The sequence below is a fragment of the Tinamus guttatus genome, unplaced genomic scaffold (genome assembly GCF_059628265.1).
Source record: "Tinamus guttatus ecotype Peru unplaced genomic scaffold, ASM5962826v1 Tinamus_guttatus_pri_ptg000517l, whole genome shotgun sequence".
NCBI lineage: Eukaryota > Metazoa > Chordata > Aves > Tinamiformes > Tinamidae > Tinamus > Tinamus guttatus.
This window is the reverse complement of record NW_028289051.1, coordinates 693337-757529: the sequence shown is the minus strand read 5'-3', so window position 1 is coordinate 757529 and position 64193 is coordinate 693337. Positions and strand designations below refer to the sequence as shown.

Genomic DNA, 64193 nt, shown 5'->3' with positions numbered 1-64193 from the left:
CCTTTTTTTTCTTTTTTTTTTTTTCCCCTCTCTCTTTTCCGTGCCAGCAGGCTCTTATCCAAAAGGCCTTGCTTGTTGAATCAGCTTCTAGCAACATGTCTTAAAGATAGGAGAAAAGTTAAAAGTCATCGCGTTAAAATGAGACGGGAAGCCCGGTGGTGACTTGCTCGCAAATAGTAAGCTCTTGACTGACACCAGGCTCTTTTCTCCGAACCCGGTTGCCCTTTTTTCCCTTTACATCCTCCTTCACGCTAAGGACTGACTCAGACTTGGGCTTCCCAGAACTGACCCCCAAATTGCTCCTTTCCCTATGACTAATAACTGCTTCTCCTTCCTCTGTAATAAGTGGGTTACTCTAAAATAGAGCGTTGGAGCATGCTGCCCGGCTGCTTCGGTGTGCTGGCATCCCCTGCTTGATATAGCATGTTTGGTAGCCTGCTCCCACGTTGCACTCAGGGTTTAGCAGCGCCTGCCTGGCCCCTGCTTCCCTGCTGCATAATTATGCCGCTGCTTGGCTTCTCTCTCCTGCCTGCCTGTGATTCCCACCGTCTGGAAAGCTGCCAGCTCCAGTGCACTCACGTTTTGATTTGCACCTACTCCCCCCCCCTTTTTTTTTTCTCCCCCTGAGTGGGGTTTTGCAGCTGTTTCTGAGAAAGGCTTGGTTTGGGAATTTGCTCCCCTCCTTCTCCGGGTGGATGCCAGGCTGGTGGAGAACATTGATTGCTGCAGCCTGGAGCCTTGACCATCCCTCCCAGTCCCTCGGCTCCTGTGCATTATTCCCGGTGCCGAGGGCTCAGATGCCAGCGGCAGCTCCCGAGAGCCCCGTTGGATGTCACTCAGCCTTTGCAGGCTTTTAAAGACACAGCTGTTGTCGGGAAGCGCACGCTTGGAGAAGATGGCTCTCAGGTCTGAAAGGCCAAATGAAAGTTGTGAGTTATTGTACAGCCTCCATATTGTGCCACGAAATTCATAAACTTTTAGCAGCTCTTCCATGTGCTTTCTAATCAAATTGGTTAGTTGTTGTTTCTGCAGTTAGAAAGCATCTATTTGATGGCCTCTGAAAGTCCTGGTGGGTTAAGGAACTGTGCAAGTCGGCTATGGAAGTGATTTTACAGCATTTATAGTGATAAAAAGGTTTAAGGTGAACTTATGTGTGCACAGTATTTAAAAGTGACTAAGGTATTTGATATGTGCAGTTGCAGCCATATTTCAAGGTGTGAGGATCCTTAAAGCACAAAGCTAATTTAAAGTAATTATTCAGGATGAACAAGTTCTATGGTCTTGGAAAAAAGGTTGCCTGCTCACAGGGAGCGCCATGCGCATGAAACACACTTTTCAGACTGGCATATTTCCCTTGTGATTGGAGCCTAGTACCAAGGAATTTAAATGATTCCACATCAGAAGCTAACATAGTAGTTTTGAGTTGATTTCTGAAAGGTTATCCATACACTACAGGAGTGATGTATGTCATGTTGTAGTTTGAAATGGGACACTTTCGCTAGTTAAAACATGACAACTTGGCAATTGTGCTGACAGCAATAAAACTGTTTGCTGCAGGTAAATACTTCTTGGGAGAGGTTTAATTATTTCTAATTTATGAAGCAACTTTGGTAAACTGTTTCCCTCTCTTCTTTTCTAGAAAGCTCAATTTCCACTTTGTCATTTTAAAGTTTTTTTTTTTTAAGAGTATATCTAGGCTTCTGGATATAATAAACTGAATAAAGAATTCCTTCTGGTGATTATGATCAAGAAAATATTGGAATAATAGTTCATATTTCACTATTTTCATCTCCATAACTGTACATGTGAGTCCCAGCTTTCGCTGCAGTCCCACTTTACTGATATGAGGGGCAGTGCAAGCTGTTTTATTTGTATATTGGTAAGTGAAATAATAAATCTGTCATGTAAAACCTTAAATTTTGTGTTAGGCACGGAAATGTCTGTTTCCAAAAGTGGTCATTTTATAAATTATTGAGCCAAAGGATCTTAATTTTTGCACAAAAAAATTGCCAACTATTCAAGAAGTGGTCCTCAGTATGTTTCAATTTGGTGAGGCTTTTAGCATTTCAGGATATTGGCATTTGGGGGAAAAATGGGGAGCTGCGAAGAAACACTACGCATTTAACATTTAAATAGAACCAGTTATAATCTACCAATTTATATCTCTCTGCAGTGCCTGGGGAGGGCAGAATTTGTGGATCTGTAGTTGGTAATACCATTTTTCTAGTTTAATGCTCAACTACACTGCTGACCCATCTCAGTTCTCACTGTGCAAGTGGAAAAATCTTTATTCGGGGCTTAAAAGCATTGTAGAGAAATGAAAATTACATGAAGTGTGTACAAAAAGCCCAACCTACAGCTTTACTCCGTCTCCTTCTCTGTTTTGGAAGACCTTACCTGCGTAACACAAGCAATATTTCAGAAAGAGTGAAGAGGTGAGAATTTGGGATAACTCTCTGATAACCTACCCATCCCATCGCTTGTGGAACCTAGGGAACATGTAATCAGGTTTGGTAATTGCTGAACATTGAAATCTAAGGAGTTTGCATAAGGGCACACAGGCTCGCTCTCTATTATTACAGTGGCTAAGGATCTGTTCAGCTTGTAGGAAAATTAAAGAAAGCAGGTTCTTTAAATCTTCTTAAAAAAAAATCTAATACCTCCCTCTCCAGCCTCAGAAATATAGATGAAGATCATATTTTTCAGCCGGCCTTATCCCTTCAGCTTTGTGTAGTTAGTGACAAATCCTGGTTTCTTCCTTAGTGTTGTATGCTCTGCTTTCAAGGCATGGGGTATGCTGGATTTGTATGACAGAACATCCTTGCTCCCAATTGCTTGGGAGCATGCTTAAGTAGCATGAGTGAAAATACTTGAGCATTATCTGTGACAGCATTAATTTGAAGCATGACTGTTTTATAACCAAGTTTGTTTAGCAGCAAGTAATACTTTGGCTCTAGTTCAGTGAAGTTCTGCACATTGCCACCAGAAATCAGAACTGTAGAACTGGAGTGGTATGTTGGAGTTGCTCTGCAGGAGAAGAGAATGGTGAGAGATATGGCATGCCTTTCAGGGATGTGGTATCTTTATCTTGTGCCTGGTAGGGTAGGCAGGTCTAAAAGGATGTGGTGTGGACACCGTGCAGCAAGGTTGAGGTGGTTTGGCATCCCACCATTGCCAAAACGGACTCTGCTAGTCATGTTATAATAACTCTCCACTCTTGTGTACAACTCTGGTACTCACTTGAAGCATTTTACTTGGTGGCAGGGCTCATTTTCTTGGAGGCTTAGTGCTGGACAGACAAGCATGAGACCTGACATCATGGAAGGGAGTAGAGAGTGTGCGACTAGGATAAGAGGTAGGAGCAGAGCCTGCCTGGTGCCGTGGCAGCTGTTAGATTAGCTCAAGTCATAGCATGCAACTCTACGCTTGGTCCAGCAGAAACGTAAAAACATTTTTTATTGGCATAACAATGAAGTTGGCCTGTGTTGTGATCATCAGAACTAGTAGAGCAATGACAGGTTCCAGAGAATGGATTCGCCTTCCGAGGTTCTCGCTGGTGGTAGGCAGACCTAGTATCCTGGCTTCTTCTGAGGCAGGTCAGGGAGGACCGCAGCCTTCTCAGTCTGTGGAACTGTGGGGCACTTCAGCTGACACAGCTTTTGGCAAAATGAATATCTCTTCCCCAGTGATATTTCAGCTTTGATTGCTCACGTAAAAACAATTTAAATAGCAAGTCTTAATCTGCATGGGTTTAAAGCAAATGTTTTTGGCCTGCAAAATCTGAGCTTTTCAGATCAGAAGATAATTGCGATTCCTGAGACTTCGTGCCTTGTGTTTGAGTTCTTCAGTTCCAAATCACTTTGAGTTTAGGTGAGTATTTATTTCTAAATAATCATTCAGATGTTCCAGCTGCAGAGATGCTAGAGTTGGTAAGTCTATGAAGTGCGATGTTTGCTTAACTTGCTTGATGCCCCCTGCAGTGTTCCAAGCAGTTGAAACGGAGTCATAGAACTCTACTGTATTTCATTTGGCAGGGTTGAAATTCTCCTTGATTAGTATCTGCTGTAAACTGCTGGGGCTGGTGGTGGACGCTTGAGAACTCTTCTTGGTTTGAAAAGTTTGGCCTTTTGGAAAAGTCCACCAGTGTTCTGCTTTCAGTGGGGGTTTGTAGACATGGGAATTTTCTTGGGCTTTGTATTTCATTTACATATCAGTCTGCTCAAAAGTGGATGCATTGCTGGCTTTTTGGAAGAAGCTGCAATTTGCATATGCTAATACTTACACTGACACTTCACTGGAGTTAAAAGGACCGGCTTGGGAAAGGTGCGAAGGTGGTGAGCCATGGGGAGGAGCTGCCTCTGGATGAACAGCCTGGCCGTTAATAAGGTAGGAGGGGCTGAAAAGCAGTTAGAGGGAGAAGTAACAATGGTGAAACAAGAAAATAAGCCCTAGAAGACTGAAAAAGTAGACCCTATGAACTGAGGTGACTGGGACTGATTGAGAAGTTTGGGAGCCAGAATTACTTGGAGCTCTGAGTGAGGTCAGTTCATTCCCATGCCTCCATTTTCAAAAGGAAGAAGAGTGGAATGAGCTATCACAGGACAAAACCAGGGCAGGAATTATGTTAAGGAAAGAAACATAACCTCAGTTTAGCAATGGGAATGCAAAAGGGTCGCCTAACCACAAATCATGTCACTCTCCAAATCTACTACTAGGACATGGGCTATTGCTCTGTAGTCTTACATTAGACTAATATTCCCTTTTGTGCAAAGAAGGGAAGCTTTTGTGATGTCTCTACATTTTGCCTATAAGTTGCCAGTCTAAAGGTACTGATAAGAATTGTTGATACGTCGTCTAACTTATTTTTGATTTCTTGAAGTCAAAGACTGCATATTATCTCAAAACGCAATAGATACTGCAAAGTTAATTCCTGATATGAGCAAGGATTTGGTATGAATGCATTTTCATCATTAATTGGCTGATCACGAGCTATTTTTAGCCTGGTTTCTTATGGCAACGAGGCCTGGGTGATGTACTCTGCTTGTTTTTGTGTCCTCATGAACTGGTAGTAGAAAAAAATCTCAATTCCTGCAATTTCTGTGAAGTAGCTAAATGGAGGAGAGGTACTATTTAACAGGTGAATTGAGAGAAAGGCTGTAGCCTGAGCTCACATCTCCATTAGAGACAACAAGCTGCACATTGGGAGGGAATTCAGGTGCCCAAGGCTGCTTAATCAGCCCCCTTGTGCCCCCTGCATGAGCTCCTGAATGGGCTGCACGGCCGCACCGGCACCGTGCTGGCTAATCAGCCTCTATGAAAAATAGTGCCATGCTTTGATACACATTAAAGCTGCCTCTGCTACAAAGAATCCCAGAAGCCCTTCTGGCCATTTACTATCTTCTTTAATTACTTTTTTTTTTTTTTTTTTACACCCTTCTGGTGCAGTCTTTTTGTGCAAAGATGTGACGAGAAGAAAACTGAAATGGGGGAAGGGTGACTGTCAGGTTGAGTTAGAGCAGTGTTGCTGCCCATTTGCTGTGAGACACAACTCTAGAAACAGATAGATCTATTCTTTTTTTCTTCCACTAGTATTGATAGTATTATTGTTCCCCCTGCCTGCCCCAAACCTTTATCATTTAGTCTACAGGGTGGCCTGTATCCTGGACAGCGATCTAGTATGAAGGTGACTAAAAGTGCCTATCTTGTTGTGTGTGTCAGAGGATTGTAGTTGATGAGACATGGGACTGCAGGGGAGAGGAGGAAAAAAAAAAAAAAAAAAAAAAACTTGAGGCAATTAGATTATCCCTAACAGACTGTCAGACTGCATTGTTTCTGTCCCTGCCCTGGAGTTGCTTTAATGCTAGTCCTTTACCAGCAGTTTTTACTGAATTTTGGGTCCTTGTGAAAAAGGAATCATCTTCTGTACCCTCCACACATCTGTGCACTAGCAGTTGACAGCCATGCAGCTATATTGCAACCTCTTTCCCCAATAAAGCTAAGTAGGTCTCTCTGATAGGTTCCTTGAAAAGGACAGCTCACTCTGAGACTGTAGTGCTACCATTTCCTGTGCACCAAGCCTGCCTGTCTCACAAATGCTGTGAGACAGGCTGTGTGGTTCCAGGAGATGCAGCAAGCTGATAGAGCGCTTGCCCGCAGAAATGCTCCTTGCTTGCAGCTGCACACTTGTTCTGCTTGTCTTGTACCAGTTCCAGTCCTGATACCAGTACAGGCAGTCCAGATATAGCACCAGGCATCAAGAAGAGCTGTTTTGGCAGCACCTTCCATTTGGACTGCAATTTACCATAAGCTGGTCTGTGTTGCAATGAAAATAAGCAGGAACATGAAGTGCCAGAGTGTCAGTTAAAATTAGAACCTGTGTTTCTCACAGTTGACCCTCAAACTGACCCTCAAAACTACTGGATAATACTGTTCATAATATTTTTGTCCTCCAGATCTCTGTAAAATAGTAATAACCCTTATGGCAAATATAGGAATAAATGCATTGATGTTTGTGAAGTACTCACAGTGTAATTGAGCACTGGGTCTCTTGGGTTTCTGTAGTGTCTCAGAACCAAGTTGTAGAGGCATATGTTACATTTTTCTGATACTTGGGGTTTTCCTGCTCACTGAGTACTGTCTGGATTGTGTGAAGACATTGTGTATGGAGAAAAACATCTGTGTAATTCCAAGAATAATCAGAATGTATACACCAAAGAGTCTAAGTTAATGTTGTATCTCCATATCCATGTATTAAAATGGCTTTGTCACCTCACAGCAGTGATTTAAATATATTAAGCATTCAGATTCAGGTTAGCTATCTGAACTTCATTACAAGGAAGCCTAGCTAGCTATTTTGGTGTTCTATCCCTTGGAGCAATTTGCAAGTGTGAGCTGACTGAACTGATTCCTAGAATGTGCACAAAAGAAATATCCTGGGCGGTAATGGGATGCTTTCTGTAATAGTTTAATAGACGTAATCAGTGTGGATAGTCTTTCTTTCCAAATGGTGCTGCTTTGCTGCCCTTTTTTTTTTTTTTTTTTTTTTTTAAGTGAGGCCTCTGTAATTCCTTGACACAAGTTGTGCTGATGTAATGCCATGCTGTGAACAGAACAAATAACCTTTTACGGGCCCAGCGAGTGGTTGCAAGCCCTGAGGCAGGTAGAGCAACGTGCTGCAAGGTTGAGGAGGGAGAGGAGGAACTCCTTAGGCTGGCATCACTGCTGAAGCACCTGTATCCTGGAACTCCATCTTGTCCCAACCGTCTTCTGCGTGAGGCTCTTCAGAAGTTAGCAAAACACATACAGAATCTCCAATAATATGCTGATTAGAAAGGCATCTTCTGTTTGCTGTGAGACAATTCACCTGAAAAACAGTAAATAACTAGTCTTATACACAAGAATGGTACCTATAAAAGTGAAGTCATTTACAAAGAACCAAATGTGGTCAAGCCTTGAGCCTTGCAAGCAGACGTACTTCCTGCCCAAACAATGTTGAACAACACAGTGAGTGTGGAGAGAAGCTGGGTAGCCTTTTATTATTATTATTATTATTATTTATACATGTATTTATTATTATTTTTCTTCCAAAATTGGAGATTTCAGACCTTAATGTAATGCCTCTTCTTGATAATTGTTTTAAACCAGTCCTGTGTAGGAAAGTCTTCATCTTAAATAAAATCTTCAGATGAAGCTGTTACTTGAGTATAATATGCCTTGTGCTGTTTGTTCCTTTGGATTTTGGTGAGTTGACATCTGTCCTCTTGCTGCAGTGAATGTGCTTCAGCTGCTTGTTTAGGCTGTTAGCAGCTCTTCCAGGATTGCTTCCCTTGATTGCTGAGCTGGTTTCCAGAGTTCATGCTCAGGCTTGGGAATCACAGCTGGTTTAAGTTCGCACTGGTACCTGGGCTTAGGCTGAACTGGTGAAGCGGTCATCTCAGGGTGGGTAGGGAGGAGAGGAAGGAGGCAGAGAAATCATTGGCTGGATGCAAGTGAAGTGAGAGTTAGTGTCAAATTCCTGTGAAAGACATGAAAGAATGCATAGGGCTTGGTGGCTGCTCTTCAGAATAAAAACAACTCAGCTCAGTTTCCGAGTTTGCCAGTCCTAGAGTGCTTTTTGGTTTTTTGTGTGTCCAGTGGTGACCTGGAGAAGGTATTGAGCAGGGAAATGACTGAGCTTGCAGATAATACTAAGCTTTTTCAGATGATCAGAGACTGATATTGGGGAACTCCAAAAAAAGACCTTACAAACCTGAATGAGAGACCAAATAAAAAAAGTGACAAGTGACTTTTCAGCATAGCTAACTTTAAGTTAACATACTTATGGAAATACAAAGTACACGTGGCACTAAACTCAGGGGAAGTAGTGGGTTAAAAGAAGATTTTGAGAGTTACAATTTGCAGTCTTCTGAAATCATGAGCCTGATGTGCAGCAGCAGTCAGGCTAGAAAAAGTTGGGCATTGTCAGGAAAATCATCAAGAACAATGCGGAGGATGCCATTTCACTGCTGTTCAAAGCTGGTGTTGGTCATCAGGTTCTAGGAGAGAAACATCCTAGGTACACTGTTCCTTGAAGAGCGTCTTCTGATGCCACATTCCTGCCTGTGCAGAAAGAAAATACAGAGGAAACTGAGTGACCTCAGGAAGATGAAAAGGGAGAAAACAGGGAACTGGAGGGGAGCATCAAATGTCCCACTAATGTGTCTAGAGGGCCAGTGGCTTCTGCACAATAGTGCTGGCAAGAGGTGGTCAAGAGGACAGGAAGGCCCCATGTTTGCTTGCCTTCTGCCCTTGCCACGTGTTTCTTCCACCCAAGTTCAAGATGTCTTTTGCTGAGCTGAATGATGATCTTGTCCACTATTAGCCATCTGGCTGCCTGGGTCTACTGAGGAAGGCATTTGCTCTGTTCTAGTGGTTATGTCCTAAGTTAAAGCTTAGTGGGAGTCTCCAAAAGAAATGCTTGTTTAAAGCATTTTGGTAGGCTCACCGGAATTTGAAATAGAGATTAGTAGAAGGTTTCCTAATGGGTAGTCTTCTTCCCTCTCCCAGTCTTAAGGTCCAGTGCTACAGATAATGTGCTAGGGAGCAGGTGAAGACTTGTTTGATAACCTGCTAAATTTAGACTTTTTAATGGTGTTTCTTCTAACTGAAGTAGAAAAGGTTGCTGGGTGAAGTACAAAAGGTTGATCCTCAGTATTCAAGAACAGGCTGCAGTCGCTACTGTGCACAGGCAGCTTTCTGGCTGTGTTGCTCATTTTTTCTTTTGGCAGATAACTAGCTGAAGGAGCCAGGGTTGTTTGTGAGAGCTCGGAGATTATTGGTCCCTACTTGATTATGTTGAGTTTTTTTCATCTTTTAAAATGTATGCAGACTGAGAGTGAGTGTTAGTTTAGCTTAGGAGTGGTTAAGTTCAAAAGGGTGGTAATCCTCTGATAGCTGGGGAAAGCAAGGGGCGCCGCATGACTTCGAGCAGCCTGAAAGCCCCATTGACAGGCAGTTTTGTTTGCAACGTTTCAAATACTCTTCATGGTATTGGTGCACAGAATGCAAGTTAAAATACCTATTTTAAAATCTATCTCTGCCTGATGCAAATCTTCCTATCAAAGCCATCATCTTTATATATGGAAGTTTGTCGATGCTAGTAAGCAATAGAGGCATTAATGCTATAGTAGTGGTTAAGGCCATGTTTTTCATATCTTTCATAGTTTTTAGTTTTGCAGACATTTTTCATATCATATCTTTCAAGTAGGTTACATCACCTGTCAACTTGAACTGTATACAAAAGTAAAATACACTTAAACATGAAGTCATTGAATGGTCTCTTCAAAAACTAAACTAATGCCAAGGAGCAAGCAGGAGCTTGGGTGTTTCCTCATGTTGAGGATCTGCATCATAGGAGACTATATTAAGCTTTTATCTGTTCATAAGTATTAGTTTCTAAAGTGTGACAGGTGTAACACTGTACAGCAATCCAGTATTCCAAACTTATCTGTAAGAAGTTAAACTGTTGTTAAAGATGCAGAGACTCTATGAATTGTGAATACTTATATCTGACTGACTTTGGGGATGCCCAATATGTTCAATATCAATATATGCAAAAGCTGGAGACTTTTGGCATAATTTTGAGTTTATCTTTAGTTCAGAAATGCGTGATGACTGTGCTTTACAATGACAAGTTTGGGTGGGAATGAAGCTGTTTGTTGCTTACATTTTGTTTCTCCCGTAGGATCTAATTTCGTCTAGACCTTCAATTCAATTTCAAGGACTCCAAGGGGTGAGTATTTTCGACTCTTGTTATACTAGAGGAAACGGCCAGAAACTGAAGCATCAAAAGTTCCACAGGAGCTTAAGGAAAAATTTCTTACCAGTGAGGGTGACAGAGCACTGGAACAGGCTGCTCAGAGAGGTTGTGGAGTCTCCTTCTCTGGAGATGTTCAAAACCCGCTTGGACGCAGTCCTGTGCCACGTGCTCTAGGTGACCCTGCATGTGCAGGGGGGTTGGACTAGATGACCTCTAGAGATCCCTTCCAACCTTAAGCATTCCATGATTCTGATTGACAAAAAAATGCAGCATAAGTTAATTTTTAAAGGTCCTGTGAATTTTTCATATGTTTTGATCCAGATGTGCTTTGGTGTATACTTAACGGAGACTTATAGCTCAATGTGGGAAGAAACCATGCTTGAAATACAAACAAGAAAAAAAAGTGTGTCCCCTTTAAGCCTAAATTTGAATGAAAAGAAATGATTTTTAAGGTAGTATTTCTGGCAGAAGTACTTAAAACCGTGGTCTTGTTTCAGCATAAGTCTGACTGAATAGTAATCAGGTTTCTCAAAGAATCATATCTGTAACAAAGCTATTTACACAGGCAAAATCCTCTTAAGTCAGGAGTGCTTCTAAGAAAATCCATTCTTGGTATAGCTTATTCTCAGTACAAACTACACTGTCTGTGCACACACACCGCCCCCCCTCCCCCCCCAAAAAAAGAAAAAAGCAAAAAAAAAGAAAAAAAAAGAAACCTTGCTAGAATAAATAACCAGCTTGGCTAAGATGATTAGCCAAAATAGCTGTATGAGAAACTACTCCGGGATGGAGTGTCAGGGAGAACAGTTCCATCCAAGGGGGAAATGGTACTTGAGTTTGGCTGTAAAGTAATGAGGCAAAAAAAAATAGGCAGCCCAGATGATGGGCTTTCTGGTGTGCTGCCTGTGGCACCAGGGCTGCTAATGCTGCAGCAGGGAAGTGGGAATGTGAACCTAAAACCTGCTCAAGCTTCCTGTGAAACTGTGCTTCAGTCTAAGTAAGCAACCTTACGGCATGGTAGCAGCAGCAGGGAGAAATGCAGCAGCATCCCTTTAGACACTAGCATGGATTTCTCCTGTATCCCTATGGCCATGAAACCATTCAGAAACGTGTTACCTGTTTGTTTTCTTGCTTATAAAACCTAGAACATGTTGTGGTTTTACTTCTTTTGTTCAAGATTAGTCCTCAGTTTATAAATAATTAACCAGTCTATTGGCATGAAGCCCTGCATGTGGAGGTGGAGTCTGACATACTGCAAAGCCAGACTTTGTGTCAATGTACTTCCTAGTTTGAATCTCTGCCTTTTTGGTTCTGGGGTGTTGTGACATACCAACACTTAAAAAGCAAGGTTACTTTTTTATTTTTTTTAATATGGATAGAATTGCTCTGGAGGGATTTGAAAAGGGGCAAAAGTAGACTGGCAGCCTCAGAAGGTACAATAAAAAAAATCTGGTGATTCAGAAAGATGGTATGCATTTGAGATGAAAATTATTGGAAATCTTCTATATATGTAGCTTAATTAACCTCTAGATGCTTTTCCATAAGACACCATTGAAACAGTTTGAATAATATATAGCTAAGAATTTCCAATTGTTTGTGAATTAATAAAATACACGTGAACGTTAGAATAAACTTTTGCAGAAGAGTACATATCAACCCATAAGGGGGGAGCTTTTCTCCTGGAACACCTTACTCGTAATCTGTGGGTTATAATTTCTTGAATCTTCCAAGATAGCCATAGGGTGAAAGAGTAATAAATAGAGCATTATCCTTCTCTAGATTGAGAGCAAGCACCCACAGCATACAGAATAAGAATGGAAGTTATGGAGGAGTGGCTCTGCTTTCTGGAATACATGCACAATTGATGACTGAGCTGACTTCAGCAAGTCTCTGCTTTGGTTGCTGTATGTGTCTGGGAAGTCACAGTTGCTTGTCTTTCTCCAGTAAATGGAGTTGCTTGAAACTGAGTATTAGGCTGAAATTTGCCTGTAACTAGATCAATTATTTCTTCTATACTGCAGAGTGAAATTACATTTTTTGCTGTGAAACAGCCCTATGACAGCTTACAGGATAAATGGTTCTTGGGAGAAGCAGACTTGATTGCCTAAAAAGGTCTAATTGAGTTTCTTTGTATATGTTTTCCTAGACTAATGCTTTCCGTATTCATCTTGTCAAATGCTACTGCCTTTCATGTGCATCATGCTCGTCGGGTGCCTTAGTCCTGCTTGCCAGATGACTTAATATTAAAGGAAATATTCTTTCTGTGAGATCAGCTACTTAAACAGCAACCTTTATTTTCATGCAAGAGCCGAAGTGCTTGTTAACTGTCTTGTCAAAACAGGCAGTAAAACACTCTGAAATCAGTTTTACTTGAGTTTATGCACATCATCTGTTGGGGCTTTTGGCAAGAAAGTTTCTGTTAATGCTGAACTGAAAAATATTGGCTCTGGTTACTCCTCTAAACACTGCTTGCATGTCTGGGGGTGAGATTTGTTCATGGGTAAGCGAACATGACCCAGCAAGTGGGTGTTTTTGAAGGCTAGGCAGTGCCTTGCATGTGAACTCTGAGTTGCGTTGGGTGCTCCCGGGCCTGTGGTTGCTCCCTCTGCCTTCCAGCAGGTGGCTCTGCCAAGCGGCGGCTCTGCAGGTGCGGCTGGCGAAACGAGCGCAGAGCTGCGGGTCTGCGCGGTGCCACGTGTGGAGGTGCCGCCTTTAGAATCCCTGCACGTTTATTGCGCCAAGACTGCTAGATGTGCCCTAGTAATGGCGTGTAGCCCTGTCATGGAGCAAAACAAAATGTTACCAACAGCTGCTAATACCACTCCAGGGAAGCAATTCTTGACCCCAAATCTATTAATGAGTTTTAACCGGAGCAAGAGTGTAGACACCTGAGAACTCTCTTGGTACCAGTTTTGAGTATCAATGTGCCATCTAAGTAGCTGGTGTCTAGCTGTAGAAAAATCTTTGTATTGGCAGGAACATGGGGATGTGTGGAAACAACAGGGCTAAACTGTGCTAAGGGGAGGGAGGAACATGATTTTTTTTTCTATAGACTAAATGCAGCCAGCTGAACCCCTGCAGGATTTTCATCATCTTCTTGGAAACTCAAGTCAGATACAAAGCTCCTTCCATAAACTTAATATGTAGTATCTGTGTGACCTGTTCAGGTTCAGCCACCCGTTACTGTTCAAACAAATATTTTTGTATCTTTTCCTGTGTTCCAGAAATTACTGCTTATTCCATGGTAATCTCATAAAAAGCCTTTCCAATAACTCAGCAAATAAAATGCTATTGTTTAATAAGTTTTTTTAACATACTACTTGTGCAGTAGTGGTACAGGTTAGAGCCAGCACAATCACATTCTTACTTGCTCATTTTTACAAGGTGCTGAAGCATTAATGTCAGGTTCTGGTTTAACTGGCCTTATTCTCTGTTCCTGTGCAAACCTTTGGTCTTCTCTTCCTGACTGTAATCACTTTCTGCGCAAATGCTGTTATCCTCTATCATGTGTCTTATGCATCTTTCCCTGACCAAAAAAAAAGGCCTCCAAGTGTTGTATTACTAAATATCTACTATTGTGCGGTTTCTGGAGAATTAAATCCTCTTTTGCTGCTAGGCAGTCTTTTACATCCTCTTGGGAAGAAATGCCAAGCTGCCAGCAGGATCCTTAACGCTTTACTGGAAATGATGCAGAAGGGCAGGAGACACAGCCGCATTGTACAGTTTCTCTACAGCAAAGAGAGTCTTGTGGCTGGCTTGGGGCACCTCAGATGGGTGGGCGATACAGCACCGTAGGCCTCAGGGAGCACTGCTGCTGACTCTTGTGAGGAGACCTGTTCTGCAGCGGGTTTGGAAAGCTCATGGGGCATTTCTAATGGGAGGCAGCGAAAACAGTGCTGTTCTTCCTTCTGAAACTCATGAAGATAACTGTGAGAACTTGAGGAGGGCAAGCAAATATTGTCAATGGATAGAAAAGAGACCAGAGAATTGCAAAAGGGATGAAGAGTGAAGGCTGAAGCTAGATGAAGCAAGTGTTTTTTTTTCTTTTTTTTTTTTTCCTTCCCCATTAGCATCCTCTGGGGGTCCACAGATCAAGAAAATCAGTAAAATATATGCATCACACAGAGATTTTGTGTAGGAAGACATTTAAATTTGTTTGCAAGGCAGCCACATATAATCACATTATTTCTGTAGAAAGACTAAGGAATCTGAATTTTCCTTTAGAAAGGACATTGATCATCTTTGATTTTTCTGTAGTGCAACTTCAACAAAAGGGTAGGTTTGATATTTGAAAAAAAAAAACAGCCATTTTGGATGACTGGTTATTTTAAAATGAAAAGAATGTAAATCAGTGCAAGAATATTTTTCTTGCACCTAAGTTTTTTGGCATTTCAGATTAGGTCTGCTGCGTTATTTTGGAGCGTTTCTGTCCCCTTGAAGGCCCAGACTAGAGATCTGTATTGATGCAAGAGAAATGAGCAAAGTTTTGAGCTCTGGAGCAAAGGACCTTGGGCAAAGCTACTGCAACTGCAGCCAAGAGCCAAAGGCTGCTATGGTAAAAAATTGTTCCTCTGGGGTTTTGTGGAAAGGTGTGTGAAATAAGAAAGAGCAAACGGAGCAAATGTGTCGATATGTTCAGAAAGGAAGACAAATGCTTCAGGCTGGCAAAGCAAAACATGTAGGCCATTGATTTAGGCCATTGTAACAGTGTACGGTATTGACAGAAGTGATGGAGAGGTACAAGACGAAAGTTAAGAAAGACTACCGTTTGGTTATAGGGGAATCTTTCCTTATGAAAGGAGGGAGGCTGTGGAGAAGCATTAGAAGAAAATGCTAAAAACTAACCTTTATGTGAAAGGGTCAATGAGGGCAATATGACAGAGTAGGAGAGAGAAGGATTAATCTGGAAATAATATATTGCGACGGGGGGGTTAAAGTAAAGAGTCCGAGATGTTGTAGTGGATATCCTCTGTTATTAAATCATTGGATTGTAAGAATTGTTAATTGGGGATATAAATTTTAAAACATTTACAGGGTCACAGGAGCATTTGATGCTCAAACTAAAGTGCTGCAAGCTGGTAGTTCGTGACACTAAGGCTGGGTCAGCAAAAGCACAGCATGTAGGCTGGAGTGTGCTTCAGGCTGGCATGATGGTGAAAATACCTACTCTGTAGGTAGAGTTTTTATAGGGAAAGCTGTATCTACAGAAGGGTGGTAAAAAGGAGGCAAAATAGCATGTTTGTTATGTGCTTCAAGGTACACTGTGTTAATATAGCTGCTTGCCCAGCTTGATTCAGGTCACACAAGCACTTAAATCTGAGCTTTGGTCAGCTTTTAAGTTTTTTTGGTATAAATATTATATATATTTATAAATATAAAAGCTTGTTTTCATATTAGAAGACTTAAGAATGCTGTTGCTGCAGACTTTTGTTTTCAGACAGCTTCCAGGAAGCTTAATGCTTTATCTGAAGTCTCAAATTTCATAAAATGCAAGAACTTGCCTGCAGAAGTTATTTTCTTAAATACTCTAAGACTCTTAGCAATCTCCTGGTTGCAAGCTAGCTTTAAGTTATTTCCCGAGACAAGCATTAGGACAGAGGTGAGCGTTGGCAGAACAGGAGCTGCTTGCCTAGGAGAGGCCATCCAGAGCCAAGGTGGCAGGCAGAAGCTAACTGTATAACTGGTATATTTTTCATGTGAATTGATGCATGGGAAGCATTGGAGTGATGGGAAAAATAGTGCATGTGATAGGCTTCTTGGGAAAGGTGTGCACATGGATAGAAGCTTTTGGGCAGGCATGGGAGAGGTGTGGGAGGAGAATGATGTGCAGCCTTCCTAAGCTAGCGTGCTTCCCATTGAGTTTAAGGGCTTCAGAACCATCACCTGTTGGTGAAAATGTTTTGAATTAGAAGGGTAATATCAGGAGGAAGACACATGGTTCGTTTAATTAGGGCTGTGTCTAAACCAGGGGCAGAAGTTGTTTTGAAATGTGTTTATAACAACTTGTTTTTGAGGTGTTTTCATTGCTTAGGCACAACCCAAGTCATTCCTTGTAAGACAGATGCAACTTGCTCCAGAGTTTTCTACTCTTGTTGCCTTCTCTACTTTCATTGCTTGCCAGTAAGGACAGAGTACATCTAGTGAAGGGTCGTGACAAGGACTTCACTAGAGAACCAGACACCAGCTACAAAATGCCTGATACTCTTTTTTTCTAGAGAAGGTGTTTGCTCTTTATATATCTTTCTCATTGCTGCAAGAGAATAGAGCAAATTCCTTTTCAAAATTAAGCAGTGTTTTAAAAACAAATATACTGGCAACTGGCTTGCTCTTGCTTCCTGATACCAGGAAAAAAATCTCTTTCTGGACTAACACAGTTGCAATGTGTGCTTTCTTAATTAAGGCTCACTGACCTTCTCCTGAAAGCATTGCTCAAATAGGAAAAACAAACTTTAGGTCATTATCTCAAGTTGAATACGATCCCTTAATTCTGATTAAATCAAAAGTCCTTGAACTACCTATTGAACCTATAATGACAATATAATTTACAGTATAAAAGCTGTTATTCAAAATAGGAGGCTTATGTGCAGGAGCTGATGAATCTACAAAGTAGTTTAAAGTGTTACTTTGCCATTTTTTCCCTTACTGTGCAAACAATGCTGCATCGAAACTTGATCTAAATTTCAAAAAGATCTAAAGTGCTAGTAGGTCTAGCTTCTGCAAACCTATGTGTTGTCCCCAGGTTTATTATTTATGCTCAAAATGAATATGTTATTATTGTTAATAGCTGTTAAGTTTATCTCTATATATTTATATATTTTAATATATATATTTAACTATATTAAATAGCTCATTTATAGCTAGCAAATATGTTCCAGACTTCATATTGCCTAGGTAGAATTTATGCTTGTGCTTCTAAGAAAAGCTCACTCCATTTAGAATAAAGAGGCAAGATTTTCCATGGGAGGAAAAAAGGAAAGAGCCTTGAAGACCATGGAACTGGTAAAGGGCAGTGCCCCAGGACTAGGACTTGCCCAGAGGGGTCCAGGGAACCCTGGCTCTCTTGGGAGAAGGTGCGTGATGTGCATGTGATGGGGGTAGAATTGCCAAAAGCAGCAGTGACCTCTGCAGAGCCAAAAGGTGGATCAACAGCAGCAGTTAAGAATCCTATGGAAGTGGGGGGAAAACAGGTGGATAGTGAAGCAGAGTTGATATTGGAGAGTTTTGCTTAATGCGGTTATGCTATAAAAATTAGGATTTCAAAAGATTTTAGGAGGCTCTCTCTTGTCCACTGCACAGTGTACTCTTCGTTCCTTCCCCCCAGTTTCAGCAGCAGTGCCATTGCGCAGGTCTGCGGCTTGAGCTATGGCTTGTTCTTTGGGAGTTCCTTTATTCCGCAGCCATCTCGCCTCCAGGGATACCAGCCCTCTCTGCAGACCAGGTCTTGGCCTCCCACTGCACGCACAAGTAGTAGACGATGCCCTTTTCCTCCAATGCAGCTCTGTGCTTGCAGCCCCTTGATACACCGGCCCATGTTCTTGCCCCGGGCTGGCCTGTGGTTCCTGTCTTGGCCGTGCTCACCTTTCCTGTGGTGGCTCACCTTTCCTCCGTCCTCCTCCTGTGGGCTCTGTATTCCCTTGTGGATCCAAATAGGACTTGGTATTGCAACAGAGACCTCTTTGAGAAAAACAGGGATTGCTTCCAACATGCACTCTTGTGTCATCTTGCTGCATGCAGCTCATACTGTTATTTCTTGTTGCTGATTCATGTTTGTATGTCCTAGTGTCACAAAAAAAGTGATACTAGAAGTCTCTAGTCATTTTCTCTTTGACTGCAACCCAAAGATCATTTGCAATAGACCTGCCTCTCTTAAGAACCTTACACTCTTTGAATAGTAGTATTGCTCTGTTTTTCAGACATTTTCTCCAATTTTTCAAGACAGGTTAGAATTTTAATTTCATCATATATTTTTGTCCTCACCAGCTTTCTTATCTGCCTTATCTGTCTTATACATTTAATAATTAGACTTCATTCCACTTCATAAATGATTTGGTTTTCACTTTTGAACTGTAGTGTGGAAAATAAGGTTATCAGATGTAATTGGTGTAATAATTTAAAATGCTTTATTCATTCAGAGCTTTTACACTGTTTAAACTATGTTATCTGAATTATGATGGATTTTTTTTTTCCATAGTAAATTTGCTTGAGAGACAGAGCTTTGACTCTGTGGATATTTTGAAGAGATGCTTTTCCAGTGATCTCATAGTTAGTGCTGGATCCCTCATGGATTCAGATACCCTTGGCAAGAAATACCACATCGACATCCTCTCTCCCCCTATGCCCTTCTTTTATTAGAGTTCTTCAGAAACGATTACTATTTCTGGGTGCGGGAACTTGTTAAAAAGGCCTTCCACATCTTTATGAATGGATATTTTGCATTAAAGATGCAATAATAGTTTTGCAATAAAACAGGCAACTCCATATCAATCTAGAATGATTAAGAATTTCGTTCACACTCTAGATCTAGTCAGCAGCCTTCACTGTTGTCTCTTTCTTACTCTGTAGAAATAACAACCCAATGTTTGAAATTGAAGATGAAAGGATTATTTTTTTGTCATCAGATCAGTTGCTGTGCAACTTCTGAAGTCATAAGCATAGCAGTAAAAATCCCCCTAATCCTTTATGCATTGTCCAGTTTAGTGAATGCCTTAGTAATGATCATGTAGTTCCAATTAAGCTTTTGAAAAAAGATTTCCTAAAAAATTGAGAAGTAAATTGCCAAGTCATTTAATGGTGTAATTAAAAACAGTCTCCATGGCTGCAGTAGTTGGTTCCTTCCTCACATTGCTGTCTTACACATTTTTTTGGTGTATATGTTGGGGTTATCTGAGAAACCCATTTCCTAAATCTTGCATCACTTGAGATAAATGGGAGGCAGCAGAATTGCTGTAAAAGTTCAGATCTTCCCTTTGAATTTACTTGTGATAAGTCATTGTTGGTGGTAAGCTACATAGGCCTCTGTATATTTTGAATGCACTCTTAGGTCAACTTCTGTCTTCACATTATCATATGCAACAGTAAAATGTGTTTTAATGTATCTATGAAAAATCTCCTACTTTTTCAATTTAAATATCAGAATGTGAGTATTTCTGATGTTAACGTGCACATATATGCATATAATAATGCTTGTATGATCTTTCGGGTGTTCAAGTGAAAATAGAGAAAGATTTTACAAAATAAGCTTTGAAAGTGTATATGGCAGCAATCATGTACTTTCCTATTTGTGCTTTGAGGGACAATCTTTGATTTCAGGGCATATTTCTTGGCTTTCCAAAAGGTGTAGCTGCTTCTCCAGTGGGTTGAATTCTCAATCTACTGTCAAATTCATATATGTATGTACATTGGGAATTTTCATAGCTGCAAAATACATTGTAAAGTCAATATACTAAAGCTTTCAACAAGCAAAAACTAATTTTCTAGAACAGAGATAAATTTTACAGTTTCATTTGGGAGTCTGATTTTTATTTTTTAGTGTGGTACATATATTCTACCTTGTAATTATGAATTTACTGTAGAATTGCATACATAATCCAGAATTTTGCATTTGGTAACTTAACTACTTCTCTTCATTGTTATTTCAGATAGACAATTTGCTCCTTTTAAAAATGTTAATATTTAAGCTTACAGAATTAAATATGATGATCAGGTAACTTGTCTTCTCTGTGCCTGTTCAATGTCCTAAGCTGTTGCTAAGCTCTGCCAGGGTTGTTAATTTAAAACAGAATTTCAGTTTTATATTAGCACTAGATGCAAATGAAATGACATTTGTGAAAAATGGCGAATTTAACAAGCAAAAAGTTGGAAAGAATTTCCAAGTATCGAATATTGCTTATAAATATCTTTCTTTGTTCTGATATTGTTCAATGCATTTCCTAGTGCATTGAAAGTTTAAGCAAAAGTTGGAAGAACAGCTTTTTAGGATTACTGCAAGCCAATTTTACCTTCAGCATACAGTATTTAGATGGCAGTAATTTCTGTGCTTCAATATAGCTTTTGTAAAGCAGCACATTGAAAAAACCTACTGATATCAATAAGCATTTTAATTATTTCTCATGACTTACACTTTCAAGCTCTAGTAGAATATGGTATACCCTGTACTAAATGATCTATGCTACCAAGGAAAGCAACTTCTGTTAAATCTGACCAAATGTACCAAAAACTCTGTATTTTTCACTTTTACACAAATCATTTGTCCTAGAGGTGAGCAAGACAAAGTATTTTACTGTTCGTTGGAGCTGAAATTCGTCGCTCATAGTCTAATAAGTTTTAGTCTCCTACCTTGGTTGTGTTCTTTTTTCTTTCATTCCTATTTTCTTATTTTTTTCTGTAAGTGAATCCTGCGTGACCTTTATTAGGTCAAGGAAGTATCCTATAGGTTCTGTGTGAATTGCTCTCGTCTGTCTTGTCAGGTACTTGCATTTAGATATGTATGTGTTAATTCTACTAAGTTTGAGAAAGGAATATTTTCTGCCTTAGGAAATGCTTTTCTGAATTAGACCTGGAAGAACTGCAGCTCTTCTAGTAAGGTTACAAATGTAAGACAGTAACAGAAAATTATGTCAAAGCAGACTTTATAGTGATATGACTGTAATTGTATAAAAACTATTTTCTAAATGCAGTTTGTCACTTTTAAATTAAATCTCACAAAGACTTAGATTTCTAGTTTATTATGAGCAAAGGGATGTAGATGGAAGTTTTTACACAAAGTCTTTTTTCTCGTTTTAGCTTATTAAAATTCCCAAAGTTGATCTCCCAAATGAAGTACATAGTTTTAACTTCTACTTGTCAAATGTTGGCAAAGATAATCCTCAGGGAAGCTTTGACTGCGTCCAGCAAACGGTCTCAAGGTAAGTCTTGCTTAACGTTTTCTTTCATAGCAAATTTAAGTAGATTCTGCGGCTTTGAACATATAGCGGAAAGGTTTACCAGATGCATGTTCTTAGTGATGAGCTGCAGCAGAAAATTAATTCCTAGCAATAGCAGGATTTTTTTTTGCTAATTATAAATACTTGCTTTTACATAGAACTTTTCTTGGTTTTGCTTTTTTTTATAAAAGTAACCTTTGGAATCCCTTCCCACCTCCTGGTGCTATTTTTAAAAGTATTTGGAGTTTAGCATCATCCAAGGTAAACCAGATCTATTCTGTGACCATGTGTAAATATGATTATAGTTGACAGTATGCTAGCATGCTGGCCATGATGGATAGTTGTCTTAAGAACCACATAAATCAAGGACCTCATCCATAATTGCATGGCTATCATGTTTCAGAACCCAAATGCAATACAGCAGAACCTTGTCCTGGTTCATTTGAACTCAAAACAAAATGAACAGTGTTAATGTTCATAACTCATAGTGTCATAGCTCTTAGGCAAGAGAGTACCATGCTTTCACAATGAGTTTGCTTCAGCTCTTGGAATATGATATATATTCCAAATGCAGATGGAGATGGGTGCTGTGGAACCACTGCCTAACCCACTTGATTAGTAGCAAATTTGCAGTCAAGTTTTATGTATTAATCTGGGAAATTAATAACAAACAGCTGTGTCCTAGACGTATCTGTGAAAGATGCTGTTGAGGTCCACGGTCACGGGAGGGCTGCTGCCCTCATTCTTGAAATAGGGATGTGTCTGTCCGGAGAATCTTGAGAGCAGTGAGAGAATGAGCTGATTTAATAGCTCTCCATTGCCTAAGGCGGGGAGGTCTCCCTTGTCATTTTCCTACTTCTCTTGTTTCAGCTTACTTCTATAGTACTGTTTTTTTTTTTTTTTTTTTTTTTGTGAATTGATTTCGCTGATAGCAGTGGTCTAAAGTTGAATGCTTTCATGCCAGACTAGGGCATTCTTGAGCTGGTAGTGGGGATTAAACTCTGTGAAAGGGGTCAGACAGCTGCTGAGGCTGGCACAAAGTAAGGAGCCAGAGCACGTAAAGGGAGGGAGAGAGAGAGAAAGGTCCTGCCTCCTCTCTGCCTGGGGAGGTGCTCCCAAAGGCTTCTGCAGCAGCTGGTGCACTGGAACACCTGCAGATGGCCTTTAGGAAGCCTTTAAGTGGCCTTCACCAGAACCATTGTGCAAGGTGGTTTTTTTTCTCAGAGAAAGGGCATAAACTGCTACATGTAGACAAGCCTAATGTATAGGGGTACTCAAGTCTGATTCAGGCGTTCCTTTAGACTTCTGTGTGCGTACTTTCATGGTTGGGCAGTAGTTGTTTTAGTTAAACTGAATTCATTTTGTAAATTAAAATAAATTTAAATCACTCTAATTCCCTGAAAAAAGTGCCTAGGTAGTTTTAATGTGGCTTTACTAATCGACTTCAAAATCTACTTCAGACTAGCCTTCGAGTTCCTGTGTAGCCAACTCTCTGTCCTAAGCGTTTGCAGAGATGATGCAAGACTTATATGGTGTTATAAGCTTATACAATCATTAACAGCTAGGTCAGGAAAGACTTCTGGAGGGTGTTCAGTCCAGTTGTCTGCTCAAGGCAGGTCTGCTTGCAGAATCGTTTCAAGGTCTTGACCAGTCAAGTCTTTAAAATCTCCAGCCCAAGGAGGGGTGGATTATACAAGCCTCTCTGCTCTTCATCTCACTTAGGTGTGAGGCTGTATCAGCCTTACTGAACACTGGCACTCTCATGAAGACGAATGTGCTCTGTACATTAGGAAAAGTTGGTTTAGGAGCTAATTCATGCTGTAGGCTTCCCCAGTGGGGCCCTTTTTTTCCTGCAGCTTCGCTTGGACTCTGGCCACAGCGATCTTGGAAGTGATACAATGCCATGTGTAGCTGAGGGATGTACAGTGCTTAAGTGCTAGCTGATTTTTAAACGTGGAATTTGAAAGAAGTGTCAAGACATCAGCATTCAAAGAACTGGGCAAAGGGTAGAATTAGTGTTTTGGGTAAATAGTGTGATTTGAGGGTGTGCGGAAAATCTCGCTGTCAAGAACTGAATATCCAAAAGGAGACAGAGGAGTCCTAAAACTTTATTTGAATAAAGGGAGAGCCCACCGGGCATATCCCTGTGGGGTCTCTCAAATTGCTGGGGGACGCAGCCCCCCTTTTATCCTAATTTCCCGACCGAGGGACGCCCTCTCCTTTTCCCCATTGGCCAAGGTACTCAGAAGTTACAGCCTTCCCGCCTGCCTACACCGAACTCCGGCCTCCCGCCATCTGTTCTCACCTGAGCTCACCAACTCCTTTGTCCCCCTTGCTGAAGAATGTGGGGCAATTGCCCTATTTCCCTCCTTTGTAAAGGCCCCCATCTCCTTGCAGATGGCTCTTTTTGTCCTTCTGGGCTCATGGCTCCACTCAGTCTCCCCTCCCTTTGTCCTGCTCTTCAGCCAAACTGTGGAGAAACCCTTATTGATGAATACAGAAACTTGAGCATTCCGCTCAATCCCTCCTCTTTTTCTTTTTTTTTTTTTTTTCCTCCTTTGGACAATATTTGTTTTTACAAACTAGGTTATTAACTAACAACCTGCATTCAGTATGTCTAGTACCCATGAGTAGTCTTCATATTCTTCTGGACTCCCACAGACCCAGCAACCCAGTTTATTTTCCAGACCCAGCCAGCGGTACAGATCAACTGAGAAGTCCAGGCTTCTGGAGTCTTGGAAATCTTAACTCTGGTGTGATGAGTCCATCCATGCTCAGCTGTCTTGATTGATGTACCAAGACCCAACCCCCTGGTTGGATATCATGGACTGCAAAATCCAAGGGGAGAGTCTGTGCGAGCTGGGCTTCCTGTCAGAGAGACTTCACAAGAAAAAGTATTCTGGCCACATATTGCTTTAAATATAATACAGTCATGGATTTCCTTTGGTTCTTCTCCCTCAGGACCAGTTAGACAAGAAGCTGGGTTAAACCCTCCCTCGCTTCAGACGCCCCTTCAGATAGCAAGGCCCTGACAAGGTATGGGACCTTGACATCATGGGATCCCTCTGTGGTCAGTTTTCGGACCTCAGTTACCATTAGGACCGTACCTGCGCAATTCTGCAGACAATAAGGCCACCCCTTAGCCACTGGGTCTAACATATTCGCATGCCTCCATGCTTTTGCACTAAAATTTCCTTGCCACGGCTCCGTTTGACATCCACATATAATTCAAATTCTTTCTCTGTGTCCAGAAGAGCTAAGGCCGGAGCCTTGGTCAATTTATCTTTTAATTTTCTAAAGCTCTGTTCTCCTTCTCATGTCCATACCACAACATTGGGGCTGTTTTGGGTTAAACCTCCAGCCAAAATATGCCCCAAATATATATTTTCTGCAAGGCTTGTGGTGTATCCTTGCAGGAGGACTGTCCATGTCAATTGGTGTTTTATCATTTTCCTGGAACTGTCCACACTTCCGAGTTCACTTCAGCCTAGCTTTATCAGACATTTTGCACAAAGTTACAGTAGTGCTAACTTCTTTATCATCCCCCACAATATCAATTGACATTCCCAATCCAGCCATCAACTCCAACCCCTCAGCAGATTGCCTCTCTCTTTTGTTACATAGATTCCTCTAGATGTTGCCCTTAACTGTATTGATGCACATTCTTTCTCGATGAGACCCTTCTCAGTATCACTGAGATACTGGCACAAAACCTGACACAGACCAGGATCGTCGTCCGACCCTACAGGGGGGCCACCTAAATCCCCCTGGTAATTTATATTCTGGCCAAAACAAAACAACAATATTTTATCATTAGTTCCTTGGTTATTTCTAGGGGAATGCATAAGTTATCCCAAACCCTCAAAAGTCTTCCCAAAGGACTATATAGGTATAAGTCAAGGTGGTCATACCTTTTTCCCAACACCCTCTTTTGGCTTCCCTTTGCTGCCTTCCCTGGCTGTCCATATCGGGGTCGTCACCCCTTTTGTTCCCCAGTCCCATAGTACTCACCAGTGAGATTTCAATGGTCCTTTCCGTCAAACCTGGTCCTTTCCGTCGGACTTAGCGCTACCTGGAGGTCCTTTCCTTCAGACCTAGTCCTTTCCGTCAGACTATAGCGCTACTGGGAGGTCCTTTCCGTCAGACCTAGCCCTTTCCGTCGGGCTTAGCGCTACCCGGAGGTCCTTTCCATCAGACCTAGCCCTTTCCGTCGGGCTTAGCGCTACCGGGAGGTCCTTTCCATCAGACCTAGCCCTTTCCGTCGGGCTTAGCGCTACCCGGAGGTCCTTTCCATCAGACCTAGCCCTTTCCGTCGGGCTTAGCGCTACCCGGAGGTCCTTTCCGTCAGACCTAGCCCTTTCCGTCGGGCTTAGCGCTACCCGGAGGTCCTTTCCATCAGACCTAGCCCTTTCCGTCGGGCTTAGCGCTACCAGGAGGTCCTTTCCGTCAGACCTAGGCCTTTCCGTCGGGCTTAGCGCTACCGGGAGGTCCTTTCCGTCAGACCTAGTCCTGTCCCTTCCGTCAGACCTAGTCCCTTCTGTCAGACCTAGTCCGTTACATCACACCCCTTGAGGACCCCCTCCCGGTCCTACCTGCGGATCCCCCGATCCGCTTCTCGTCTGTCTCCGGACAGTCTTGGGAACCCAATCAGTCGTCCGGTGCAGGCTGCTGTCGAAGGGAGTCGATCACCAAAAGCTATGGTGAGGCGCGCCGTCGACTCCAATCGCCGTCTGCCGTTCCCGGAAGGTGGAAGGATCCCGGACGAGCCCCCAATTGTGCGGAAAATCTCGCTGTCAAGAACTGAATGTCCAAAAGGAGACAGAGGAGTCCTAAAACTTTATTCGAATAAAGGGAGAGTCCACCGGGCATATCCCTGTGGGGTCTCTCAAAATGCTGGGGGACGCAGCCCCCCTTTTATCCTAATTTCCCGAGGGACGCCCTCTCCTTTTCCCCATTGGCCAAGGTACTCAGAAGTTACAGCCTTCCCGGCCCGCCTACCTACACCGAACTCCGGCCTCCCGCCATCTGTTCTCACCTGAGCTCACCAACTGCTTTGTCCCCCTTGCTGAAGAATGTGGGGCAATTGCCCTATTTCCCTCCTTTGTAAAGGCCCCCATCTCCTTGCAGATGGCTCTTTTTGTCCTTCTGGGCTCATGGCTCCACTCAGTCTCCCCTCCCTTTGTCCTGCTCTTCAGCCAAACTGTGGAGAAACCCTTATTGATGAATACAGAAACTTGAGCATTCCGCTCAAGGGCAAGAAATAATGCCCAATAGCCCCTATTTAGACAAATCATCACTGTAAATTCTTTAAATACTCTGCAGTATAAAGGCTTGGCTTGATCCATCTTTCTGGCTTCCAGAAATAGCCTGTTGAGAAACTAGGTGCCAAATTTTCCTGAACCTTTCTCTTTGGAATGCGAACCACAGATTTTTAGGGTTATTAAAAATGCTTCAGATTAGCTAGAGCTAAACCTGTTATCCTTTCTCTCATCAGAGTTACTCAGATGTTGCAATGGCAAGTGTGGCATAACAGATTTGTTGCAGCTATAATACTTGAGCTAGTTTAAATCCAGTTATTGTTTGACCACTGGACTTGCGCTCTTGGCTGAGGATAGGCATGCGTTGTGTTATAACACCACATGCAAAAGGGACCCAGAGGAAATGAGGGCACGAAATTCTGGGGAGAATCCCCCTCCAGCTCAGTAAAACACAAACCCTCACCTTTTGGCGAGTTTGGTCAGCAATTCTAGTCATAAACCACTGCTGATCTCTGCTGCTCCTATGAATGCAAAGCATTCGTTGACAATTCGTTCAGGAGAAGAAACTTCTCCTGAAATCTAGTGCCTATGTTGACTCTATCAAAGAGATACCGCCATCTGCCCTTGAATTCTTTCCAGTGGTGGAGGGAGAAAGAAAGTGTCTCTCACTAAATGTAAATCCACACAACAACAGATGGATTAACTATAAACACATCTCAGTGCTATCAAAAGTACAAAATAAGCAAAAAGAGAACAGAGAACCTTTCTGGAAAAAAAAAAGAGAAGCTGTGAAAAGTGAGAAGCAAAAATGTCATTTTGCAGGGTGGCTGACCTAACCTTCTTCAACTTTGTAAGAACTTGAACATTCATAAGGGATACAGACTACCTTTTCACAAACAGAGGAAGCATGTGACTTTCAAATGTTTACTTTCATTGAGTTGACCATTATTTGAAAAGCCCTTAAGGCCTAATATGTGTACAGTTAGGATACTGATCTAACTACTTCCGTTCAGATTTAATTTTTATTGCAGTAGTTATCAGTATGGTGCACCTACTAACACTATCACAGAGTAGCCATACATATTTATGAGAAAACGGTAGTTGTATTAACTGGTAAAATCAGTACAATGCTCGTCTAAAGAGGTTCTGAAACATTGGAAATACATTTGCATGTTGCCTAGAGTCAAGTATTGAAAGTTCTTCTCTTTGCCTGTTCAGATGGGCTTTAAAGTTTCTAATGCACCTAAACTTGAAAGAGCACTTGGCCTCAACTATTTTTTCCTTGTTCTTACAGTTCAGGAGCCTCTCAACTTAGTTGCCTGGGATTTATACAGGATAAAATTACAGTATGTGCAACAAATGATTCCTATCAGATGACCCGAGAGCGCATGACCCAAGCAGAAGAAGAATCACGCAATCGAAGTGCAAAGGTTATTAAACCTGGAGGGCCATTTGTTGGTATGTTTGTGTTTAATTTTCTAATAGATGGCTGTCATCTCTCCGTCTATTGTTGGGAAACAGTCAAAGATCTCAAGTTTAGGTAGGCCACCTTCACATCATAGATCTGGTCTCCTATTCAGATATTATGTTTCTCTATTCAGATATTAGCCTTTTTTCCCTAAAAGTCTGCCAGTCTGTTCTTCCTTATTCCCCTGTTGCTTGGCTGTTTGAAAATTTTGCCCATTGATAAAAGTTGTAACTTCCTGTACACTTGAATTCTCTTTAAATGCTAATGTTTTTGTAACTCTTCTGAATACCTAAATACTACATGAAACACTACCTTAACCTGCAACCCAGAAAAAAAAAATCATTGGGAAATTCTATCATACAACTTTGTAAGCATACTAGCTGGAGAAAAACTTCACTTTTCACCCATGTTAATGTCTGTGCTAATTAGAATTTACTTAACAAGGCTGGTTTCTAACAACAGTTTGGTGTTTATGAATAAGCAATTGTTATTTTGAGACCACTGGAATATTTTTAATAAAGATGTTAAGTAATGTTGGTCTCCTTTCTGAGGAGTTAGTTAGCTTGGCTTAGCTTTCTGCAAAGCCAAGTGTTCAGGTGATTCTATTACTGAGCTGTTCTGTGTAGTGCTCACTGAGGAGTCTCAAGTCATTGGAAACAGGCCCAAGAGGAGGACTATTTTACATGTAAATCATTACATAATTCTCAGTGGTTGTTTAAATAGAGCTTAATTGAATGTACTGAATAGGGTTTAGACAGGGACAGTAACACTATGCAGTGTTCTGGGGCTTTGCTTCAGACTGACATAAATGAAGGCAGGTCTACCTGCTGTTAGGGCATGTGAGGGTTAATTAAGCATTGTAATACTTCTAATGCAGTGTAAATTAGGGACTAGTGTTAACTATGTGTTAGCTTTGGTTTTGTTGGAAGCTAACTTTTCTAAATGGATTTACCACGTGTCAGTATGTAGTATTCAAACCCTTTCTTATCTACTATGCCAGGTGTGTGTGTGTGTCTAAATGGAATTTAACTTGTCAAAATATTTGTAATTCATTCAATTAAATAACTGACAAGTTCATGCTGTGCTAAAAATGTAACCGTGTATGTTTACATGATTAAGTTTGTTCTTGAAAACCAGAAGGGCAAGGTCCAGGGAACATGCCCAATACTAAGAAAGGTTATAAAGGTTTGACCTACACTGGACAATGAAACAACTTTTTACTGTTCCTGGGAATACCAATACAAATACAGCTCCATCACTGTAGAAAATTGCTAAATTTGAAGCCTCTTTGATAGAGATACGGATTCAGTCATTAGCTGGTCATTTATAAAACCTATCAGTTGCTAGTTTGAAAAAATCCCAAGTTTGTCTCACCTCTTCTGTTAGGGTGCAAGTAGTTTTCACTGCGATCTTTTTCATTAATTCTTTGTTAAACTTGTTCTGTGCTATAGAAAGTACCAGTGGAACAGCTAGTAATGTGAGGAAGTTGTGACTGTTTCCAGAAAATTCTAAATTAAAGTAGACGTTGTTTGTTTTGGATGTGTTGTTTACAGAGCTGAGTTGTTCTTCCAGTTGAGGAGCAAGGCTTTTTATAGAGTCTGAATGCAAATGCTCTGCAGACTTTGTTTTGGAACTTCCCTAAACTTGGGGCCAGGGATTGTTAAATCTTTTGATTAATTCTTTCCTACAAACTTGATGCCATGTACATAGATATATTAAGTAGTAGATGTGAACATTTTAGTTTGTAGTGTGGAGCAAGCTGTAACTCCAGCGAATAATACCAAGTGTTGGTAGCTTTTTTGTTTTGTTTGTTTTAGCAGGGATTAAATTATTTTTATAGACTTAGGCTCTACAGACATTAATGGGGATCTTTTTAATTAAATAGAAGAGCTCTGCTTGATACTTTAGAGATACTTTTTCTCAGGGTAGCCAGATGTTTGCATTTTCAGGATCTGAGCCTCTAAACTGAGGGGAGCGAAAAAAAAGAAAAGCATCTGTATGAAGATAGTGAGAATATATGGGATATATCTTCCTATGTATGAAGAATATATAAGAATATATGAAGATAGTTTAGATAGAGGTACATCTCTTACAAATATTGTTCATTTGATTATTTTCATATACATACATATATATCTATAGTACTTGCTGGTTAATGCATCTTTACTACCTCAGTATGTTAATAGATCTTGAGCTTAAAATGTTGAATAAACATGGCTTTTACCATTCATCTGGCTTAATAATTTCTTTAACATTACCTTCCGTGTCTTTTCCTGACCACTCATGTTTCTTTTCTTACTCTCCTTTTAGGAAAAAGAGTTCAGATAAGAAAAGCACCACAAAGCATTCCAGATGCTGCACCTGAAAGGAAGCGGTCGACACCCATGAACCCAGCCAACACGATACGGAAGACGCATGTGAATAACACCGTTTCACAGCGACCGTACAGGGACAGGGTGATTCACTTGCTCGCACTGAAGACCTACAAGAAACCAGAGTTGCTCGCTCGCTTGCAGAGAGATGGTGTTAATCAGAAGGACAAGAACTCCCTTGCAGCTATCCTTCAACAGGTGAGATCACTGACCTCTTGCCAGCTTTTTCTTCTCCTGCCGTTCTTCTGATGGTAACATTGAGGTACGTTGCTCTTGTATTTAAGCTAGAAAACGGTAAACACCTTATGATACTCTTCTCATTTAAGTTTTTCCTGATCAGCTTTGACTTGCAGTTTGAGGCATTTGTGTAAAGCAAAAGTAGAAAAGAAAGGCCAAAAAAAAAATAAATAAAGGACTCTTACTCCTACTTCCCTTTTCCCCTCTCCCTGTTATTTTGGATTACTTAGTGGATAGCCAAACTTTTTCTGAATTGCTTAGGTGATGCTTTATATTTCTTGTGCTGAATGGAGAAGTTTGTTGATCAAATAGATAGGTATTTATTTGAATGTATTAATGGCCTGTAAGTGACATTCAAATCCAAATAGAATGATAATCATATGGAGGATAACAGACATTGGAATCTTCCTTTGAGCACCTGCACTTACATTTCAAGTTAAGTATTTTGAGAAGGGTAGATAGTCAAAGCTACGCAAAGCAGTGGTTTTGTGTAGAAAAGTAATGTAGCATTTTGTCAGGGATAAACAGACAGGGACTGTTTTACTCCCAGGTTTTCTGTAAAACTCTGTACAGATCTGAACTGTTCTAGCACTAGATTTTGCATTCAAAACATAGTTTGTTAGATATGTGAATGGAGTTACTTCTTTCATCAGTAAATCTTTGACATGGTTTAAAACCAAGTGGGATGTTGTCTTTATAATAGAAGTAGTAGCTTAGTGCTAGTTAAGTAATCACTTAGGACTTTCACTAGGAAGATTATTTCTTCTGGCACCTCATGCATTTCATGAATTAAACTACATGACTCAGTCACTTCAGAAAGGAAGTACTTATTTATTGAAACAAATGATGACAAATAAAGCTGCTGTTGCTTGTAGTACAGCAATTAGTACAATGGTGGAAAGCGCACATTGTTCCAAGAATAGCTTGTACTCCGGAATCGTTTATGATAGAAGAGTATCATGTTTACCTAGGAATACCTGTATGAAACAAAAGAACAAGAGGCACCCTGCAGAAATTAAACCAAATGGATTTTGTATTTGGAAGTACGTACTCGAGCATCTCAACATAATTAGCACACTGAAAACTGAAAAATTTTGGTGTAGTTTGTCTCCATTCTTAATGCTGGGTTAAAGACGAGGAAAATACAGTTATGTGGTTCAGAGCTTTTTCATGAATAGATTTCACCTAGGGTAATTTTGGTTTCAGTTAAATGTTTAGGTCCAGAATTTACCATGTTTTGAAAATCGGTGCCTATTAGATGAGAACTACAAATGAATAAAAACAGTCCAAAACTGGAAAGCTATTGCTTGCTTCTGTTTTCAGCTTATTTAGCCCTCCAGAATTAATCTTACTGTTGTAGCCTGTGAGCATGGAAATGTATTTAAGTATAATAAATATATTTTGCTTTTCAATTGCTGCCTGTAGGTAGCCAACTTGAATCCCAAGGATAACTCTTACACTCTGAAGGATTATGTGTTTAAAGAGATTCAGAAGGACTGGCCTGGATACAATGAAATAGATAAGCAGTCATTGGAGTTAATACTTGCTAGGTAAGTTTCCTTTTCAGGGGAAGGAAAGCAGCAATCTTTTAAACATGTCTGCTGGAAATTGAGTGTATGTCTTCCCAAATAATGAAAAAAAAATTATGACACAGACATTTTTGCCTTGTAACCTAAAATGTGGGTAATCCTTACAGAAAAGTAAATTCATCTCAGAATGCCACCAGCAGCAGTCATATGGAATCTCCAGTAACTTCTAATAAAGATGCTGCATCAACTTCTCTTTCCCAGGTATTTAATTTGTGGCTTTTCTAACATTACTTAGTGTATTACAATTTAGTGCACTTTAATATTGTTGTAAAAGCTGCAAGGTGAGGCAGTCATGAGTATATGAAAAGTGAGTCGTGAGTAAATGAACGCATTTATTTCAAATTGGATGGTCACTATTTAAAAATGGTCGCACTGTGGAACACTTTAAAAGCTTATGGTCGCACAGGCTAAAGACAGTGTCCTTAGTTTTTTATTTCAGAATGTTATTTGAAATCTTCAGAAAAAATGGTTCCTGTGTAGGCAGTGTTTTGTAAATGAATGTATAGATTCTGAGAGTGACCAACCAGTGTCTGAACAGCCAACATGTCTACATAGAATGTAACTATCCATAGTACCTTACTGAAGCTTAAATTCAACTGTAGAAGAATGCTTAAAAATTCTTTGTAGAAGCATGCTTAAAACTGCTTTCTATTGCCAAATAACTTGTTTATCTCTGTATAGGTACTTCTTCTAAAGAAAAGTGATACGTATTGCGACCATTACATGTATACCAGGTTCTTTGCTGTGTGTTTTAATATATCAAACATGCACAATCATTCTTGTGCTACTTTTACACTTATTTAAATGCAAAATTTGGAGAAGGCCAGAATAAGCAGCAAATGACAGCAGCATTCTTCTCCTGTGGGTGTAGTATTTCTTTTTCTGTAGATATTATTTATGATTCAGTGTAGCCTAGCTTTTAGGGTACCCAAGTCAAGCTTTTTGAATTTGAGACTTATGTCCTCTTTTCCTATCAATAAAGCAGGGCAGTACAGACTTTTAAAAAGAAGCCTGAAAACCTTCATTTAGAAAATTTAGATTCATTTAGAATCATGTGACTAAAACTGTGGTTCAGTAAATGTAGTTGAAATTTGAAGGTAGTGGACGACACGAGCTTGTCTGCGTAGAATGATCATTAGTAAGTACCGAAAATCTTACCCTTAAGGTATTTCTGTTTTTAAAAACTGGGGAGGGGTGTCACATTATTGCTTCTTGCTAATTTGCTGCCTGCCAGAGACAGTGAAATGGTGCAAGACCCATGGACCTCTTCACATCTCCTTTCAGATACACAGAATCTGGAATTATTTCAGCTGAGTAGTATAAAGCTGTGCCTGACACTTGTGGGCAGAGCTACTGCTTTGTACATCAACATAAGCAGTATATGCTTGTTAAACAAACACAAATTAGTTTTTCACATGGAGAAGAGCTAGAACCACAGCTGTAGCAAAACCTGGCTTTTTTTTTTTTTTTTACCTACTTTCCATCTGCTTTGCACTTTACATGTTCTGATAACTACACAGTTTCACACACTACTTAGAACTGCTTTAATAAAGAACATCATTTTGTGGCAGCAAAGGTTTGCCGTTGCCAGATATATCTGTACAGAAATTGATACCTTAAACAGTACTGAGCTGACCTTATTTTTAGTTAAAGGCTTTGATAGAGCATCAGAGTGGAGCATCTTTCTTCCAAAAGCCTTAGCTGTAGAACTGAAGAAGAACTTGCCAGATCATAAGAAACTTAAAAACTATATATGAAATAAGGCATAATAATTTTGTATTAATGGCATGTAATAATTTTTCTGCTGGTTATTTTGAGAGATGTTTTCTATAACTACCCTTTTGGAAAGGTACCTTTCGGCAGTGGAGCAAAACTAACGTTGCTTTTTTCCAGAAACGGCTTTTGGCTTCTGACTTCATCGATCCGCTAATGAATAAAAAACCCCGGATATCTCACCTCACCAATCGGGTCCAGCCGACGTTCAACGGTCACCTGCCTCCTGCCTCCAGCGAGAAGGCTGCTGCAGCCCCGCCACCGCCACCTCCCCCTGCAGCCGCTACCACTCCTGCTCCTCCTCCGCTTCCCTCCACTCGCCTGCCCGGCTCCAACCCTCCACAGACTGTCAACTCCAACTCCCCCTGCACTCCCGAGGGCCGGGGAACTCAAGATCTGCCTGTAGACAGCTTTAGTCACAATGGCAGCAGCATCTACGAGGACCAGCAAGAAAAATATACCTCTAGGACTCCTTTAGAAATGCCAGCATCCACTGCAGTTCAGTTAGAGTGCGCAAAGTCCACAGACGAGAAGCATTTGGCGTTGCACAAAAAATCCAAAAAGAAAGCAAAAAAGCATAAGGAGAAGGACCAAAGCAAAAAGCATGATATTGCAGGTGTGGATGAAAAGGAAAGAGATCTTAGGAAAGAGGAAACTGCCAAGCTGAAAAGCTCCTCTGGTTTGGAGTCAAGTGAAGGTATTGATGTGCTGCTTTTTCTACCTATGTGGGTAACCCTTATAACTCAATTAGTGAAACCAGGATCTGGAAACAGGAATCATCTAGTTCTCCTTTGCTTGGAGTTAGGTTGCTTACCATTGTCCCTATTTATGGTGAAGAGTTAGAAAGCATTTGTTTGTCTGCCATTTTATTGCCTTGTAGCTATATTTTATTTATATTTAATCTGATCCTGTTCTACTGGAAGCTTTGCTAAAATTAGACTTGCTATTATAAATTCTTACTGCATACTACAAAGCAAGAACAAAACAGAAGAACAAAGAAATACTAATCGGTTTGTAATTGGCTAAAAGGCAGGGCTAACTACTAGAACAACACAAGTGTTGGATTTTTTTTTTTCCCCCTTGGTTTCCATTAAACTGGTAGCTCTTGGAAACCTACTGTTTCTTAAATCAGCAAGTTTTAAATCCTGCATGCTCAAATTAGATGATTAAAAGCTTATATGTTTTGTTACTGTTTATTGAAGCGCATGGAATAGATGCACCACATGTGAATGTTTGTGTTATTCTGCCTTTAGGATGTAAATTGGTGGATGGTTTGCTAGAGTTTTGGTTTGGAGAGGACTATAAACTCCTCTCCCTTTTGGCTACAAAAACTCTTTACTTTGAAGAAAAAAAAAAAAAAGGTTTTTGTAACTTTTTACTTAAAACACCACTGCAAAGCTAAACGGATTCTCTTAAAAAAAAAAATAGGGAAAAGGTCAATTCATTCAACCTGTGTGTTGTGTTGCAGAGGCTTGGCTAACAACCTGGAACTCATCTGTGGCCTTTACCTACTGCCATCCGTGGGTTTATTTAGAGTCTCGGGTGCCTCTCTGAAGTACTGTTGTACGTGTAGATGAGGGTGCTTGGAGATGGTCTTGAAAAATGCTCATGCTGAATTTAAAAGCATGAGAACTTTTCTCCAGAGGCTGCTAGCAAAATTCTGCATGGCCAAGGCGATGGGGAATTGATCTTATGCTTCAGGTTGGTGCTTGAACTGAAGTTCCTCAGTGTACAGTCATTCAAAGAAATCCTACTCAAGCTTCTGGAAATGAAATACAGCAAAACCATATTCACTTGAGTTCTCTGTGTATATATATATAAGAAACCATTGTACTTCTATTTGCATTAATCTCTTAAAAGTTTTGTTCCACCTTCTGCCTTTTATACCATGTAAGACATTTAATGTTAAAAGCAAAAGAATCAAGCAGAACATAGCATGATAGATTCTTACTTTCCTTGACATATGAGGTTCAATTAGCTTAAAGATCGGTAAGGAAGCTTGAGCTTTAGCAGAAATACTGTGTTTAAACAGTGGCATTGTAAGATGAAATAAGGAACTGTGGGAGCTTTTTAAAAATGCCAAGCAAACACTAAATGAGATGGATAAAACCTGAAGTAGAGATGTATTGCCAAGACACTGAACACTTCTTCCAGTGTATTTCCACTGAACGTTTCTTCCAGTGTCATCTTTCCATGTAAAATATAAGTGGTTCTTAAAATATTACTTGAAACAGAGGGGTTAGGGCGTAAGTGTGCTCTGCTTTCATAATGCCAACCCAAAGTTCAAAAAACTGCATCGAATCCAGTATTGCTGGATTCATGTGGAGCAAATGTTTGTTGCATGTGATTGCAGCCTGAATACCAGTCACTCCTACACAGTGCTCTTCACTGCTGAAAGAGTGCCAGAATTAAATCCAACTTTGCATATCTGTAATTGCTAGGGAAGGAGAAAAGAGGGGAGAAGAACGTGGCCTGGAAAGGACTTCAGCCTCCTACCCTACTTTTTGCAGGCTTCTGGTACCTGAATGTTGGGAATGATATAGAGCTATGTGAAGTTGTGCAGCTACATCTGCTGCTGCACACCGTGAATTGCTGTGCCAATGCCACATCAGGTCTTGGGAGCAAGAAATAGGGACCTTGTGTTCATCGTGTGTGCCCTACAGACTGCAGTAGCTGTGCCTTGCCTTTAAGCCCATTTGTGAGCTCTATTATTAAATTGTAGTGCTTATTCTTAGTGAAGTGATGTGCGAATAAAACTGAAAGATTTTTGCAGGCCCATCGGATTGGCATTGTTTGGCTGTAGTAAACTCCGTTTCATGAATGTTCTGAAACATCTGAAATGTCAAATTCTGCTTTTCTATAGGAGTTAAAGAAACTTGCACTGCCTCTATGGATCCTCCTTCATCCACAAGCGAACTACCAGACTACTTCATGTGAGTAAAATAGTGATCAAGAATCTCCCACCACTCATAGAGGCAGTTGAAAAATAGCCTGTAAAAACTTCCATTTCGCTGCAAAATTCTAAAGTTGCCAAAATATATATCCTTAATAATAATAACTTCTTTTAAGTCAGCCAGGAGCCTTATTTGAATAAGTTTTAAATGCTGAAGTGGTTCTTAATGTTTTGAGCAAAAAATATTAAAACCAAGATTTTTATATACTTATGAAGAAGACTTAAGTCATTTAATCTCATCCTCCTCCTTTACAATAGCAAGATAGAAAAGTAATATCAAGGTGTGCTGCTTGCTTTTTAGAGGTGAGGCAGCACAGGACAGCTGACATGAAAATACCACACGTATGAAATTCAGGCATATTTTCTGTGTTTTCAATAAGTGAGAGGGAAAAATAGCAAGCAAATTCTGAAGTCCAGTAATATGAAGCATATATAATAAAGGAGGACTTAACCATGAAGCTTATTTCTAAAGCTTTGGTCTAAAATGGTGATTTGAAATGCTGAATTTGAGTACAGCAGAACACCCCATTTTGCTATAGAATGGCAGATTAATGAGATGAAGAAAATAGACAAACTTAGCTCAAATTTAAAATTTTTGCTTCTTAATGATAATTAAAGATAAAAATGCAGTAAACTTTTAAATGAAATCTGGATGTAGTAACTGGAGTATCACAGTTGATAAAATAAAAATTAAAAAACTCACTTTCCCATAAGATTAATTTTAGTTTTTTAACTGTTACACACAAGATTACTGAATATATCCAAAAGTGAAAATTCTCTTCAACATGTGAATTTCCAACCCTTACTGGAGCACGACAAAGAAGTAAAGTATGAAATAATTCTTAATAGTAGAAAAATTTAGTTGCCTAAATACATTTTTTAGAAGGATAATTTTCTTTTTACTGTCATAAAACTGTACGGGGAAATATTTTCTGCAAATACCCAGCGCATTTTTTCCCCGCAGTGTTTTCTTGGTGGCGCTTTCAAAAACATGTAAAAGGCAAACGGCTGCTGTGCGATGATTTTGTCCAGTGTGTACCTGAAGTTGTAGCAAAATGCAGTGGAGGGGCAGGGGTGCCCGGAGCTCTTTGCTCGGCCGGGAGGGTGAGTTTGGGAAGGCTGGGGCGGCTGCTGCAGCGCTGGGAGCCGGCGGAGCCGCGCAGCGTGCCAGGCACTCCAGGCGTCTACGCGGTGGCCGCTGCAGCGCTGAAGCTGGGCCCTCCTCACCACATTAGCAATGCAGAAGGGCAGACACTGCTCTCCCCGTTAAAATGCTGCTAATTACCTTGGTCTTGTCAGAGGAAAAGATCAGTTTTACTGCATATAACTTCAGCAGCACTGAATGAGCTGAAGCCTCCCTGCAGCTCTTGGACTTGGGTGCATCTTATGTTTGTGTTGCAGCAGTTGTGTTGCAGTCATGCCTTGCATCGTATTTAATGCAGGAAATGATACTTTATGGAAAGACGTAAAATAAGTCTAGCCCTGCAGGGAAGGAGTTTAATGCGTAAAGTGTTAGACTGAGGAATTGGATCCAGATTTAAATCTGAGCCTCTGCTGGGTGAATACACTGATTCAGCTCTTTGGCTGCTGCTTTGTAAGTTGAGAGGCATGATAATGACCTTTTTAAAATGCTTTGAAATCCCTTTCCTTCTTCTCAGAAAGGGTAAAGTATGTGATTACTTGATGCCATTCAATATTCACTAATTTAATATATGTAGTTTATAATTCGTGTAAATATAGCAATGCAATAGCATTGCTAATAAAATAGGAATAACCTTTTCAGGTAAGATTTTTTTAAAGTTTTTCTGTGAAGGGAGCTGGCTTTGAAATAATTTTCCAGATAAGCTAGTGGCTTTGGCATCCTAAGAAGAAATTACTATCAGTACAGAAATTTTAAAAACAAAATGGTCCAGTTCAAACAATTCCAATTTTCTGTCTTCCTGTAGGTACTATATAATTCCTGAGTATAGTCATGACTTTAGAATAAAAGATTTTTTTCATCTTAAGATAAAGTTTGAGAGCATAATAACTTAAACTTCTTAAGCAAACTTAAAGCAAAAGCTATGAATAAGCTTTTATTATTATTATTATTATTTAGGGTTTTTTTTTACCCCTTCTGCTCTCACTTCTCTCTCTGCGCACCTAACATTGCTGCTGCTTTGGTAAGGTACTTAGGTCCTTTGCTAGGCCTTTGCTGCTTGCTCATGTGAGGTACCTGTTTGTAGGTCAGTATTCCACCCTGTTGCTTCACTAGTAAAGAGTTGAAGGGCACCTCAGGTTTTATTTAAGAGACTGTGTAACTGCTAATCAGGTGCATCTGGACTAGGCTAGACATCACTGCTAGAGCTATCATCTGCGTTCGTACCCAGTTTCAACCTGTTTGATTTTATTTTTTTTTCCACAGTGTTGAAATTAGTCAAAGGGTTGTTTGAAGAACTGGTCAGCTTAGGAGGGTGCCTGTGTTATCCAAAGAGCGTTTGGTCTTTGGGGTAGAAGGGCCTAAAGGATTAGTGTCCTGGAAGAAGATGAAACAAAACATACACACAAAAAAGCCAAGATTGTATCTATTAAAAAGATTGTTTTTCCCACATTTCAGACTTGTTTGCAGTTTGCTGGTGAATTGAACTTCTGTTTACCAAAATAATTTTATCTATAAATATTAGTTCTGTTGAGTGGTACAAATCTAGTAAAAATCTAAACTGCATCCCAGTTCACAAATCTAGTCCCTTCCAAAAATGCAATAAAATGTCTTTTTCAAAAGGAAGTAAGACTGTTAATTTGTCCCCTTATAGAACCAGACTGTAATCTGAATCTCCACTCTCACTTAGGTTGATGCATGAGGCTTTCTGAATTTGAATGATTGTCTGTGTTATCTAAGTATACTACAGTTTGCACAAGTTCTGAATGCAACCTCTAAAAAGCAAAATGCCAAGTCCTTGCTGTAAAAATACAGTGGATTTCTTATGAAGATTATTGTTACATAACTAGGCTCTCTTGGATCGTATGCGCTTACATGTAGAGAAGTCAAGTCAGTCAGTAATTACTTGGTTCAAACACAAGCTTGGGCATCTGTTTGACTAATTATGAAATGTTCTTGGTGTAAAAATTGAGGTTGTGCACTTATTTGTTCCATTAGAAAATACATAGCTATAGTCTCATATGAGCAACGCCAGAGTTACAAGGATGACTTCAACGCGGAGTATGATGAGTACCGGAACTTGCATGCGCGGGTGGAGAACGTCACTAGGAGATTCATGAAACTTGATGCACAGCGGAAACTTCTTTCTCCAGGATCCAAAGAATATCAGGTAATAATGAGTAAATCTTACCCAAACGTCGAAATTTGCATGGTAGGCAGATTCTTTAGCATCTCTTATATCTGCAGTACTACACTGATATGGCTTGTCAAGTTGAATGTAACTGGAGTCGTCAAGTTACCTCAGGCTCTAGTGGATGATACAATGGATATGGGGGAAAAAAGTAGCACATGGAATGGAACCACCTAGGCTTTCCCTGAAATCCATTCCCCTTGACTTTAGCAGGTATTATACATTAAGTAGACCTAGATGCACGAATGCACGAATGATTTCAGCATGTTTGGGCAGCTGGCCCAAATTATAGTTGAAGTTTTTAGCTAATCATATTGAAAGCTGGTATTCTCATTTTCAAGCCTAAATTCCCAGTATTTGGAATCCCAAGTGTTAAGTATCAGTGTGCTTTAATTCTGTGTATATACTGTGGATTGTTGGCAGGATATAGATTTTATAAATTTTTTGACAGATTGCAAACATGTTTGTGAGCAGAATTAGTGGTTTAGGATCCTAGGCACCTGGCAAATGAGAAAACCCTTCAGAACTCCCCTGTAATTAGTAGTGGCAAGATACTGATCTAAGCTGCTGATGGTTGCTGATAGCTGTGCTCTGGCCCTGCCACGGCTCACTGTGACTTCCGTAGCTTGTCAGAATCCTACAATAAGTTTTTTAGTCCTTAAATCAAGGCTCCCCCGACTTCTGAGCTGTCTGTGAATGCAAGTATTTTACAGTGGCCTTAAAGTGACTTCATAAGGGGAACCCTCATACGCATTCTGCCCTTGTTGCTTATTTATAGGTTGTGATACAGCGCTTTTTATGGTAGCATAGCAGGAAGGGTGGGTTAGGGATAAGAAAATATATTTATTAAAACTGTTCTTTTCCTTCTTTTTAAGATTTTGGGTAGAGCTATATTTGTAGTAGTAGTGAAATACCTTTCATATTGTTTTCACATTTTTTTTTTCCTTAAAGATCCTTCATGAGGAAGTCCTGGAAGAGTATCGGAAGATAAAACAGGTATGTGCAGCAACTGGGTCTGTGGGAGGTGGAAGGAACTGAGTCTGGCTTGAGGCCCTTTTTAAAGCAACATGAAAAAAATTAAACTCTGTAGCAATTTTTCCATACCCTAATTGTCTTTTTATCTTCACAGTCTAGTCCCAACTACCACGAAGAGAAGTATAGATGTGAATATCTTCATAACAAGCTGGCTCATATTAAAAGACTAATAGGTGAATTTGACCAACGGCAAGCAGAGTCATGGCACTAGTCTTCTGATTGGAGCAGGAGATGTGAATGAACCTAAGCTTATTTATTTAAAATTCCAAATGAGTTGCTCTAAGATTCTAAAAAGATTAAACTTTTGAATTACAAAAGTTTCAGTATTAGCAGACTTGAGTTACTACTTTTATTGTTGTTGATGTTGCTTTTATGCATATTTGAAGCTGCTTTTTCTGGTCCCTTCTTTTATTCAAGACTTATGTTTGTCCATGGAAATCATTTTATCAGTAGACACTGGGGATCCAGTACTTCTACTTTGAAGTTGTGCACATTTTAAGAGAATATTGTAGCAAAGTGAAATGCTTTTGGATAAATATAAGGCTGTTTTCTGACCTTTCTTGTTAATGCAAACTCTTTGCCTTAAATGGTAGAAGGTTTAGAAAAAAATTTGCACAAAAAATAATAAAAAAAGAACACATTGTTTTGGAGGGTTAAAAGAGGTCTGTATATAAATACTATATACAGGCCATCTTTGTTACAACAGAAACTTACCCCTGCAACTTAAACCCCCCATTGCAATGATTGCCTTAAGGTGTTTGCTTGTGTACATTTAGTGTAGTTGAATTACTAGCTACACGGCTTCCCGCTTTCCCGAAGCACCTGGGAAGCGCTCCGTGGCCTACCGGTGTCTGGAAGTGTGTGCCTGTCCCGTGTGCGTGCGAGGACGTGTGCGTGTGAGCATGCGTGGTGGGGAAGGAGAACAAGCTGCTACTCTTCAGTAGGCCAAACGCTCAGGTTAAAACAACTGATGAGTGTTGCTGTAGGTTTTTTTCCTATAAAATTGCTACTTCTATTGTGGAAGATGAGAGCATTTCCATTTCAATAGTTTGTCAGCTTTATTAATGTTGGAAATTGATACTTTACAAAATTAAACAGATATATAGTTTTGGGGCAAGATTATAAACTTACACATGTAGGTTACCTATTTATATACCGCTATAAAGTATTTTTTGAAGAGAGATATGCAAAGAAGCTATTGCCTACATGAAATGTATATTTAAAGATTTTTGTCCTGGGTGCCAGGAGTATAACAAAGAACAGATGTATTTAACTATAAAATACTGTGATCACCAAACAGCACAAACTTCCATTTCATGCAGTTTTTTGGTTTAATTTGATTTAAACCATTGCTTACTTTATCATGTGGAAACACAGGTTATTTGGTCAAAATTAAGCAGAATCTTTGTTTGTCTTACTGTATTTGTCTTTTTCAAGTGCTGCCAATTGAAAAGGGAAGCATTATGTTTACAAATCTGATTTTGGAATGTTTGCCAAAATTTTGGTAGTATCTCTAATAAACTTTGTCTCCACCATCAAAAACCTGTTGTGTATCACTGTAAACCAGAGAATGTTGGAAACTGCCAAAACACATGCCACAGGTAAACGGGAGCATTGGAATTTTCAACTGAAATTTGTGTACAAAAATGTTACACTTTGAAGGTGGACTAGTATGCGAGGTGTAGCACAACATGCAGGGTGCATTATAGCTAGTGATGTTGTTTATTTGAGACTTAAGCTGGGTTTTTTGGGTCCCTCAGATTAGTACAGTTTTAAACTTTGCGTTTCAGATAGTAAAACGGGAAGGAGATTTCTTTATTCCCTTAAACAGCTGCGTGTGCTTCAAGTCTAAGGTCAAGCCTGAGCGCGTGCACACAGCAATGCCCAAATGAAGTGCAGGAGCAGTTGATGTTGCTGCAGCTCTGGTTCGATTTCCATCTGAAAGGTCAGAATAACATGGAGTTCCCGACAGCGGGACCAGCGTAGGCAGCCGGTGTCCCCTCGGAGCGCTGTCGCGGCGGCCCCGAGAGCCCGGGCGCTCGTCCTCCCCGTCCTCCAGCGCGCGAGGTGAGCTGCCTTGGCCGCGTCTTCTGGTTTACAGGCTGGCTCTGTTGCAGCTGGAGGCTAACACAGCTTCAGGGGTCCAGCCCCGCATGTCATCGAGATACCTGACCAGCTACTGTAAAGGCCTTAACTGAGCATTTTGCCCATTTGCATTGAGCATTTCTTAAGCCTTGCAAGCATACCTAGCAGCCTGCGTGTTGCAAACTAGTACTGTCAGTCTACATATCTCTTGTTTCCCTTGAGCCAACATTCCTCTTCAGCAATTGTTGGGAGCCTGTAAGCAGGGCCTCTCAAACTCTATTGCCTTTCCTGTAAAACTGGCCTACTCACTCACAGAAAAAAACACTGCAGATGGTGGCATCTTGTTTTGGGTTACACTACTCCAAAAGTGAAATGCAAGATCGATGTAGAAAAGGGGCAACGGTGCACATCTCCTCTTTGGACACTGTGAATCTCACTGCAGTTTGGGGGATAAAAATAGAAGAGGGTCAAAAGGGAGGCAATAGCCCTTTCCAGTTGGCTTAAAATCATAGGCTAGGGAGATTGGTTTCCAATTTCATTATAGTTTGGGGAAAGAAAACCGGTGCTCCAAGTATTTCATTTTTTTATTGTAGATGTGCTCTCAACTGTCACTTGAAGCAGCTTCCTGGTGACTGCTTTTAAGTCTTCAGTTGACCTTGACAGGTATCATAAAAATAAAATCAAATCTTTTGGAAGTGTGTTGGAGAAACACGTGAGTAAGTGTTGGAGGCAAGTTATTCGAACAGGATTTAAACAGAAGTTGGGTTAATGTGTTGATATTGTAACTTTGCTCATTCCATTAGCTTTTCTTTTTTTAAATTAGTAATGTCAAACCAGTCTTTCTGAATATGTAAGTGTTGATTCATGCTGAGACCTATGGCTACTTTGAAGTGTGATTCTTTTCATGAGTTTTAATATAATTTGTCTGTGTACTTGAGGGGGAAGGGATGTCGCCAGCAATTCCATAACCTTCCTCCTTTTAGGGGAGGGTGTGAAACTGAATAAAGGAGGACAATATTTGGGAATGAGAAAGCTTAAAACAGGGCTGTGAATCCCCCTTTCTGACTTGGAGACTATTTTAAAACTTTTTTTTTCATTTTCCATACAAACTGTATTAAAAATCTGTAAGTGAAACATCCTGGGGCGTTTTGTTAATGAACACTTGAGCCATTGTTGCCCCTCTGTTCTGCATCAATTTTAAGTTCAATAAAATGTTGACTTTTCACTTCTGAGCCTCGGGGTTTTCTTGGCGGAGCCTTGCGGAGGGGGCGGCCCCGGCGGTGCCGGGTGCTGCGGCCGCAGGGCTGCGTCTCGGCCGGACCGACCGCCGCAGTCACTGAGCAGCAGCGAGGAGAGCGCTGCAGTCGGCTGCGCCAGGGACGGCTGTCACGGCCTGGTTTTGGAAACACGGGTTGCGAGACTCTGAGATTAGATAAACTGATAGGACATAAAATTACCAGTAGGATGTTCTGGCCGCTTGACTACGTACAGCCTGTACCGCGCTCGGTTCAGTTCTCTGGCTGCCTCCCTTTGCTGCTTCGGCAGCAAACACCACCTCCCCAACAGCGCGGGCTCACAGGGCCCCGCTTGCACTTTCAGCATCAGGAGAAGATAAAAACAGAATGTACAGAAATGCATGTACAGAAATGCCAGCATATTTAGCAGTGTCTCATGTACTGACTTGAGACACTTAGTCCTCCTAATGAAGCTGTCCCAGTTCAGACTGCTCCTAGCTATTTTCCATATTGACTAAATATTTAAAATAATAAAATTATTGATCAACTGTTTACTTGCTTACAGCAAGCCTTTAAGTCTTCATTCCAAGCAAAGCCTAGCAAGACCTTCCTATATCCCATGTTCATCATGACCTTCAAACGCCTAGCTCACTTGAAAACACTTTTAAGGAATACGTGGGTTTAAAATACCCGTCTTACAAATTACAAAATATGATGATAGTAGGACCATTCAGTAGAATTTCAGCAAACAAAAAACTTACAGTTTTCCTCTCCTAGCCTTTTTTTTTTCTTTCAGTGAAGAGATGGCTATAAACTTAAAAAGACCCAGACTCACTTATGTCTGTCTTCACGCTGACACCAATCTCTACAGCTTTCATTGAGAGACAGCCATTCTTCCCATGTGACATTAAGAGCAGCAGTGATGTGGTGGTTTGTTCTCCTAAAAGACCTTCCCCTGCTGCCCTTGCTGCCAAGTGGGCGCAAACCCGTCCCAGGAAACTCCCACCATCCTGAAATCGCATGTCACAGTCTCTGAAACAAGGTGGCTGGTGTCACCACCACTATTTCTATTTCTTGTGCTTACAAGAGACTCCACGGTAATTTGCTTGCAGATGCACATTTTTTTGTCACAACAAAGTCAAAATTTCACCATAATCTCTGCATACTTCACCAAACTCCTTGGAAAAAGCAAGATGTGCAGATGGACAGTAGTAATAATAACAGCAGAAGAAAGATAAAACCATCCTAACAGCATCATATGCTGAAATTCCTTTCACTCTGAGAACAACTGAAAAAGACTAACAATAAATAAACTGCACTGATGATCATAAAGTCCTCCACACCAAAAAAAAAGGTCCCAGGAGAAGCAGCACAGGGTGGAGATGAGCAGAATGGTGGCCTGGAAACCAGTGAAAACTTTGCAGACCAGAAAAGGAAGGGCAATGTGCTTCAAGAGAAGCGAGAGAGAGGTGGCCCTAGGATCCTTCACAGGCTGTAAGAATCTTGTGCAGATAATGCAGACAATTGTGGAGGACAGGCACAAAGTCGTCCTTTCTGGTTCCTTTCAAGGCCCATTGAGAACTGAAACAACAGGGCCACCTGTCAGAACAATAAAAGTGTTTCAGAGTGCAATTGCTGTGTGCTTTTCCCCTGAAAGCCTGAAAGTATCCTCCTCTGGGTCTGGCAGGACAAGACCACAACTGCATCTGGATGCATCTTTCCTGACTGGGTGCTGCACATGGCCCAGAGCAGCATCAGGATACGGCCCGGCCTCCTCTCCCACTGACAGAGCCGGTGCCACAGCACGCAGCTCATGTGCAGCAACTGCTACTCTTAGGCACGGTCTATTCTTCTGCCCATATTATCTATTCTTCTTCTTATATTATATATTCTTATATATTCTTCTTCTGCATATATATATGTTCTTCTGCTCATGCAGCAACTTGGCAGTTGCCATAATCACTCCCTGGAGCCCCCAGGAGTCATGTGGGGAAGCAAGTCCATTACTGAATAAAAGGTTTCTATATTCACAACCTGACAGCACCATTCATAAACAGATTCTTCAAATTATCCCAAAAGTTTAAATAATCTCCTAGCCACTTATTCCTGTTGCCCACAAAGCGGCATAATCAGATTTCAGATTATGTGGCACTTTATCTGCAATTTTTTGCAAGTTACTGTCAAGAAAGAGGAGCTCTTACTTTCACTGTAACCAGTTTGTATTCTAAATAGCCATCTTTTCCTAAGAAAAACACAATCTACAGTTCACTTCTGTTTTTTCTGATACTCTGCTAAGCCACTCTTTATGTCAGCAACCTAAATGATCCATTTAAACATATATTTAAAATGCAGTATTTTTCATTTTGATGGCATTGCTATGTCTGTTTGGGCTATTTTCCCTTCTGCTTCCCCTTCCATCCCATTACCACTAAAACTCAACACTGTTACAGTCGCAACACTTCTCTAAGCGCTGCGAGGGGGAGCTGAGATCGGAGAACACCAATTCCAGCAAGCAACATGAAACATTTACGTGGTTCAAGGAGGGCTCGTGTTGAATTTCCCGTGCTGAAACCAGCCTGAATTGGACTCGTTTGCTCATCTCCCTGTGATCGGGCTAATTAAAGAGTTTGAATTAAAAGCTACAGTTGTGATGACGGACAGGGAGTTCTTTCCTTGCACAGAGGGTTTTCTCTGACAAGATTTCATGTGTAAACGTCTGAGCGCAGCTGCTGTTGAGGCCTTTTTCAGATAAAGAATTCAGGAAGGAAAAGCAGCCAGAAGCCGCCCCTCCTTTTGGATTGATGTTTGGAAACTTCTCAAGATCATTTCCCCTTCGGAAATACACATGCTTAGCGTTAAGGTATAGCTCCAACAATGGGATCTTAACATAAAGATGCACCTTAACTAAGCTAGTCAAGAAAAGTTTCAAGGCCGACATCACGCACGGTCCATCGTGGAGGCTCTTCAGGATGCTGAAAGTCACCTGCGGTTGGATGTGCCCTGATGAGTGGAGCCCTCACCTGGAGAGGAGCCCTTGCCAGGAGAGGAGACCCTGCCTGGAGAGGAGCCCTCTCCACTCAGCCCATCTCCAGCTGCCCCTGGGCAACTCCACTCACTCAGGCTGAGGCCTTACTTGTTTCTGTTCTACTCCTGAACTTGACACACCAGGGGAGGACTTGAACAAGCTACATTCACACCTTTTCAATCATGACCGATGCTCTGATACCATCCCAGTCTTACAGGGGACATCATTGCTGGAATGTCAAGGAGAGCAAGTGGTATCGCATGTGCTGGTAAGAGGCGGACCTGAAAGCGTGATCTTTCTTAAATGCTCATGTGATTCATCTCCATCCCCAAACAATTACAGAAAACCTGAGCTTGGTTTTTCCTTCTTTAATATTCCAATGAAAATGAGATCTTTTTCTTCCTAAAAAGAACCCCTTTTTATCTCTTCAAGATATTTTTTATTCCGTAAATTCTCACAGAAATGCTGACAGTTAAGAATTAACAGTAACTGTTTCAAGGCAAGCTGTTGTACCAAGACAGGACGAAGGAAAAGTCAGGCCAAGGATCCCTCTGAGACATCAGGACGTGGAAGCCTTTGATAAACAAATATTGATTACCATAGAGGTGACCCACATTTACTGATGCAAAGTAAATGCTGAGCACAGCGAGAGTCGACGCTTTGATGAGAACAAGTGGGATGAGCCTGCGTTTCAGCAGTGTCTTTGCTCCTATGGGGTGAAGTGTGAGCTGACGCGCGGCCCGACCTGCTCCAGAGGCCACTCGTGTGCGACTCTCCCGTCTCCGCAGGCTGTCTTAAAACTGCGTTCAGTGTGCCAAGTACAATTAGCTCTGCTCCACTTTTATTCAAAGGGTGTTTCTTCATGAAAAATTGATACCGACCTTCCTGAATGCGTGGCTCCAGCATGTCTTAACATAATGCAAAAACCACCTCATTCTGCCTTGGACATTGGCTTCCTTCCATGATAAAGAGAAGCGGAGAATTTTGCAGCATCCAGGAACTTTATTTACTCGCAAGACTAACAATACTGGAGAATATGCAGCTTAAATGCCACAGCAGCTTCCATTTCTACATAAACTTTGGCCTCTGTGTGGCCCAGTCCACAACAGCAGGTCCTGGTCCTGCCTCATCACCAAGAGCTGCAGCTACACCGTGCCTTCAAAGCGCTTAAGGGACTGCTATGGCTTTCTTTCATTAAACACACCGAGGGATCTTATTTATAGCTCTTTGCTTCCTCCACAGACCTCCCCAACATCACTATGCATAATATGTCTTAAAGATCTTGTTTTTCCTTTTGTTTCTAAGCTGATACCTTTGGTGCAACAGCAGTTGATTATATGGGGGTGAGGGCTGAGAAATGAGAGACTCCCTGCCCTGTTGAAAGCAACAGCTTCAAAAATCATCATCTTCCAACAAATTATCTACAGCATTTTCAGACTCTTGTCCTGCACTGCCAGGGGAAACGTCAGCAGAATGAACTCAGGCGCTGCTTGATTGCAGGAGAATAGCTTGGGAAAAGCCTGTATGATTTTCTTCTGCCACAGGAAAAAGTCTTAAGTTGGAGGTTTCCTCCTTCCCAGATGCCCTGCTGATAACGAGCCGTGCAAGCCGAGCCTGTCCAAAGTCAGACTTGGCTAATTCCAGTACCCACAAAACCCAACTTTTTTTCAACACAAATGACTTCATATGCCAAAAGTGACTGTTAGCCCTGCTCTTGGTTTCACAGCTGAGGTAGGACGGGGAGAAGCGGCGGGGGCAAGTGGTGTACACCCATACTGTCTCATTAGAGTACAGGCTGCTGCTGGCTTTCTTTAGACATCTCATCATCCAGCTAAGTAACCAACTCACCTCAGCAGCGTCGATGGCTCTGGGAGTCTTGGTTTTTTGTTTGTTTTTGTGTTTTTTTTTTCCTTTTCTCTCCAGAGTTACTACCCGTATTTGCATTCACCCCGGCATCAGTCAGAAATGCGCTCAGCAGCATTTCCTGCACAGCGCCCAAGGCACCTCGGTGCAGTACGTGGAGGGGATGACTCTCGTCCCATCGCATGGGTCCCCAGCAAGTGCTCCCCATGCTCCCATGACTGAAAGGAGGCCAGCGTGCCCTGCTGAGCTGTGCTAACAAGAGCCAGCAAATAAATCCCTGCAAGGATTTAGCCTTTCTCTGTGTTTGCCCAAGGCATCTGTAAGCAGTGTTGCACGTTTCTTCAGGATGCAGTAGCAGCAATATTGAGCGTTGTCATTACTCAGGAACTGATTGAGCAACAACTATGCAAACGTTCAGTTTTCCACAGGGATCCCAAAGTTCAGCCTGTTCCTACCCAAAGATTTACTGGCAAGATCAGTCCTCTCTGGAAAAAGGAAAAAAAAAAGCCTTACAGGACATTCAGGTTGTGGCTGGGCCAGAAGTGTTGCAAAACAAGCTTTGATCGTGGTCATGCCCAGAAAGCGCAGCGGTACACACAGATAGTTGCAGCACAAGATCTGCCACACTTTCCAGACATGCAGAGAGGCCTGTTTGAGTCAGTGGCCCTCACCCCTGCTCCGTGCCTGCCTCCTGCTCCGTGCTGCTCGCCAGCAGCCGGGAATGCTGCTGGGCAGCTTGGCTTCCGCACTAGGTGATGCTTTATTCTTTCCATCCGGGCAGGTACCTTTGTACCTGGCCTGTTTGCTTTGGCTGGAGACAGCAGCTATTTGATTAGAGTTGGGCTGCTGTTTTACTGCAGGCAGGGACAGAGCTTCATTTTCTCCTAAACCACTAGCAGATTTTAACCTTACAGATGTAGCATTTGGGCCATTAGGACATCATGTCATTTTTAATCTGTATTCTCATTTTCTCCAGTCCGTAACAAACTCATGTTGGATCTGCAGCACCAGGATCTCAGGTTTTCTGTAAAAGTTGCCAAACATTTACCCAGGAAAAGCTTCCTATAAAACTAATGATGTTTTCAGCTGGTGACCCAGTGTTTGCTAAAAAAGGACTGCCAGAGCTTTTCAAAGAGATATAATGTTATAAAAAGAAAATAGGTCAGACTGCGCTGGAGAAGAACAGCATGGTTTGGTGATTAGAGGTCAGGCTGAATCATACTACGTTTTCCAGAGCTTCACTGACTCAAATTTCAAAGCTGTCTGGCTGCTTGTGTCAAGGCGCAGAAAACACGAGCCTCCGGTTGCCCATTAACATCCAGCCCGACGCCTGCCGAGGTACGCGCACATAAAAGCACATTGCATGGGAGGCCTCTTGGTGAGTAATTGCTGGAGCTGACAGGATACACAGAGGATTAAATTATTATCTCCTCAGGAACACCTAGTGCAATGTTCCTGCAGGCACATCTTGGGCCTCCGAAATTGGCCAAGCAAAAAAAGTCCAAAGGAACCATGAAGCGGGTTATATAACATGAAAAGCGATGCAGGTCTGAGGAGACAGCGGCAGCGCGAGTGACCCCAAATCATTTGGCAAGAGTGTTTTTTTCCCCACAGTTGTTATAAATGGTTTTATCCATCTCCAAACATAGCCAGAAAGGTGCCTCCAGACGGCAGCTGCGCGCTCGGCCGTAAGCAAGAGCGAAGGATTGAATCACCTGTGGCATTCGTCACGCTGGAGCCTTGCAGTCAGAAAAGTCTTCCTGTTTATGTCCGCAGACGAGTGAGAGGACAGGCCCGTTGGCTCTCCGGAGACGAACACCTCCTGCTGCCGCTGCACTGCCTGCCCCTCGGTGAGAGGCTCCGGCCCCGCGGACGCGGATAACACGGGATCCGCGCGGCGCCCCGGCCCTCACGGGGTATCCCTCACGTACCTGCAGCTTGCGCACTGCTTGAGAAAAGATACCGAGCGACTCAGTAAATTCCTAGGGGCAACAGCCTTGTCTCCTTGCTTTATAGATAATGAGCCTTGCATAACTGTGGTGTCGTAAAGGGGAAGAAAAAAAAGAAAGTGTCTCAATTAGCAACAAGACTTGGCTTCAGATATGAAGCAAACTGACGAAGTGGAGTATACTGCCCCCACTACCCCGCACACCATAAACCTCGACAAAGCCATGGAGCTACACTGCATACAGACAGAGCTTGTTCTTATTTCTGAACAGCCTGCTTCACTGTATGGTAAGCAGCTAGTTTGATCTTCTGCATCTTCACTCCAATATCTTCTCTGTCTTTACCAAAAAAGGCGGTTGAGGAGCACTTGCCTCTTACTTTCTCCCCCCTTCATATTTTCGTGAGGTGTATGTTGCAAAGTATAAATTGGCAGGACAAATAATGAAAAAAAGATCAGTAGGCAAAAACTACTCTAAAAATGAGAATTAAACCAAGACTAGAATGTGATGCTTTTACCTTTTGCAGAGAGCAAAACAAGATCTCTGAGTTATGCCTCATCTTTCCAGCCTCTCAATGCTCCGCAGCTAAACCATAACTGGAGCGTTGACTCAGAGGGAGTTGCGTTGCTCCTGAATCACCACTCTAGCACTTCCTGCACCGCCTTCAAAGGCCGAACACGCGGTGATCCTCACGGCGCCGGAGCCAGCGGGAGGGCCCACGGCCGCATCGAGCCTGCGTGGTCACCGGGCAGTAATGTCATGCTGCTTTTAGCCTTTACAAGTTCTCACCCAGCACATCGCATGTTACACAGCGTCAAGGGTTCAAAGCTGAGAGCAGAAAGTGCTCAGGGTCCTGTGCGAGATAAGGAACCTGCTCGGTGCCTCCTCCTCAGCTCATGCTGCCCTCCTGGCCCAGGTTTCCAGTGAGAAGGATTTCTGAGCAACGACATTGTTTTATCCCCTCTAAAGTACCGCCTGACTTCTTTTCATTTCAAGACTCCCAACAGGACACAAACACAACTCCAAGACATAGCAGGCATTAGCGGTGCCCCCCTCGATACGCGGGTGAAGCAGGAGATCCCGCGGATGGGAGCATCCCGGCTGTGCCTGGAGGGTAATTACGGATTCAGCCCAACGCCCGGATCTCCATGACCACTTTCATAAACCCCTGTGCTTAAAATAAACTCAACACTGGTCTAATAGCTCCCCATGTGCTGCGAGAGAGGTGTCCTCCCCACTGCAACCATGGAGAAGTCAGGTTGTTGCAACCAGAAGAGGGTGACTGACCCCTACAGCCTTCACGGGCCCAACCTATTCCTGCCACGGCGATCCCAGCTCTCTAAAAGTGAAAGGTGAACGGAGTCACTGGTTGTACTGGCTAATCACCACTAGTGCTAATCTGCACTAGCACGCCTACCACCGTGGTATCTGGTGACACCGCATCCCTCTGCAACAGTTCCAGGCTGCAAGTGACAGCACAGCTGGAAATACCTCCTCATTTCCCTCCATATATGACAAGGCACAGTTTTCCTTTTCCTTCTGAAATACTTAACAAATAAGCCATTTTCTCTGTAATGCTGAACACCAAAACAAAACAAAAACAAGTGAGAAAGAAATCCTCAGTGCCCAAATCACCTCTTTCGAATAAAGATTTCATGTCTTCCAGTGCTCAAATCACCTCTTTCAAATAAAGATCTCGTGTCTTCCTTGTCCGTTTTGAGGATGTGGTAGCCAACTAAAATGGCAGAGACCTCTCAGGGGACTTTTTGCCACATCATGGAATGTTGTTTTGCAGCTGTAACCGACCTGCTACCTTGCAGAGAGCCTTTGGGTTGCACCAATTTCAGAAAGCAGAAATCAGGTTACTTGGGAGTCAACTGACTTGAACAGAAAAGAGCTCTGAGATGTGATTTCACAGAGACAAAAATTCTTTAGAAACTGTAAAGCTCTGCATGTAGTTTGAAGCAATATTATTCATTAGACTAAATTCATATACTATTGCTATATATTGGGGTAAGAGACATATAGCAATATGTAGTAGGTCCCCATTAAACTCCTGGGATTTTTTGTCATTCCCCCCTTTCCCCTCTTCCTCCCATCCCTGAGCTTTCACTGTGGAGACCGACAGCCTCAGTGCTGAACCAGCTGGGCCAGTTCCTGCTTTTAAAGGCGTCTGCTTAGGCACATGGCTCTAGGAGCCCCTTCGGCCTGCACAGACGACTCCCAGTCCTGCTTTCCATAGTTTGGGGAATTTCTGTTTTTACAGACAAGAACACAGCGTTCTGGGGCACCACAACACACCAGTGAGTGCGGCAAAGCAAGCGCCTGGGTTTATTACCTGAGTAAAGGGGATAAGCCCGGATAAACTATCTATCTTGAAAATAAAGCCTTGTGCTTCCCTCCCTGCCGAGCACCAGGATGCAGTAGGAAGTCATGGTCTTGCAGCTGCACATGTGCCCCAGCCACCGCCAAGCAGTGGTGGTCTGGCCCCAGAACACCTGCAAGGCAGCAGATGCTCTTCTAGAGGCAGGATGATAAATTAAAATTCTATAACAGTTGCATTTCACATCAGCCTGGAATCAGACCATCTAAGCACATGTTCAAGTGGACTGACCAAGTCTTCCAGGAGACTCTCTGGCCTCTTCCACCTCTGTCTTCCTTCCAAGTGAGGCAACATGGAACATCTCGACACGTCCCAGTGCCGACTCACCTGCTGCTGAGGAAATTGGCGTCCAGGACACACCCCAAGCAGTTTCCCCTTAGGTCACTGCAGGCGCTTCCACAATCTTTATCCAAGGACTCATACAGAAACTCACCGAAAAGGAAGTGGTATTTTCTATCTTTTCATCAGATGCTTGGAGGGTTCCTTTTTTTTCAGAAATTCAATGAGGTTGACAACAAAATCATGATGGCATCATGCTGCTGGTGGAGCCCACTAGGTTTTACACCACAAACTCAGGAGCAGCTGATGACAGCTGCAGTCATCGACTCTCGGAGTGGACCCTCTCCAGGATTTCCACGCGAGGAAGAAACGTTCTTTTTTCATGATTGAAAACCTTTTAGACATAGTAGCATATTTTGTTGCACGCCTCGTGCTCCTCCTGAATGTATTACAGCAGTGTTACCTGGATACCTGTTCAGGAAGGCCACGTCCCATGGTGACGGTGCACAATCAACATCCGGCCCGTCATCTAATGGCGGAGATTTATCAGCGGCTGTTGGGCCACCACCTCTGTAGCCACGCGATGGACGTAGCCACGTCGCATCGGCCTGCACCCTCTCCTGGGGGCGGCAGCGCCTCGCTCGGGTTGGCCGTGCCCGCAGAGCCGAAACCTGCACCTGGTTCAGGGTGTGATTGCAGAGAGAAGATCCCTTGGAAATGCCTGGCTGAGCTCACTGAGACGAGCATGACCAGCAGACACTAACCCTAGTTTTATCCAGAACAAAAATCCTCTGAAAAACTGAATATGTTTTTGACAGGAAAAAAAAAAAAAAAGCAATTAAATTTGGTTTATTTAAGGCCCAAACTGGCAGAATGGATACCTGTAAACCTTGTGCATTCTGCTTTGTGTGCTTCTACTTTTCACAGTTAAAAGATTAGCATAATTTTCAGAATACATTAATAGGATACACTAGCATTCTACCAAACTACAAACAGGACAAGTTCCCTTTTAAAAAGATTTTTCAGACTAATCCACTCAGGTAACACAGGCAAAAGCGTATTTGAAAGTAAGGGTTAGCTTTAGCTTTGATCTCCCAACTCAAACTGCAAACTACGAAAGCCAGACAGATTTGCTAATAACTTTTATACACTTGGAAAATGTTTGGGGTAGGTAGGGGAGACCACATTCTCCTGCTTCTGCTCATAACTATGTCCACATTATCAGTGGATAATGCAGCTTTTCATAAAAGGAAAGAAAAAAATGTTAACTCTGTTATTTAAGCAGAATTCTCAGAAATCTACGTTACATAATAGTATCATGTGCAAATATGGTGCCCCCAAAAACCCCTACAGGTATAAAAAGCACTGGTATGGAAGTCTAAAGAAATACTGTGTCGATACATGCATCACTTAGGTTTCTCACATGTTTCCCTTCCTCTTATTCCGCTCATTTAAATTTATCAATTCTCAAACTTCTAGCTCAGAGTCATCCTTTATACTCCGGCAGCTTTGCTCACTTAATGGCTAATGTATATCAACATAAGAGGAAAGAAAAGTTGTGGGCACAAAGCATTGGCGAGATAACATAATGACAGAGGTTTCCATGCCCTCCCAATATACTGCTGAGCAGTAGCATTATCACTAGGAAGTTGCTTTGAAATTTCCAATAAAATTACAAAGGCAAGAGGAAATATACTGAATGCCAGCCCTCCAATAGTCTGGTATGAAAGATTACTTCAGGCACTTCTCAGCTGTAATATTATTCAATTAAATAAACACTCAATTGCCCAGGGAACATTACACTTAGAGAAACATAAAGGCAGGAAATGTACTCAGCTAGTCAAATATAGAATAGAAATAGAAGACGGGAAATTACTAATAGAAGCCAGGCCAAGTGGAATAGGCTTTACCAAAACCATTCCCAGTCCTCCTATATTGGAGCTGATGCAGAAACACAAAGGATGAATTTGGTCTCCTATCTTTCATTAGTGTGGCCAAATAAAAACATTGGCTTTTACCCAACTAGCAAACACAGACAAGAAAGTTGTTTAAAAGAAAAATAGCACAAACATGAGAATTATTTATTCGGTTGAACAAACATACAGCAGACTTTACCAGAAACTGTTAAACTAATTTGCACAAAAAATAAAAGTTTGAGTTCATTGGAAGGAAGGCTTGTGGCTATATTGTGCTAATACAGTGCTAAAAATGAAGATTTTCAGGGCTGTAGGTGACTTCTGTCTGATTTGTAGCAAACTCACCTTATTTTACCCCAGCTTTGGGCTTTTGAAAATAGAGACAATATTGCTTCTCTGCATCATAGAAGCGACTAAACCTCTAACAAGTGCTATTAAATAAATGTACAGAAATATAATGATCCCAATGTTAAAACTATCATATATTGAATAACTTTAATACATTTAAGTTTAGTGAAAATATCTACTGCTGCTAGAAAATAGTGATTACTTATTCACAAAGACAATTGTTTTTAAATTCCAGATATAACTTTTATTTTTTTTCCAGGTCAGCAGCTCTTCAAAGGGACAGGACCCATCCAGCTCGTCTTTTGTCTCACATACCAGGTAGGCTACTCAGCCCTCATTAGCGAGCTGCACAACAGACAAAAGCAGGTTGGACTTGTGCCCCCTCCACCCCCCCTTTCTTCTTCAAATAAATCCTGTTGTTTTCACCTGGACCTTTTTATTTATTTGGCATATTCTGCAAGTGAACAAGAGAAGGAATTAGATATTTTTAATTATATCAAAGTTAAGAAAAAACAGGTCCAAAACAGCACAAAAATCAGAAACAAGGAACCCTAACTATTCAGATTTTACTTCTGAGGGATTAAAGAAGGGAAAAAAGGGAAGGGAAAGAAGGGAAAGAAGGGAAAAAAAAATCAGGGGGTGCCTGTTGTGCATGTACCGATGCAAGTCAGCCAGGAAATGTCATTTTGCTCAGGTGAGCAGGTCAAGGAAAATTGTAGCAGAAAACAGCTTCAAAATAAGCTCTTTTTTTTTTTTTTCCTTTTAGAGTTTAGAAAGTACAATGAGGAACATCAGTTTCTCTCCATGCCACATGCAGATGCAAACGCTGTAAATGCTGACTAGAAAAAGGCCGTATTTGCAGCCATCTTGGCCACAAATCTTCACCATGAGACTTCCTGACGTCTGACCCTGCAGAGATCCGAGTGTTTCTACTTGCCTTTTAATGACTTTCTTTACCCAAACTCTTAGCGTTTCCCTCCTGTCCAGACGGAGCTGCCGGGCCTTCCCGGAAAACACCTACACCCCCTCCTGGGCTTCACCTTCCCGTGCCTACTAGAGAGTGCTGGTTTTAATAAACCTGAGCGTGATAGCCTGAGGGAAGCTGACCAAACATAAATAAATACATGAATAAATAAATAAATAAATGGGGGGTGGGAATATTCATATTTTGGAAGTTGCAAGACACAAACATCCCCTCAGTGGAAGGCACCAGCTTAACTGCGTTTGGCTCCTGCCCTCCGTGAGCTACGCAGGCCGTAACAACTTATTGCCTCGGGTGTTTCGGAGGGCGCCAGGCTGTGGTCATCTCACTTCATCCCCCTGAGCACTGCTTGTTCACAGGCAGTTTCTCGGGCTGCTGAGGCCACGCACAGGGCGCGACAAGCGGGTTGTGGGGCACAGTGCCCGAGGCGCAGGTTGTGAGGCACAATGCACAAGGTGTGGGTTGTGGGACACCACACACGAGGGGCGGGTTGTGGTGCACCGCGCATGAGGGACGAGTTGTGGGGCACTACGTGAAGGGCGGGTTGTGGGGTACTGCGTAAGGGGCAGGTTGTAGGGCACCGCACGCGAGGGGTGGACTGTGGGGCAGAGCACAAGGGGTGGGTTGTGGGGCCCTGTGTGCAAAGGGCAGGTTGTGGGGCACCGTGCGAGGTGTGGACTGTGGGTCACTGCGCGAGGCACTGCCGCCACCTCCTGGGAGCTGCGGCCGGCAGCGCGGCCGGCGCCTGCCGCCTGGGCTCGGGCTTCAGAGCAGGGGCGGCTTCCCGGGGCCGCCAGGAGAAATCCCAGCACAGCCTACGCTTGGGTTAATTAGTTTTCCTGTGATTGTCCTTTACTGGAGCTGTACCCGGCAGGACAGAGCTCTGCACTGCTTACACCAGCTCACGGCGGCACCCACCTGTACATCCATGCAGGGCTACAAACGTGGCCGTGCTGACCAGGCAACACTTAATATTCACTGTAAACAGGTATGAATGATGACCCAGGGGACACAACAGCAGCAAGCACTGTAAGAGATAGATACACGGTATTGGCGAAGCCCACCGTGCTTTCCCTTAGTCACCCCTGCCGGAGCAGCCTGGCGGTAATCCCAACCACAGCAGGCAGCAGGTGAAGACCTTCCTAATCCTGGTAGTGTCCCAGAGTTTTCTGGGCTCCTGAAGACCAGATAGGCATCTTAATTTCTGGAAAAAAAAAACAAAATAAATAAAAATCCAGACCTAACTATGGGAAGGGAGAGCCTAAAATCTTGTCTGTTGAGGTGTTCAGCTGTGAAATGAGAGTAAAACTGCTTTCCCAGCTAAAAGAAACATTACTCATTAATATATGCAACTATTCACTCCTTCCACATCCCTGGGACATCCAGCTAACATTATTTTTTATTGTCAGTTGTCTTTCTAAAGGATAAAGAACTATGAAGCACCAAGCCCAGATATATTTCTAAATGCTTCTCTTAACCGTGCGAGATCTCCCAAGTGCTTGCTGTTCGTCTCCTGCTCATCGCAACAAGGTCCTGTCACACCTGAAATCCCAGGAAGCAAAACCTCCTGCTCTCCAAAGAAAGCAGTGCAGCGTAATGCCAGGAATTGGATCTCATAAGCCTGTCCTGATTACTGTGCATCCTCCTTAAGTCATTCCTACAGATATCCAGATTCCTGTGAGCCCCGTTTCTGACCAAGATCCCAAATATTCTTGGGACCAGCATTAAGTAAAAACATTTCTAAGTATTATTGGCTTTGGAATGGGGTATTTTCAAACACTAACTAGTTGCTAAAATTAGTTTCCTGCTATGCATGTAGCTGTATCATTGGAATTTGCTGAGTCAATGCAAAAAAGGCTTCCTCTGGGGTGTTTCTCCACTGTTTTGCCTGCCTCAGAACTGTGAACCTCTTGCTAGAAACAGCACGGAACAATTCTTACCACTGACTTCAGTTCTGTGCCTTCCATCACACAGAAAGGACTTCTTAGAAAAATAAATACTCGGCTCTTTTTTTTTTTTTTTTTTTTTGGAATATGACAAGGGAAAATATTGAAGGGGAAGGAGGGGAAACGACTATGAGACTTTGCTACTTTGACTGTTCTTATCAACTGACCAGCAATTTTGAGCACAAGAAATGAGCTCATCTTGACGGCAGCCCTTCATCTTCAGTATGGGGAAGGACCGACAGTGAATTCAGTGCTTTCAGTGTGCAGGTGCAGCAGAGCCAGCTTTGCTGTCATTGCATAAAACTTCGGGATCCCTGACCTGTCTTCGGGAAGCTGGGATTTGCTTTCCAGGCCTACACCTACATGACCTCCCAGTTTGAGGTAACCCCATCATGGATTAGTTCATTAGTAGGGCACTGCAGCCCAGCTCCCAAAGCTCACGCTGGTAGATCATTTCTTTGGGGGGATGTGCACAAGAACATCAAAGCTTTTACTCTCTGGGGATTACCAGGCTGCCTCCATCTCATGGTGCTGCCTGGCCTGGCCCCTGGCCTGCTGTGACTATGATGCAGCTCCCAGGGCCCGCAGAGACGCCTTGGGCAGCCGCATGGAAACGTGGAACGCCCGAACACAGCCCTGTTCTGGGGCACAGGAGAACCCTGGTACCTTCATTCCACTCATGCAAACGCAACCCCAGAAATACTGGTCACTTCCTTCGTTGCTGGATCATGACACTTCACCCCAACAATGAAGGAGGCCCCCGTTCAGTCGCACCCGGAGCATCAGGCACTGCAAAGGGACGATGCATTCAGGCCAGTGAGATGGCCAAGGGGATGGCAGGCGCACCTGGGGTGGGATGCCTGGAAGGGGAGAGGCACATGTGTTCATGGGAGGACACCTCCTGTTCTGTGGGACCGCAATAAGGAAACACGTTCGGAAAGAGCCTGGCGAGGCTCTGCCCCAACCTCCTGTGGTACGTGGCCCATCTCACCTTCCAGGCAAGTATGATTAATCTGACTACATTTTCCCTGGCCCTATACCATTTCTGACCTTTGTGATATACTGCTGTGTGCCTATGGCTGCCTTTACAGACCTAAAGAAACCTCAGGCTCGCAGCTGAGAGTTTGTTAAATCAGTGGTGTTGAGTGGTGATGCTGGAAAACATAAGCAATAACAGGAAGCAGAAGCATGTTCCCAGCAGAGAAGGAATTCCAAGGGAGAGCAAGAATGGAGAGTTTTGCTAGAGACACCAAAAGCAGCAGCTCATCCCCTGGCAGGAGAGAGATTGTAGCGTTACTATTGAAAGGCTGGAAATGGAAAGCAGAAGCAAATTTCCTAGCAGACAAGGAATGAAGCTTTGCCAAGAGAAATAACTTAATGAAAACAGAAGGTAATTTCCCAGCAGAAGAGGAATAGAGGAAGAGAGTTTTCCTGCTTCTGCCTTGCTAAGTGAGGACAAGGGAGGTTGTTGGGAAGTGGATGACTGAAAATGCTTGTGTGAGCTGCTGCTGTGTCCTGGGGGATGCTGCTGGGGCCAGGGAAAGCTTTGTTTGCTGCAGGGCCACGCAGAATGAAAGAGAAACTTCCTCTGCTTTCCTGAAAGAATGTGTTTTTCCTGCAACTCCGATCAGTTAACACAAGAGCGTTTTGTTCCTTTTCCCTCCCTTTGCCCACCCCTGCCAAAGGAATCCTTCTGTTCTGCCCTCAGGCTTTTGCCCTGGGTAAACTGCTAGTGGAGAAACCCTGCCCAGCCCCTGCTCCTGAGGAGCCTCCTGCCTCCCGCTCCTGCAGGGCCTCCTTGGGGCTGCGCCTCACGCAGCCGCGTTCCCCTTGGCGCGGCACCTCACGCACCCGCGTTCTCCTTGGGGCTGCGCCTCACGCAGCCGCGTTCCCCTTGGCGCGGCGCCTCACGCAGCCGCGTTCTCCTTGGGGCTGCGCCTCACGCAGCCGTGTTCTCCTTGGCGCGGCGCCTCACGCAGACGCGTTCTCCTTGGGGCTGCGCCTCACGCAGCCGTGTTCTCCTTGGGGCTGCGCCTCACGCAGACGCGTTCTCCTTGGCACGGCGCCTCACGCAGCCGCGTTCTCCTTGGGGCTGCGCCTCACGGAGCCGCGTTCTCCTTGGGGCTGCGCCTCACGCAGCCGCGTTCTCCTTGGCGCGGCGCCTCACGCAGCCGCGTTCTCCTTGGGGCTGCGCCTCACGCGGCCGCGTTCTCCTTGGGGCTGCGCCTCACGCAGCCGCGTTCTCCTTGGCACGGCGCCTCACGCAGACGCGTTCTCCTCGGGGCTGCGCCTCACGCAGCCGCGTTCTCCTTGGCGCGGCGCCTCACGCAGACGCGTTCTCCTCGGGGCTGCGCCTCACGCAGCCGCGTTCTCCTTGGCGCGGCGCCTCACGCAGACGCGTTCTCCTCGGGGCTGCGCCTCACGCAGCCGCGTTCTCCTTGGCGCTGCGCCTCACGCAGACGCGTTCTCCTTGGGGCTGCGCCTCACGCACCCGCGTTCTCCTTGGCGCGGCGCCTCACGCAGATGTGTTCTCCTTGGCACGGCGCCTCACGCAGCCGCGTTCTCCTCGGGGCTGCGCCTCACGCAGCCGCGTTCTCCTTGGCGCGGCGCCTCACGCAGACGCGTTCTCCTTGGCGCGGCGCCTCACGCAGACGCGTTCTCCTCGGGGCTGCGCCTCACGCAGCCGCGTTCTCCTTGGCGCGGCGCCTCACGCAGACGCGTTCTCCTCGGGGCTGCGCCTCACGCAGCCGCGTTCTCCTTGGCGCGGCGCCTCACGCAGACGCGTTCTCCTTGGCGCTGAGCCTCACGCAGCCACGTTCTCCTTGGCGCGGCGCCTCACGCAGACGCGTTCTCCTTGGGGCTGCACCTCACGCACCCGCGTTCTCCTTGGCGCGGCGCCTCACGCAGATGTGTTCTCCTTGGCGCGGCGCCTCACGCAGCCGCGATCTCCTTGGCGCTGAGCCTCACGCAGCCACGTTCTCCTTGGCGCGGCGCCTCACGCAGCCGCGTTCTCCTTGGCGCTGCGCCTCACGCAGCCACGTTCTCCTTGGCGCGGCGCCTCACGCAGCCGCGTTCTCCTTGGCGCTGCACCTCACACACCCGCGTTCTCCTTGGCGCAGCGCCTCACGCAGACGCGTTCTCCTTGGGGCTGCGCCTCACGCAGCCGCATTCTCCTTGGGGCTGCGCCTCACGCAGACGCGTTCTCCTTGGCACGGCGCCTCACGCAGCCGCGTTCTCCTTGGGGCTGCACCTCACGCAGCCGCGTTCTCCTCGGGGCTGCGCCTCACGCAGTCGCGTTCTCCTTGGGGCTGCGCCTCACGCAGCCGTGTTCTCCTTGGGGCTGCGCCTCACGCAGCCGCGTTCTCCTTGGGGCTGCGCCTCACGCAGACGCGTTCTCCTTGGGGCTGCACCTCATGCAGATGTGTTCTCCTTGGCACGGCGCCTCACGCAGCCGCGTTCTCCTTGGGGCTGCGCCTCACGCAGCCGTGTTCTCCTTGGGGCTGCGCCTCACGCAGACGCGTTCTCCTTGGGGCTGCGCCTCACGCAGCCGCGTTCTCCTTGGGGCTGCGCCTCATGCAGACGCGTTCTCCTTGGGGCTGCACCTCATGCAGATGTGTTCTCCTTGGCACGGCGCCTCATGCAGCCGCGTTCTCCTTGGGGCTGCGCCTCACGCAGCCGCATTCTCCTTGGGGCTGCGCCTCACGCAGACGCGTTCTCCTTGGCACGGCGCCTCACGCAGCCGCGTTCTCCTTGGGGCTGCACCTCACGCAGACGTGTTCTCCTCGGGGCTGCGCCTCACGCAGCCGCGTTCTCCTTGGGGCTGCGCCTCACGCAGCCGTGTTCTCCTTGGGGCTGCGCCTCACGCAGACGCGTTCTCCTTGGGGCTGCGCCTCACGCAGACGCGTTCTCCTTGGGGCTGCACCTCATGCAGATGTGTTCTCCTTGGCACGGCGCCTCACGCAGCCGCGTTCTCCTTGGGGCTGCGCCTCACGCAGCCGTGTTCTCCTTGGGGCTGCGCCTCACGCAGACGCGTTCTCCTTGGGGCTGCGCCTCACGCAGCCGCGTTCTCCTTGGGGCTGTGCCTCACGCAGACGCGTTCTCCTTGGGGCTGCACCTCATGCAGCCGCGTTCTCCTTGGGGCTGCGCCTCACGCAGACGCGTTCTCCAGCTGATCCAGAAGCCAGGGCCAAGCCCGGAGCTTCACCAAGGCGCTTCTGTTAGTGAACCCTTTACCACGTGCAAGGAGACTGTTTAAAAGGACACCAAAGAAATGGTTGAGCAGTACACACAGTAGATATAGCCATGACTAGCATGCTGAAGGGTAAGCATTAATAGGTCATCATATCAATGAGATGGGGCTACATTGGCCTTGGTGTCATCAGTCAGGGAGGAAAAGCCTGGCCTCCCTCCACCTCTCCCTGGGACAAGCTCATCCTTGCTGGCTTTGGGTTGCCATCTTCCCATTATCTACTTTTTCTCCTAGAATTTTACACCTCATCTCCAAATTTTCTTTCTAGAGTCCTTGCAGCTATTACTGTCTTAAGTCTTTCACTTCTGCCTGTGTTTTTCTTCTTTCTATCGTGCTTGACTTTAGCAGATGCAGTTTGCTAGCTCAGGAACAATTTTCACTTCCTGCTGTAGAGAGAACATAGATGCTTTCAGGAGGTCCTAGAATTTGAGGTTCAGTAATTGTTCCTGGCCTTCAGGAGTCTCCCGAGCTCCTGAAAGTCTTTCTTTTTCTTAAATTTAACTCCTGTAGCCAGATAACAGTCATCAGATTTAAAAAGAGTCATCAGATTGATAAGAACGAATCTGCCAAGAAGTTTTCCCTTTGTGACAAAGATTTTGCAAGGTGACTGGTGGCTCTAACAACTGTGGGCACCAAACTGTTCTGCAATTCAGCAGAGCTTGAATTTGAGAGGAACTCAATCAGTGCAAACAGAGGGAAGCAA

General features: G+C 43.2%; 1 protein-coding gene across 1 annotated transcript; it reads left to right on the top strand.

The window, feature by feature from the left end:
* The first annotated feature begins 4341 nt into the window (after positions 1–4341).
* On the top strand, positions 4342–42811 carry ELL2 (elongation factor for RNA polymerase II 2). The gene is made up of 12 exons (XM_088533744.1): positions 4342–4386; positions 10223–10270; positions 21080–21201; positions 27772–27935; positions 30256–30515; positions 31980–32104; positions 32251–32344; positions 34037–34613; positions 36780–36849; positions 40006–40177; positions 41150–41194; positions 41328–42811. Exons 1-12 carry the CDS (start codon positions 4342–4344, stop codon positions 41442–41444), a joined length of 1839 nt encoding a protein of 612 aa, XP_088389870.1. The 3' UTR covers positions 41445–42811.
* The last annotated feature ends 21382 nt before the right edge of the window (positions 42812–64193 follow it).

Excerpts from the sequence above, each read along its gene's own strand:
- ELL2 (XM_088533744.1), top strand. The coding sequence starts at position 4,342 with ATGGGGAGGAGCTGCCTCTGGATGAACAGCCTGGCCGTTAATAAG. Across the intron at positions 21,202-27,771 it reads GTCCAGCAAACGGTCTCAAG|TTCAGGAGCCTCTCAACTTA; the intron begins GTAAGTCTTGCT and ends TTGTTCTTACAG. Across the intron at positions 34,614-36,779 it reads TGGTTTGGAGTCAAGTGAAG|GAGTTAAAGAAACTTGCACT; the intron begins GTATTGATGTGC and ends GCTTTTCTATAG.